This window comes from Primulina eburnea, chromosome 2 (genome assembly GCF_022965805.1).
Source record: "Primulina eburnea isolate SZY01 chromosome 2, ASM2296580v1, whole genome shotgun sequence".
In the NCBI taxonomy this organism is placed as follows: Eukaryota; Viridiplantae; Streptophyta; class Magnoliopsida; order Lamiales; family Gesneriaceae; genus Primulina; species Primulina eburnea.
Window position 1 is genome coordinate 4,896,023 of NC_133102.1, and position 55,444 is coordinate 4,951,466.

At 35.5% G+C, this 55,444-nt stretch overlaps 9 protein-coding genes across 19 annotated transcripts; 6 read left to right on the plus strand and 3 right to left on the minus strand.

Moving 5' to 3' along the window:
• Nucleotides 1-6,343: 6,343 nt before the first annotated feature.
• Nucleotides 6,344-8,631, plus strand: LOC140822217 (light-induced protein, chloroplastic-like). Its single transcript, XM_073182963.1, has 3 exons — nucleotides 6,344-6,855; nucleotides 7,835-8,033; nucleotides 8,195-8,631. The coding sequence occupies exons 1-3, from the start codon at nucleotides 6,416-6,418 to the stop codon at nucleotides 8,507-8,509; spliced, it is 954 nt and encodes a 317-aa protein (XP_073039064.1). The 5' UTR covers nucleotides 6,344-6,415; the 3' UTR covers nucleotides 8,510-8,631.
• A 495-nt stretch (nucleotides 8,632-9,126) lies between these two features.
• Nucleotides 9,127-19,416, plus strand: LOC140822226 (uncharacterized). Its single transcript, XM_073182970.1, has 14 exons — nucleotides 9,127-9,329; nucleotides 14,766-14,905; nucleotides 14,999-15,166; nucleotides 15,283-15,410; nucleotides 15,519-15,669; nucleotides 15,809-16,062; nucleotides 16,395-16,519; nucleotides 16,886-16,929; nucleotides 17,165-17,296; nucleotides 17,394-17,471; nucleotides 18,422-18,504; nucleotides 18,584-18,706; nucleotides 18,959-19,019; nucleotides 19,109-19,416. Exons 1-14 carry the CDS (start codon nucleotides 9,215-9,217, stop codon nucleotides 19,268-19,270), a joined length of 1,764 nt encoding a protein of 587 aa, XP_073039071.1. The 5' UTR covers nucleotides 9,127-9,214; the 3' UTR covers nucleotides 19,271-19,416.
• A 4,061-nt stretch (nucleotides 19,417-23,477) lies between these two features.
• Nucleotides 23,478-26,164, minus strand: LOC140822235 (pentatricopeptide repeat-containing protein At4g04370). Its single transcript, XM_073182979.1, has one exon. It carries the CDS (start codon nucleotides 26,111-26,113, stop codon nucleotides 23,834-23,836), a length of 2,280 nt encoding a protein of 759 aa, XP_073039080.1. The 5' UTR covers nucleotides 26,114-26,164; the 3' UTR covers nucleotides 23,478-23,833.
• A 947-nt stretch (nucleotides 26,165-27,111) lies between these two features.
• Nucleotides 27,112-29,230, plus strand: LOC140822260 (protein THYLAKOID ASSEMBLY 8-like, chloroplastic). Of its 2 annotated transcripts, none has more exons than XM_073183010.1 (2): nucleotides 27,112-27,550; nucleotides 28,640-29,230. In XM_073183010.1, the coding sequence occupies exons 1-2, from the start codon at nucleotides 27,170-27,172 to the stop codon at nucleotides 29,027-29,029; spliced, it is 771 nt and encodes a 256-aa protein (XP_073039111.1). In that variant the 5' UTR covers nucleotides 27,112-27,169; the 3' UTR covers nucleotides 29,030-29,230. The 2 variants fall into 2 exon arrangements, with proteins under 2 accessions (XP_073039111.1, XP_073039113.1); XM_073183012.1 differs by lacking the exon at nucleotides 27,112-27,550 and adding an exon at nucleotides 27,570-28,248.
• Nucleotides 29,231-29,807: 577 nt separating this feature from the next.
• Nucleotides 29,808-31,693, plus strand: LOC140822245 (putative pectate lyase 2). Its single transcript, XM_073182989.1, has 4 exons — nucleotides 29,808-30,682; nucleotides 30,901-31,004; nucleotides 31,212-31,350; nucleotides 31,430-31,693. The coding sequence occupies exons 1-4, from the start codon at nucleotides 29,900-29,902 to the stop codon at nucleotides 31,646-31,648; spliced, it is 1,245 nt and encodes a 414-aa protein (XP_073039090.1). The 5' UTR covers nucleotides 29,808-29,899; the 3' UTR covers nucleotides 31,649-31,693.
• Nucleotides 31,694-31,756: 63 nt separating this feature from the next.
• Nucleotides 31,757-33,062, minus strand: LOC140822253 (uncharacterized). Its single transcript, XM_073182999.1, has 3 exons — nucleotides 32,191-33,062; nucleotides 32,071-32,100; nucleotides 31,757-31,984 (listed from the first exon to the last, which is right to left on the minus strand). Exons 1-3 carry the CDS (start codon nucleotides 33,002-33,004, stop codon nucleotides 31,857-31,859), a joined length of 972 nt encoding a protein of 323 aa, XP_073039100.1. The 5' UTR covers nucleotides 33,005-33,062; the 3' UTR covers nucleotides 31,757-31,856.
• Nucleotides 33,063-33,234: 172 nt separating this feature from the next.
• LOC140822282 (transcription termination factor MTERF4, chloroplastic-like) lies at nucleotides 33,235-36,534 on the minus strand. Of its 4 annotated transcripts, none has more exons than XM_073183036.1 (2): nucleotides 36,336-36,534; nucleotides 33,235-35,175 (listed from the first exon to the last, which is right to left on the minus strand). In XM_073183036.1, exon 2 carries the CDS (start codon nucleotides 35,142-35,144, stop codon nucleotides 33,570-33,572), a length of 1,575 nt encoding a protein of 524 aa, XP_073039137.1. In that variant the 5' UTR covers nucleotides 35,145-35,175; nucleotides 36,336-36,534; the 3' UTR covers nucleotides 33,235-33,569. The 4 variants fall into 4 exon arrangements, with proteins under 4 accessions (XP_073039137.1, XP_073039131.1, XP_073039122.1 ...); XM_073183030.1 differs by having other exon boundaries at nucleotides 36,299-36,534; XM_073183021.1 differs by having other exon boundaries at nucleotides 36,287-36,534.
• A 4,179-nt stretch (nucleotides 36,535-40,713) lies between these two features.
• Nucleotides 40,714-46,932, plus strand: LOC140822305 (C2 and GRAM domain-containing protein At1g03370-like). Of its 4 annotated transcripts, XM_073183049.1 has the most exons (10): nucleotides 40,714-41,587; nucleotides 41,980-42,186; nucleotides 42,262-43,215; nucleotides 43,517-43,699; nucleotides 43,809-44,092; nucleotides 44,201-44,317; nucleotides 44,586-44,848; nucleotides 45,550-45,790; nucleotides 45,995-46,267; nucleotides 46,361-46,932. In XM_073183049.1, the coding sequence occupies exons 1-10, from the start codon at nucleotides 41,239-41,241 to the stop codon at nucleotides 46,553-46,555; spliced, it is 3,066 nt and encodes a 1,021-aa protein (XP_073039150.1). In that variant the 5' UTR covers nucleotides 40,714-41,238; the 3' UTR covers nucleotides 46,556-46,932. The 4 variants fall into 4 exon arrangements, with proteins under 4 accessions (XP_073039150.1, XP_073039141.1, XP_073039144.1 ...); XM_073183040.1 differs by having other exon boundaries at nucleotides 41,980-43,215; XM_073183043.1 differs by having other exon boundaries at nucleotides 42,028-43,215.
• An 870-nt stretch (nucleotides 46,933-47,802) lies between these two features.
• On the plus strand, nucleotides 47,803-55,099 carry LOC140822330 (DNA-directed RNA polymerases IV and V subunit 4-like). 4 transcript variants are annotated; one of them, XM_073183064.1, is made up of 11 exons: nucleotides 47,803-47,891; nucleotides 51,648-51,727; nucleotides 52,758-52,820; nucleotides 52,955-53,005; nucleotides 53,081-53,179; nucleotides 53,606-53,717; nucleotides 53,916-53,993; nucleotides 54,111-54,144; nucleotides 54,229-54,297; nucleotides 54,516-54,647; nucleotides 54,828-55,099. In XM_073183064.1, exons 2-10 carry the CDS (start codon nucleotides 51,667-51,669, stop codon nucleotides 54,618-54,620), a joined length of 672 nt encoding a protein of 223 aa, XP_073039165.1. In that variant the 5' UTR covers nucleotides 47,803-47,891; nucleotides 51,648-51,666; the 3' UTR covers nucleotides 54,621-54,647; nucleotides 54,828-55,099. The 4 variants fall into 4 exon arrangements, with proteins under 4 accessions (XP_073039165.1, XP_073039162.1, XP_073039176.1 ...); XM_073183061.1 differs by having other exon boundaries at nucleotides 47,813-47,891; nucleotides 51,617-51,727; XM_073183075.1 differs by having other exon boundaries at nucleotides 47,813-47,891; nucleotides 51,617-51,727; nucleotides 54,837-55,099.
• Nucleotides 55,100-55,444: the final 345 nt, after the last annotated feature.

The window sequence follows — 55,444 nt, forward strand, 5'->3', positions numbered from 1 at the left end:
TCAGTTCAGAATCTGTTCTGATCAATACTCAACTCGGTATACAATCTGATCCAAGTCAACAATATAACAATGAATCTCAATCAATATCATATCTGATCAATCTAAATCAATACTGATGTTTCGACGGCATAACAATACAATCTGAATAACTCCGTCAATCTGAACATCCCAGATATAATACCAGAACTCATAATCTCAATATCGGTATATTCAAAATCAATACTATACTATTCTGATATCAAAATCTCAGTCAATATCTTTCGAAAATCATAACAATTACAGAAAAAATCTGTTCTTTAATCTGACTTCAATTCTATAATATCTACGGTAGCAGAAACATCATATCTGAATCACATGCAATTCTAGTAACATTATATTCTCAAAACATCTGAAAACGTAACACAACTTACGTCCTTGTGTAGCTCGTGTCACGAGGAACTCAGAACTGAAGTCGGATTTGAATTCTGACGGACGGATTTCTCACAACCGCAACTCGAAAAGGCGGAAGGAAATTCTCTCAAAGCTTCGCCCCTTTCCACTGAATTTCTGATGATTTATCGTGTCAATCATCCATATATATACTGTATGCAAATTCTGAAACGTGGCATCATTTTTCATGCAACACGCATGACTGCGGGTGCGGTCGTGTCATGCACCGCGGGTGCGCTCATGCTTCGCTATGCTTATCATTTTCTAAAATGCACGACCGCGGGTGCGCTCTGTTCTGTACCGCGGGTGCGGTGTCGGCATCGCGGGTGCGCTCTGGCTAGCACCGCGGGTGCGGTGATGCTTCGGCCTCACCTTCCAAAATTCTATTTTTAATGACCGCGGGTGCACCCTTGTTCTGGGCGCGGGTGCGGTCTTGCCAACCCTATTTTCTCATGTCTTTTCTTCCCTCATTGCATGTCATGCATTCTCATATCTTCCGAGTCTCTCGTTAATGAAGATTTATAATCTTAGTTTATCAATTCTATAATTCTCGGGCCTAACAATTTTACTACAGGCAAAAACTTGTGTGAGACGGTCTCACGGGTCGTATTTGTGAGACGGATATTTTATTTGAGTCATCCATGAAAAAATATTACTTTGTATGCTAAGAGTATTACTTTTTATTGTGAATATCGGTAGAGTTGACCCGTCTCACAAATTAGGATCCGTGAAACGGTTTTATATGAGACTCACTCTTTACTATATATGTGAGCCGTATACATTAAAAAATGAATCAAGAACTACATGGGAAATGACCTCTATTTTATTCGTTTGTTAATTGGTTTTCGGCATAGTAGTACGCTCATGCTTCATTATTTGTTCAAATAGCTTCAAACTTCACCAACGAGTAGATGAATCAATGTTACATCCAACCATCTTTTTCCTTCAACACGAAAACTCCTATGATCAGGGGCGGATTTAGTGTAGGGCGAACGGGGGCCACGGCCCCCCCCAAAAAATTTTTTAAAAAAATTTAGCGACGGTTATGACGGAAACCGTCGCAAAATCCGCGACGGTTTTATCAACAACCGTCGCTATATGGCGGCCACGGCCCACCCAAAAAATTTTAAAAAATTTTTTAGCGACGGATTAGCGACGGTTTGACAAAAACCGTCGCCATATAGCGACGGTTTTTGAGAAAATCGTCGCAAAATAAACTAAGTGGCCCCCCCAATGCCAAAATCCTAGATCCGCCCCTGCCTATGATAATGCTTTTTTAGTTTATTTTGTGAGGTGGATCTCTGATCTGATTCAACCCACAATAAAAATTATTTTTTTTTATGTAAAAAATAGTATTAGATCAATTTGTTTCACGAATATAAATTCGTTAGATCGTTAAAATCTCTTCCCCTCGTTATGTCCAACAGGGACTTTCATGCCATTTTCAATTCGAAAACTAATCTCTAATATAATATTAATTATAATATAATTAACAAGTTATTTTGGGGATATATTAAGTCAACTAGATAAGAAGATTTGAACAATAGAATAGGTGGTCATGGCATGATGATCCCGACTAGTTAAATTTAAAGAATTGAATTCGACATCAGAGTATGTGATCTGTCCCTTATTCTGTAGTAATTATTAATTACTTTTTTAAACATAGATTTTTGTGAAGATGATTGATTTTTGTAATTTTTATAGAATTTTATAGAGTTATAAATAATCCCATGCACTCACGTCTATAAATTTTTTGCAAGATTTTTACTGAATTTTTTTTAAAAAATTCATGTAATTCTATGGATTTATACTCAGGCAAAAACTTGTATGAGACGATCTCACGGATCGTATTTGTGAGACGGATCTCTTATTTGGTTCATCCATGAAAAAATATTACTTTTTATGCTAAGAGTATTACTTTTTACTGTGAATATGAGTAGGGTTGACCCGTCTCACAGATTAAGATCCGTGAAACGGTCTCACATGAGACTCACTCTTAGGCCATCCACAATGGTGGATATTTGGGTAGCCATGGACTGGATGGTGAATATTTGGTAGCCATGTCACACTGCAGGTTTCTACTTTTTTTTTTTTAATATTTTTTAATTATATTAAATTAAGATAAAAATAATTAAATACATAGAAAATATGAATTGTGCAGATCTAGCTCCATCCCTCTTTTTCAAACTTTAGAATAAAATTTTGAACGTTGGGTTTTGAACGTTACCCAACGTTCAAATTTTATTCTATAAATACATACATTTGTAATAAATTAAAATGCATAGTTTTAAAAGCATAAAAAAATATTTCTCTCACAAAAAAAAATTCCTTACAAAATTTTTTTGGAATGGATAATAATTCCAATAATTTTTTTAGGGATTTTTTGAACTCTCCAAATATCGATGAAAGTTCAAGTGGAGAAAATTTTCGAGTTCGTCCGAGTGTACAACATCCCCCATTTCCATTTCTTACTCAACACCCACAGAATTTGCAACATTTTCCATATCCACCACCATATTTTTTGAACGCCCCTCTAGCTCCGTGGAATACATGTCCCCCAGAATATTGGCAGAGTAGCCAGTATTTGGTGCAAGCTCCATCCCATGGAATTAATCCTCTTCAATCACCGGGGCTTCAATCTACTGAATCGAGAAGGGCTAGTGTTGATGCAAGTGACATTGATAAAGGGCTAGAAGCACCTTATGAATTCCGAAATTCACAATTTCCTCCTTTCTCGTCCCAAATAGGACTTGAAGATATTAATATCAATCAGGCAAGCGAGACAGGTCAAGATTCAGATGGAGATCGTGGCAAGCGGACAGCGTGGACAGTAGCAGATGATAAGCTCCTTGCAGCAGCATACACAATGATGAGCGAAGACCCAAGCGTTGGTAATGCCCAGAAGAGTGAGTCTTTTTGGAAACGGGTTGTAGAATACTACAATACCAATCGAGACAAGAAATCTAAAAAAAGGACTGCGGAGAAAGCCAAAGCACACTGGGCTGCGGTGAAAAGGATCGTGAATAGATATAATGGAATTTACAATAAATGGTACACGGATCGGCCAAGTGGATGGAGTGACGAGGATTTGATGATGCGGGCTCATGAAGAATACAAGAATATCTTCAAATCTACTTTTCAATATGAACACGTATAGAGGATAGTTAAAGATAGTCCTATGTATGCGCCTCAATCCTCAGGACACCGGTCTGCAAAGAAGGCAAGGACATCTGAATCATCCGGTGCACATACTGACTCGTCTAATGCTACACCAAGTGTTGATACAGAGGTGAATGAAGCCCGATCTCGCCTATGGGACATAAGGCCGCAAAAAAGAAAGGCAAAGAAAGAGTGACCCATGTTGATCAAATTACCGAGGCTATGCAACAGTCAGTAACACAGATGGAGGAATATAATAACAACAAGAAAGTGGATCAACTCATTCAAGCTCATAAACTACTCGTAATGGACACTCGAGGTATGACAGATGAACAACTTCATAACCATCTAGCGATATGTGAGCAGCTCAAAAAAAGATTGAACATGTAATGTGGTTTGAAATTTCTATTTGATGTCATGTATTTTATTATGTGTGTGGTTGCATTTTATTTTTTTAAATCATGTATTTTAGTGTTTTTTTATTATGTGCGTGGTTTGCAATTTGTGTTTTTAAATCATGTATTTTAGTGTGTTTTTATTATGTTTGTGGTTTGCAATTTATGTTTTTAAAAAGATTGAACAAGTAATGTGATTTGAAATTTTTATTTTTAAATAATGTATTAATTTGTGAATGATCTATAGTATATATTATACATATACATACATACGTACACACATAGTTACCAACATATACATACGTACACACATATATAGTTACCAACTAGTCGTTATGAACTAGCCTTTACCAACTAGCCGTTATCCAACTAGCCGGTATATACATACATTATACATATACATATACATACATACGTACACACATATATAGTGACCAACTAGCCGTTACCAACTAGCCGGTATGAACTAGCCGTTACCAACTAGCCGTTACGAAAATGTATATAAGTAGGAAATGAATCATTCATTATTCTTCACAATACAGTGATGGAATACCAAATAGTAGATGGAATTAAATAAAGTGATGGAATGATTTTATTTAAATGAAAATAAATTATTAATTAAAGTGACAGTGGGACTCATAAATATTTGATTGGTGAGATATTTGATTGTGAAATGTGAGTTATTTGAGTAGTGAAATATTTGATTGATGATGTGGAGTACGGGACCCACAAATATTTGATAGAAATAACCTTGTTATTGTGGATGGCCTTATAATTAATCTACGACATGACATAATGATTGATGGATTGCTATGACGTTTATGGCTGGCTATGATGTTTCGGGAAATTTGGGTTCAGTCCCCAGCCGTCATTTTTTTTTATGTTCAGTCCCTAGGTACTTTTTTAGTACCACATTTCCACATGAAGTGTACCACATTTCCACATGAAGTATACCACATTTTGTATGACATAATACCACAATTTTGTGGGTAGGGAGTGAAGCCAAAGAATTTTTTTGATTGGGGATTTTTCAATAACTTCCCCATGATGTTTCCGGATTTGTACTCAAAAAAATTTATTAACTTTTTTAAAAAATTATTGATATTTTGGTTACTTCTAAATTTTTATTCAATTTTTAAAACTAGACGAAAATCTATTTTAAATATTACTAGATGATCCCATTCAAACTCGATTTTTATCAAGAATAATCCATTGCAAGTTATATGGCAAGCTTCGTTAACAAAAAAGATCTTGAATTAAGTCAACTATAAAATACTTGACGAATCTTCGAGACGTGGAGGTCTCACGTAAGACGGTTTTACGAATTTATATTCGTGAGATGAGTCGACTCGATCTATATTTAAAGTGAAAAATAATATTTTTGACATAAAAATAATATTTTTTTATGAGTCAGATAAACGAATCGTGACATCTTTTGTGATAGGTTTTCGTCCCAAACTAAAGACAAAATAAACTAGGGAATGCGCCACTTCAAACTTCAAAGCTGCGAGGTACAAATCTCATGATTCGCATAATCCATGGAGCAATTTCAGAAACAGACTTCGCGTGCGTTCCGAATAAATATTGGACGGATGTAAGGTGTATATTTGTTAAAATATATTTGCAATTAATTTAGTTAGTTTTTTAAATTAAATCCAGAATACTTATTTTACTTTCCTTATTATATTAAAAGTTGTTTACGATATTTCAAAAATCACAATTACATAGATAAATAATAAATCAAGAAAGAAGGAGACAATAATAGAACACAAAACTATGAGATCGTGAGTCTGTTTTGTGATATATATCTTCAACCTGACTCATCCATGAAAAATATTATTTTTATTTATGAATATATATCAAGTCATCTTGTTTCACGAATATAAATACGTGATATTATTTCACAACAGACTTATTCAAAACATAATTCTTGAATATATATATATATATATATATATATATATATATATATATATATATATAGTAAGTCTCATGTGAGACGGGTCAACCCTACTCATAGTCACAATAAAAAATAATATTCTTAGCATAAAAAAGTAATACTTTTTCATGGGTGACCCAAATAAGAGATCCGTCTCACAAATACGATCTGTGAGACCGTCTCACACAAGTTTTTGTCATATATATACACACACACAAAGTGCACAAGTGAAACACATATCACTATATATACACACACACACAAAGTGCACAAGTGAAACACATATCATTAATGTATAAAACCCAAAAGACCCATGCCTGAGAAAATATTGAGTAAGAACAGAAGGATAAATATGTCTTTTCGATATACAGAATCGTGCCAACCAATTAACAATGTATAAATATTAAAGTAGTCCACACGAAAATTCCATTCTCGATTTCGCACTGGTTTGTCTTCTCCTATTCGATTTCATTCTGAAATCACATCAAGAAACATGGCGTCGATTCCTTCAACCAACCATTTCCCGTGTAAAACACTGCAGAAATCCCACCAGAACTCGCAGTTTATCCTCATGACCGCTACCTTTCTTGCTAATCGCGTGAATTTGCCGTCGCTTTCGGTGAACAAGTCGACCAAGGTGAAGCAGGATTTAAGCTTACGGGCTGTGGTGAGCGATGATGAGTGGGGACCGGAAAGGGAACCGTTGGCGCCAGGAGTGGCGGTGTTGAAGGAGGCTTCTTCGAAGGAACCGGCTGAGATTGAGGTGTTGAAGAAACAATTGGTGGACTCTTTCTACGGAACGAACAGGGGACTGAGTGCGAGTAGTGAAACAAGGGCCGAGATTGTCGAGCTCATCACGCAGCTCGAGTCCAAAAATCCGACCCCCGCACCCACCGAAGCATTGAATAAGCTCAACGGGAAGTGGATCCTTGCGTAAGTTTTCGTTTCTTTATGAATAACTTGCTTGCAAAAGAAAATTTCACAGCCCTTTGGCTTTGTGTACTTGTTAGAGAGAGTGAATATATGTTCTTCTTGTGTGTCCTTTACATGAAATGGGCACCAAATTCTAGGTATTTTTTCATCTTTTGAGGGTTGGAATTTTGCCTGTCGATGATGTTTCTTGGCTTATTCTGGCTGATGAATACTATATTGATTTGTCAAGAAATTCAAGCAGTGGTAATCTTGGAAGGAGTGGCCTAACACTGCCAGTTGTTGGAAAATTTAATAAAATTTAGAGGTTGAATAAAAAATTATGAATTATGAACATGAGAGTGTATTTTGATTCTACATCTGGTTGTGACTCATTATTGTGGAATGGATTATGACTTTCCATATTTTTTAGTTACTTGAATACTTTTGGTTCTTCATATTCTTGAGTCAATGGGAAGATTGATTGAGTTAATTAATTTGTATGACTCTTGGTGTGTATTTTGAGGCTTATAAATAGTGTGTTCATTTATTCATTTCAAATACATGAAAATTTTATATCTTTTAAACACTCTCTTGCATTACATATTGTCATCTTTCTATTTGGCATCCGTTAAATTTCGGTGATAAAAGTAAAGGTACGTTTTCAGTTCGTCGTAGTAGTATCTCGTGCTAAGTCACTGTCTGTTGTATCCTGAGAAACAGACGTCCGCTGAAATCTCGAAGCACATACCAGAGAGAGCGAATCAGTTTTAAAAAAACTGTACACGCTATAACTTTGGTTTGGTTTTGCTTTTTTTTTTATACAATAGTCATACTCATACTTGTTTCGGTTATTGCTTTATCTCTACAAGTTCGTTTCTACGTTACTGTTTTTAGCAATTTATCTAACACCAGTTACCTTTCAATTCTGTAATTGGTAGAGAGTTGTTTTCCGAGGTTCAAGTATTGAGTAATTCTTCGATCTCTGTCTGGGAGACTGCAGGTACACCTCATACCGAGGCTTGTTTCCTTTGTTATCGACGGGTGTGCCGCTATCCTTGGCGAAGGTTGAAGAGATATCACAAACCATCGACTCGGTTAATTTCACGGTCCAGAATTCAGTTATCTTTTCCGGTCCATTGGCAACCACTTCAATCACCACCAACGCCAAGTTCGAAGTTCGAAGTCCTAAGCGTGTGCAGGTTCACGTCGTTCTTCTAAAGCTTGTCGTGAATTCTTGTTATGAAAATGTTGTAAATTGTTTCTTGGTGGAAAAGAATACATTTTAGGCTAACCCATTTGATCAATCCCTTTATGAAAGATTTCAGTACGTGTTCATCATTTTTCTATACGACTGTTGCAGATTAAGTTTGAAGAAGGCATTATTGGCACGCCACAGCTGACCGATTCAATCGAATTGCCCGAAAACGTGGAATTTTTGGGACAAAAGATCGATCTTTCGCCCTTCAGAGGATTGATTACATCTGTGCAGGACACTGCTTCCTCTGTTGCCAGGACGATTTCTAGCCGACCACCGCTCAAGTTTCCCATCCCACGTACCAATGGCGAGTCATGGCTGTTAACAACATATCTTGATTCCGAGCTTCGAATTTCAAGAGGAGATGGAGGTGATATATTCGTGCTCGTCAAGGAAGGCTCTCCTCTGTTGTCAACTTAAAACTTTCGACAGATTTCGCAATGTATTCGTATTTTGTACCTTGCAATGTACTTGTACGAATGAATGCATGTAATAACGATGAGTTTTAGAATGTAAACCAAGCTTGTGCCTGTGGGCTGTGAGTCTGATGTTTTGTTTGAATAGCAAAGGTAGGCGTTGCTTCTCCAGAAAATAATAATAGTATACCTACAGTTTTCTGTGTTGATTCTATGTTCCAAAAAGGATTGGTTACGATTTCGATATAAAATTATCGACAAAAATTTGTGTGAGACGGTCTCATGAGTCGTATTTTGTGAGACGAATTTCTTATTTGGGATATCCATGAAAAATTATTATTTTTTATACTAAGAATATTATTTTTTATCGTGAATATTAATAAAGATAACCTGTCTCACAAATAAAGATTCTTACGATCGACTCACAAGATATCTATTCAAAAACCCCACCCACAATCTCAGAAAAAGTGTCTTATTTTTTTTTATTAAAATAAAATAAATTTATTGTTCAAATTATTATAATTTCTGTGTTAATCTTGTGATTAGTTTGCGTTCATATAAACTAATTTGGTATTTTTTTAATCCTATTGTTTCTATTTCCAAAAATAACCCGTCTCTCTTATTGTACGCGTATTTATTTTTTATTATAAAATCGTGTGATTTTCTTAGGCGAGAGGCGCAGAGGGGGGTGTGATCACATTTGATCCCCATGAAGCGACTGGGGCTGGCGCTCCGTACTTGGCGCATGATCGCCTCCGTCGAAACCCTAAACCCTGCGCCTTCGCTCTCCCAGTCCCCTCGTTTCACGCCCCTTCTCTACAATGGTACGCCCACCCCTTTTTTCATCTATTTTATGTTAACCTACGCTAGTTTTCTTTTTACTCCTTCCAAGTACGCACTTAATTTTGGGGGTTTATCTGAGGATTGTGGATTATCGTTATTTTTTTCCAGCACTCTGTGTTCAACGGATTGAAAACTGTGACTATGCTAGTGTTGGTCCCACGTGTGGAATTTGAGATAATAAAAGCCGAAAATAAAGAATAAACTGAACACCGAGATTTACGTGGAAAACCTCTAAAAATTATTAGGGTAAAAACCACGGGCAAGATGAAAAGAATTTCCACTATAATATTTTGTGGTGTGCAACTCACTCGATGTGTTTTCAAAGAGAACACATACTCTCTTAATACAGGAGAACAAAACACCTCACAAATATTATAGAACTAAGCACTCAAATGCTTATAAGATGAGAGAAAACTCGAAGAAGGGATGATTTCAGAATGAATGGGGGAGCTCTATTTATAGAGCCTCCGACCGTGTGAAGACGCGTATAAAACGCGTCTTCCATCTTTCCACGAAACCTTTGAGCAGCCCACGTTTTTTTTTCTTTTGCTGCCACTTGTGCATTTAATGCACCTACCGACATTTCTCCCACTTGGAGATTTGATTGAGAATCAAACACATCTCCATACATCCTTTCAATCTTGCCATTACCTGCTGCTTACGTTTCTGCTAGGCCACTTGAGGATCTACACCACTCAAACTTATCAGTGTTCACTGGCTTGGTCAGAAAATCAGCTATGTTATCCTTCGTATGGATTTTCTGTATATCCACACTTCCTTCTTCTATTACTTCTCGTACAAAATGAAATTGTACTCCAATGTGTTTCGTCCTGGAATGAAAGGCTGGATTCCTTGCAATGTGCAAGGCACTTTGACTGTCACAAAACAAAGGAACATTCTCTTGTTTGTGCCCGATCTCCTCCAACAACCTTTTAATCCATATTGCCTCCTTGCAAGCTTGAGTAGCTGCCATGTATTCTGCCTCTGTTGTAGATAACGCCACAACTGTCTGCAGTTTTGAAACCCAGCTTACTGCTCCTCTTGCAAGTGTAAACACATAACCAGTAGTAGATTTCCTCTTATCAGGATCACCTGCATAATCTGAATCGACATAGCCCCTGAGTGTAAAATCCGATCCTCCATAACATAATGCAGCATTCGAGGTACCCTTAATGTATCGAAGGATCCTCTTAACAGTGCTCCAATGCTCTCGTCCAGGATTCGCCATATACCGACTAACTGCTCCCACTGCTTGAGCAATGTCCGGTCTTGTACAGATCATGACGAACATCAAACTTCCCACTGCTGATGCATATGGTACTCGAGACATCTCCATCCTCTCTGCTTCACTGCTAGGACACATCTCGGAGGATAACTTGAAGTTAACAGGAAGAGGGGTCGAGATTGGCTTACTATCTTGCATGTTGAAGCGTTGCAAGACTTTCTTCAAATAATTTTTTTGGGAAAGCCAAATCTTTCTGTTACTTCTGTCTCGGTGAACTTGCATCCCTAGAATCTTGTTTGCTGGTCCCAAGTCCTTCATATCAAATTCCCTAGCCAACTGTGCCTTCAATCCTTGGACATGATCTTTGTTGGGGCCTGCTACCAACATGTCGTCCTCATACAACAGCAAAATGATATAATTATCACCAGACCTCTTGAAATACGTACAAGGGTCTGCAATCAATCTGTTGTATCCAAGGCTCATGATATAGGAATCAAATCTCTTGTACCAACACCTCGGCGCCTGTTTGAGACCGTACAGAGATTTCTTTAACCTGCAAACCAAGTTCTCTTTGCCTTTTTCTGCAAAACCTTCTGGCTGGAGCATATAAATTTCTTCTTCAAGATCTCCATGAAGAAATGCCGTTTTCACATCTAGCTGTTCTAGATGTAGGTCAAACACCGCACACAATGCCAGCACCACTCTGACTGTTGTAAGCCGAACCACAGGAGAAAATATCTCATTGAAGTCAATGCCTTCTTTCTGAGCATACCCTTTTACCACCAATCTAGCACGATACCGCTCCACTTGGTTATTGCCATCACGCTTGATCTTATAGACCCATCTGTTTCCAATAGCTTTCCTCCCTCGTGGTAGTGTAACAAGATCCCAAGTTTTATTCATGTCTAATGCCTCCAACTCTTCTTGCATTGCTATCATCCAAAGGGATATATCCGAGCTTTGAGTAGCCTCGTGGAAACTCGATGGCTCACCATCCTCTGATAATAGACAATATGCAATGTTGCTTTCAGTGACATAATCTGAAAGCCAACATGGTGGTCTTCTGTCTCGAGTTGACTGCCTCTCATTGGAAACTTCAGACTCAACATGTTCTTGTTCTTCGTGCTCTGGTACTGCTTCACAAGAAACTTGACCTTCGTCTGTCTTATTCTCCACCTGAAATATAGTAGTTTCTGAATTCAGTGTGCCTTTGTCTCCCTTTACTTTATCTTCCTCGAAGATAACATCCCTGCTGATGACAAGCTTGTGAACAGTAGGATCCCACAAGCGAAACCCCTTTACTCCATCAGCATAACCCAAGAAGATACATTTTCTGGATTTTGAATCCAACTTTGATCTTTCTTGCTCATTGTACAGAACGTACACCGGACTTCCAAATGTATGCAAATGAGAATAATCTGTCAGCTTCTCGGTCCACATCTCCATCGGAGTCTTCAGATCAATCGCCACTGAAGGAGAACGATTGATAATATAACAAGCGGTTTTAACTGCTTCCGCCCAAAATGACTTTTCTAGACCTGCAGTCCTCAACATAGCTCTTGTTCTGTCCAACAAGGTCATGTTCATCCGCTCCGCCACTCCATTCTGTTGAGGTGTGTAAGCCGCCGCGAACTGTCTCTTGATGCCCTCATGTTGACAAAATGCATCAAACTCGTCACTGGTATATTCTCCTCCATTGTCAGTCCTCAGACACTTGATTTTCTTTTCTGAATCAAGTTCAACCCGCGCTTTGAAATCTTTGAAAATCTGGAAAACATCTGATTTCTTCTTGATTGGATACACCCAACATCTCCTAGAGAAATCGTCAATAAACGAGACAAAGTATCCCGCTCCTCCTAGGGATACAACCGGTATTTGCCAAACATCCGAATGAATCAGCTCCAATATGCTTTTGCTCCTGGCAGTAGAAGTGCCAAATTTTAATCTGTGTTGTTTACTGGTAACACAGTGCTCACAAAAGGGTAGTGACACTTTTGTAAGTCCCGGCAGCAGCTTCCGTTCTGAGAGAATTTTCAATCCTCGTTCTGACATATGCCCGAGCTTTCTATGCCATAACACTGTTAATTCTTCTCCTGAACCAATTGATGCAACAGCTAGTTCTGCCTCTTTGTGTGTTTCTCCCAAAAGAACATACAGATTTGCAGCAACTTTTTCCGCCTTCATAACCACAAGCGCGCCTTTCACTATTTTCATGATCCCGTTCTCGATCCGAGTTTTGCACCCGATGTCATCCAATTGCCCCAAGGACAAAAGATTTTTCGTCAGTCCTTTCACATGTCGTACATCCTGTATGGTGCGAATGGTGCCATCAAACATTTTAATTTTGATAGTACCGACCCCAGCGATTTCCAAGGCATGATCATTTCCCATGAATACAGATCCTCCTGAGATTGGTTCATAATGATCAAACCATTCTCTCCGAGACGTCATATGCCACGTCGCTCCTGAATCCATTATCCATGTGTCACAAAATTTGTGCCTGCCTTCCGCAACTGTTGCTGCTTCGCTGAATAATATTTCACCACTGCCTGAAGTACTGGCCACATTTCCTTGAGAACTTTTATCGATACTCGTACACTCTCTCTTGAAGTGCCCTTTACCGCCACATTTAAAGCAGTAAATATTTTTCTTCTTACTTCTTGACTTTGATCTACCTCGTCTTTGGCTCCCACTGGAGTCACGGTCCATAAATCTTCCTCTTATCATCGGTAACGCCTCTGCCTGCTTCGAGGATACCAACTTATCTTCCTTATTCTTGCGCCGGTTTTCTTCTCCGAGAACCGCAGTTAAGACATCGTCGAATCTTAGAAAGCCCATCAGAATATTGTTGGTAATGTTGATGATAAGTTGATCGTATGAATCTGGTAGACTTTGAAGTAGAAGCTCCGCACGTTCATTTTCCCCTATTTTATGCCCCATGGAAGTGAGTTGGGCAAATAGAGTATTTAGTGTGTTGATATGGTCGGTCATCGATGAAGATTCCGCCATCCGAAGAGTATAAAGCCTTCTCTTTAGGAAAATCATGTTGTGTAGCGACTTGACCTCGTACATCTTTGTCAGAGTATCCCAGATAACTTTGGCTGTTTTTATCTCAGAGATACTTGACAAAACTTCGTCAGCTATAGCCAAGTGTAAATTGGCAACAGCATTATCATTCATCTCATTCCACTTTCCATCATCTGCAATCTCCACCGGTCTATCTCCAATAGCCGCCAAGCAATTCTCCTTTCTTAAAACTGCTTGTATCTTTATTTTCCACAACATAAAATTGCTTCCGTTGAACTTTGCTATCTCGTAGCTTCCCGTCATTATGTCTACAACAATTTTAGTAGACCGGACAAAATAATCCCGCCTTAAATAAAAAATCTCAAAAAATCTTTTCTGATGTGGAAGATCAGTCTAGGCTGCAACCACAGAGCATACTCAGAATCTTAAGAAATTTTAAACCAAGGCTCTGATACCACTTGTTGGTCCCACGTGCGGAATTTGAGATAATAAAAGCCGAAAATAAAGAATAAACTGGACACCGAGATTTACGTGGAAAACCCCTAAAAATTATTAGGGTAAAAACCACGGGCAAGATGAAAAGAATTTCCACTATAATATTTTGTTGTGTGCAACTCACTCACTGTGTTTCCAAAGAGAACACATACTCTCTTAATACAGGAGAACAAAACACCTCACAAATATTATAGAACTAAGCACTCAAATGCTTATAAGATGAGAGAAAACTCGAAGAAGGGATGATTTCAGAATGAATGGGGGAGCTCTATTTATAGAGCCCCCTGACCGTGTGAAGACGTCTTCCATCTTTCCACGAAACCTTTGAGCAGCCCACGTTTTTTTTTCTTTTGCTGCCACTTGTGCATTTAATGCACCTACCGACAGCTAGTAAATTTTACTGTTTATTTTTTCCGGGTTTTGGAAATTCTTGTGTATTTGACATGTTGCGAATTCTACTACCTGCTCGTTATTGTTTTACTGGATACAGGGGCAATGGAAAATATTTGTTAAAATTCCGGTAGCCTCATTTCTTGATATTTGGAACATTAAGTGAATTAATGCAACTTTTGGGTTTTGTTAACCAATTATCGTGCTTGTTCTTTTTGTGTCTATCCTGTTATATTTTTCTCCGCCTTTCTGTGCTTAGACTTTTTATGTCGTATGATAGGTGCCTATGATGAGTATAAGCAGGCAAACGGATCAGAAGGTTCAAGACCAAAAATGATTCGCGAGCTGGTTTTGCACACAATTTTAGCTGGCTTTTTTGGATTTAAGTTTCTAGAAACAACCTACGCAGACAGCGATGAGGTTGGAATATTGAGCATTTCTTCTACATTTCTTTGTTTTTTTCTCCTTTATTGATTATATTTGTTATGAAATATGAACTTGTTTGATTTGCAGGGAGCTTCTACTGCTCCTCCCCCACCTGAATCTCCTCCTATGTCAAGCCATAATCACCTGGAGGAAATTGCCAAGAGAGAAAAACTTCGTCTGGTGGAACTGCTCAAGAGCAAGGGAGGCCAATATGGTTCTTATCCTCGTTTTACTGTTGCTGTTAAGGGAGAAAAGGTTAGTAGGCTGTTCTCTGCATATATATGTTGCCTGCAAAAAACCAAATTATACTTTTACGGACTAGCTATTTAACATTTTAAGGTTGGAAGGGCCTAATAGATGAATTTTGTCAGGTGACTTTCAAGTTCCAAGTTCCTCCTTCCTGTGAGATTCCACTTCTAATCTCAATTCTTGTTACTCGTCTTGGAGTCAAGGCCAACGGTGGTGTTGGATCAGATATGATATTGCAAGCTTGGGACAGGTTTTGATGTGTTAACTTTTCAGCTATCATAATTGCTAATAATTTTGATTTCTGTTTGCAGTGATGCAGTCTCTTTGCATGCTAATAGTTATGACCAATTTTTGACAGCGGTGTTGCTTGGCAATTAACTCTCAGTCGCCCGAACTATAAAAAGGGAACTGTTGGTGACGAAGTTCAGGCTAATGATACAAATGCAAGCGATAATGATGGAGAGCTACGCATTCTTATTTTTCGTCCACACGCGAGCTCCGACAAAGCTGTCAGTTTTAAGTAGTCAGATAGCTATTACAAGATTTGTGTAGCAGTTTAACTTCGATTTTGGTTTGCTAGCCAAATAGTTTTTTGTGTGTGCATCAGTTGATGCTAAGTTTATATGTTTGGTAACTTCCCTTGTGCAGGAATTTGAGTTCTTGAAGCAGGGAAGTTTTACACTTGAGGAACTTGATGCTTTGGCATCTGCTTTGCAGTTAGCAGGACAACAAAAAAGCTTGGAAGTAAGGCCGAGGGGAAATGTTGTTCCGACATTTGACAAAACAATCTCTAGTCTTGAAGCCATGGGGGTCAAAATATATGGACTTTCACAGCCAAATATAGAGCACACCAATGTTGATATATCATGGGACAATATTGCCGGCTATGATAATCAAAAGCGGTATAAAAAGTGACCCTAGTTTTAGTACGTGAATCTTTGGTGCTTGAATGGATTCTATATATGTAACTCTATATGGAGATGTATAGATGCATGAAAAGGCAATGTTAATTTCATTTATGTTGTAATTCTTTGCTTGAAGTTTTAAGTACAAAATTTACCTCTGCTGAGCTAGCAATGCGAGAACGTATATTAGCTGGCATGTTTTAATTCAATTTGTTTCCTTCTGACTTCACACTTGATCTTCTTTGTTGACTTCAAATATTATGAATATGAGATGAAATGATGTGGTTTTTATATCTCTCCTACATTACCATTTACTTTTGATGTTGAAGGGAGATAGAAGATACAATCTTACTGGCTCTCAAGAGGCCAGAAGTGTACGATGATATTGCTCGAGGCACTCGCTGTAAGTTTGAGACCAACAGACCTCGTGCAGTTCTTTTTGAAGGCCCGCCAGGTTTTTTATCTTGATATCTTAATTGGATACAGTTTAGATATTTTCTTGCCCTAAAATGTCATTGGTATCGTGCATACTTTTGCATAATCGATGTCGTAGTGGTTGAAGGTTTACCAGTGCCTTGGGTCCTAGGTGTAAAGGGCCAGAGGAGTAGTACATTGAGTTGAAGGCTGTGTTCACTGATGTATAATATCATTATAAACTCTAGATATATGAAAAAGAAATGTCATATAGCATCAAATATCTTACTTCAATGTGTTTTCCAGAAGCTAAAAGGTTCGAAATGCTGGGAAGGCATGCGTCTTACTTGAAAAATCTACAGTGGATGTAAGTTAGAAGTTGCTTACCTATTGCTTTTGGTTTCAGGTACAGGGAAAACATCTTGTGCTCGTGTAATTGCTAATCAAGCAGTACGACATTTTATTCATTTTAAAGCTTATGCCGAATTCTTTTACGTGTATTCTTTTCGCACGACTGTGTGTATTTGCTTTCGATTATATCACGTCTCTGTGTTTGATGGATTGAGTGATTTATACCTGATATTTGTGATTTTCTAAGTTAATTTTCCCTACTATCTGAAAATGATGCAGTCTTGGATTAAGTTTTTTTTAATCTTAATGATGAGTATGCTCTGTCCCTTGCAAGGGTGTCCCATTGTTATACGTTCCACTGGAGGTTATAATGTCCAAGTATTACGGCGAAAGCGAACGCTTAATGGGAAAAGTATTTTCACTTGCTAAGGAAATCCCAAACGGTGCCATCATTTTTCTAGATGAAGTAAGTTATACGATAAAAAGATTGTGGAGTTGACCTTTTATTTCTCTGGCTGTGATTTGCCATCATTATTTTATTTTTGTCGTTGGCTAAATTGCAGGTTGACTCTGTGGCTACTGCCCGTGATAGTGAAACACACGAAGCCACACGTAGACTTTTATCTGTATTGCTGCGGCAGGTAGTTACAAGTTGGAACTATGGTATTTGTCAAAAAAGTATGTTTGGAACTGCAATGCTTAACTGTCACGATTTCATGCGCTGGTTGAATTATTTCACATAAATCCTTATGGGGCTGTTAGAATACTGGTTAATGGGCACAGATGAAGAAATACATCAGAAATAATGATCGATCAAACACAACAATAGTCCTATAATATATTCGCGGAGATATTCTCTGTACAAGCAATGAAGTTACTCCCCCTAGCCACTGCTAATATTCACCAAACAAGACGGATAAAATAACTGAATGACCTCCTAATCTCACTCCTCCCTCTCATTTTATTTTTCACTCCCCCATTTCTAGATTCTTCTAAGACTCAAATAAGCCCCAACATTTTAGAGCCCATAATAATATTAAGTCTGTAACAGGGGCGCTGTTTCTTACTGTTAATTGCTGCACCAAAATCATCTCATTAGCACGCGATTGAATAAATTTTATTTTAGTTTCTATGTATTTGGATGCCTAGTATCGGATGAGCCAAATTTTCTTCTCCATTTGGAATTATTTCCCGATCAACAATCACACAAACTTCATCACTCGTGTACAAGGTGGATAACTAAAAATCTATATACAATCAAATACAATTGGCATGAACTTCCAGGCTTGCTTCGAAACTGCAAAGTAATATTATAGCTACACGCAAATGGTGATGTATAAACTTAGATTCTACGTGTACTATCTACTATCTCCCTGTACAGAACTGTGGGCTTGTGGCCCATGTCAATTGATTTGGCGTGGTCCGAGGCCACACAGATCTTATAAGAGGCCATACAGATCTTATTACTCAACCCTGTCTCTGGTATTGTTGAAATGGAAAAGAAACATAGAACAAAAGCTCAACATATTTCTCATACATTTTCATGTAATTCAAATTATCCATTTTGGCATAATTACACAAATTTTTGTAGATTGATGGATTTGAGCAGGACAAGGAAGTCGTTGTTGTTGCTGCAACTAATAGAAAGCAAGACCTTGATCCTGCTTTGTTGAGGTGATGAAATATTTCATGCTCTTTTGTCTTCTGATATCAGACACTTTAATCGTTACATGGTTCTGTTTGTCTCTTGCAGTCGATTTGATTCAATGATTGCTTTTGGCTTACCTGATCACCAGACTCGTCAAGAAATAGCATCTCAGTACGCAAAGCACCTGACAAAATCTGATTTAGCTGAACTGGCTTCAGCTACTGCTGAGTGAGTCAAATTGATTCCCTAAACTCCAGAGTGTTCAGATTGAAAATTTTGGAGTGGAGAATGTTCGATCAATAGAAACAAATTCCTAAAACCTGTTTGGAAGGTTTTGATCTGTTTTACTGATGTCAAACTGTGACAAATGTTTGGGATAGCAATTACCAGCACCACAGATTTGAAATCCTCCTAATGTTGAACTCATTCATATGTCCAAAATATATAAGTTGTTAAACTAATCCCTATTAACAAATGCAGAATGTCCGGCCGGGATATAAGGGACGTGTGCCAACAAGCAGAGAGGCATTGGGCGTCGAAGGTACTGTGAAATCCCTGAGTTTTTTTTCAGTCTTTGTTTTCTGCTCCTTGAATCAAACACTAATCCATCAAAAATCTAAAATCAAATAGATTATTCGAGCTCAAAAAGATGAACACGACGGTTCCCTTCCTCCACTCGAAGAATACATCGAAAGTGCGCTGAAACGGCAAGCTGCTATATCTGGTGCTGCTGCTCAGAGTCGAAAACAACATTCCCCTCTTTCAAAGAAGCCCCAGTTTGATTTTCTATGAAGTCTTTACTCAACAACAGACTCGAAATCGTTGATATATATATGTATATATTTAACCACCCGTAGAATTTATTAAAAGATTTTGAAAATTTATACGAGTAGTTTATATAAAATGATACAAGTAATATAGCATGTTGGTTTTTTTTTTACGTAGCACATAGATATGGTTAAGTTCGGATTTTGTGGAAGGTAAAGCAATTTGTCTGGATGCCTGTATGTTAATCTTATTGTAATCCATTCGAAATGGTACAAAATTGCCGATATGGTATTTAAAATCCGCTTTGCATTTCTTTAAATCTTACATTTGAAAACATACAAATCTCGCTGAGAACATTCAAGCGAAGTTTTAAATACATTTTTAGGGTTGAATCGAACAATTAAATTAGTTTATGATTTAAATCTTATTATAGCGAATGACATTTCGACTTGGCCGTAATTCCAAATATTTGCCAAAAATCTATTAACAATGCCTAACAAAGTATCAAGCTTGAATTTTGTGAATAGAAAATATGGGTGTTTGGGTAGCTCCTTCATCATGCAGCACCACAATGTAAAATTTATTTCTAATTTATTTGTAATATCATCCATTAATAGAAAGAGTAAATGTTTGTGAACCTCAGATGCTTCGAGTTGTCCCACTCGAAATCGCAGTCGGACGAGTAAGGTTACTGTCGGATCAGGTTGGTGTACAAAACGACCACCTGAATCGTCGGGTTGGTTTTATGAATAAACAACTGAATAAATGAAATCGCGTTTTACTAATGTCACCTTATTTATACATTTAGAATCACTAGCATGATGTACGTGCGTTGCACGTAATTTCAATTATATTATAAAAATTAAAAAAATATGATTTTATAAAAAAAAATAGAATCATTTTGTTATTTATCTGAGCTTAATTTCTTATCATATTAGACGATTTATAAAAATTTATATAAGTTACTTTCAAAATTGTTTCCCATATTAAAATTCAAGCAGTTGATTTTATGTTATATAATAAATTGTAATGAACATAATATATAAAATAAAATGAACTGAAACAAATTTTTTTAAAAAAAATTTTATATTCAAACACAACGTAAAAATTAAATAACCTAAAAATCAACCAAATTATGTATTTTACCAATGTATAAATCATAATCTACAAAAGCGAAGCGTACTAAAGACAAATAATTATCAATTTAAAATCAATATGACTAACTCTTAAAAACAATATTAATAAAAATGAAATAGTAATATTGATAGTAAAATAACTCATAATATTTAATTTAACCTCCTAAATTTTTTTTTTATTTTGTATTTTTACAATTCTATATATCATGGATCCTAAATTCTAATATCGATCTTTCGTAAACTAACATTGATGACTGTTAATTTCTTGTTAAATAAGTTTTAAAATAATAAATAAATCAATATATGTAAAAAAAACGGACATTCAGATAAGATTATATGGTAAATATCAAATAAACTCATATAATAATTATTAAATATAGATTTGAAACTATATGATTTTAACCATTAAAATTTGAAATATAACAAAAGAAACATGTAGAGAGAATTAAAAGGATAAAACATATAAATGTAGTATAAAGATGAGTTATTTGGTAAAATTAATATAGGAGTTACATTCTAATCTTGAAGTCATGTGTATAGAAGGTTAATTTTGTCATTGCACAATTGGAAAACAATGTCTTTCATCCACACTTTTATAGGTATATATATAGATAAAACATGAAATATTTTGAGAATCGCCCCATTTTTCTTTACGCTTGGCTTCAAATGATAAAAGCCCGAATGCCTGGAAAATGGAAAAGTTCACATGTCCAACTCAACAAGACAACCATATAAAAAAATATAGTGTACATATTATATAGTAAATCTCCACCGGAAAGCTCATCAGTTGTCTCAAATTCATCTTTTAATACAATAAGGATATGTTTGGTGTGTAGGATATAATAATTACTTGGATTGACGACAAAACTCAAGGAAATGATATATAATGTGTTGTGATAAAATATGTTTTGTTTGGTAAGATTTTAATGAGTATGATAAATTTTACATTTTTTGTTGTTGAGACAAAAATACCTTAAACTAGTATTGATGACAATTTGGTATATAAAAATGATATTTGTAGCATAATTTTTCTAGGTAATTACCAACATCTAAGTGTCACAAATTAAGGAAAAAGACAAAAAGAAAAAAAAATCTTCTTGATAATTGAGATAGCAATAGATGAAAGATCCCATTAATATAAGCAACTATATGTTAATTCAACGATCTCAAATCTCAATATATTCGAAGTTCTAAGTTCTATATGTTATTATTGTAGATGATATTTCTTCTAGTGCTTCTTTGTTGTTCTTTCTTACTAAATTACTATTTCTGCCGCACATTTTATCAAGTCTTAGTATCACGGTTATCACTAGTTATTCACCAAGTGTTTTTGCAGTCTATATTATTATTGTAAAGATGAATATTTCTTCTAGTTCTTCTTTTGTTGGTTTTTCTTACTAAATTACTCTTTGTGTGTGCCAGACATTTTATCAAGTCTTTAATCCAGGGTTTTTACCTGGGATTGTTCTGAAGATTTTCCTCATTGTGCTGCCATCCATATTGATGATAATATCCAAATTTGAAGGATTTCTGTCCATTTCATCCCTGGAGAGGAGATCAGCATTGAGACATTATATCTTCAACTTTGTGATCGTTTTCCTTGTGAGCGTGACAGCAGGAACAGCTTTTCAACAACTTAATAGCTTTCTTCATCAGTCTGCCAACGAGTAAATTATTTAAACATTCATGCCATAATGGTTTTGTGAATACTCGACTCGATCATGTATGTGATTTGTGGTTCTTCTCGCAGAATTCCTAAAACAATTGGTGTTGCAATTCCTATGAAAGTAACTTTCTTCATCACTTATATAATGATAGATGGATGGGCTGGTGTAGCGGGAGATATCTTGAGACTGAAACCTCTGATATTCTTTCATCTGAGGAACTTTGTTTGAGTAAAAACTGAAAAGGTTAGAGAGGAGGCAATGGATCCAAGGAGCGTTGGCTTTAATACTGGTGAACCACAGATACAATTATATTTTCTTCTAGGCCTTGTTTATGCTGTTGTGACACCAGTTCTGCTTCCATTTATATTGGTTTTCTTTGTGCTGGCTTATGTCGTATTCTGCCATCAGGTAGAATTGAATCTCTCTCTCTCTTCTGTAACTGCTTAAAACTTATTTGATCGGTCGCAAAAATGAACCGCCTTGCACAGGAGGAGGAGCACTCTAAGGCAATAATTCCAATATCAAGTCTCTCCTCCCTAATATATTAAGCATTTAGACCAGGTCGTTCCATGGTCATTTTTCTTAGATGCAAGTGTTCTAGTGCCTACAAAACGCCAGTCTCGAAGAAATACACCAGCACCAAGCAAAACAAGCAGTACTTCCTCGTTGGATTGTCCCTGATAACTCACATTCTATCTTATATTTGTACATGGTACTAACTAGCGTGGTGGCTTAGAAAGTGATTCTGTGAATTAGAAGAGGAAGTGGGAGAAAACGCAATTTTGGTATAAGATGCTAGGCTAAGAATTGCTTGTGGTTTTTCCAACATTTGACTCAGAACAGTCATTTTGGAAGATGATGTATATTGATTGCTTCATTAGGCATGGCACATCCATCAAAACTGAAGTTGATGGATATGCACTGAAAAACTTAAATTCCACATGATGTAGATTTACGTCTTTCTTGATTAAGAAATGGCTGTGGTCCTGATATAAACACACACACACACACACACAAATAGAAGAAAAAGAAACGGTTGTGGTCCGACGACTTTGATTTGAACTTCACACATTTGCGTCTTTATCTTCAAAAAAATGAGGTCTGTTTTGCAAATCGAAATATTCTATTTTCTTTACTATTAATTCAAGTTAGAAAGGTTGGTCAGGTGAGTTAACCCAAATTGTCGAATATTTTATCCCAAGGAATATCATAATTTGGGAAGGAAACTGATCGATTAGCAAGATTTTTGCCGTGTAGTGACCGAATTCTAGGGGCAAGAATCAACCGAACTTTGGGGCAGATCACGCAGAATGTTTGCAGCCCCTAATAGCTGAAATTAAGGGTGATTTGAGCTTTGAAAAAATCTGCATATTCGTCCTCTCACCCTATAAATACATGTTCTATGCTGAAAGGAAACACACCATAATTCACAAGCAAATTCCTCAAATTTCAAGTCCTTAGGCTGTAGATTTTCGTTTTATGTAATAGACTCGTTTTTTGGTCATTTGATGTACCACGAGGGTTATTGTTACAACATTAAATTGCTCAACAAAGTGATGACGAGTCAAGGCCTCGGGGCATGACATGGTATACCAAAATTGTTACAAGTTGATACGGTGTTCGGCTGAAATTTACAGCACCAAGCCGAAAAGCCAACTGAAGTGACTAGATTGGGGGCTGTTTATTGAAGTTTTCAATAATTTTCCATTCACCAAGCAACCCGGCTCATGTTTCAATGGATTCACTTTCACATCTCATAAAGTCATCCATTGATAAACTAATTCTCATTTTCCAAGCACATCGGGGTCAAAGAGAAGCACATCTTCACATTCTGAACTTAACACTATTTCTGTCATATCATTACTCAATTTCCTCAATAAGGAAACTATATTTGCATATTGAGGATGTGAACTATGGTGGTTGAAAAAGGGGGTGATCGAGCCTTGCATTCCAATTGAACTCCAACCCGGAACTTTCCTCAGGCCAAGAGATCTCATTTGAACCCAAGATTCTCCAACGCCATCCCATTTAGCCGTTGAAGCAAAGCTATGAGCTAGTTGCACGTATTTACCAGCATCTACAGGCTTCAATTCAGAAATTTCTTTGGCGATGATAGCCCCAAGCTCTATTTCACCATTTCTTCGACATGAATCGAGCATTATGCCCAGAACATCACTAACTGGTTCTGAGAACATCTTCATGTAGAAGTTATATGAATCTTGAATCCTACCAGCTCGGCAAAGGAGATCAACTATGCATGCACAGTGTTCAAGCTTTGGTTTAACATTATGCTTTTTCATGGACTCAAACAAGCTCATTCCATGGTCTACAAGTCCATTATGACTGCAAGCGTATAAGACAGATAAAAAAATAACATCATTTGGTGCGAGCTTGTTCTTCAGAAATTTGGAGTACATCTCCAAAGCAGTCTCCCCTTTGCCATGAGTACCATATCCTGCGATAATAGTGCTCCATGAAATTGTATCGTGCTGTGGCATACTTTCAAAGCACTTTCTAGCATAATCTAACTCACCGCATTTAGCATACATATCAACCAAGGCTGTACCTATCCTGATACACGGTCCAAGAGAACTTCTAAAGACAAAGTTGTGAATCCACTTTCCTTGATGGCATGCTCCCAAGGAAGCACATGACTGAAGAAGGGAGATTATTGTGACAGAATCAGGCTCTTCGTTAACTAGCCTCATCTCATTGAATAAATGCAAGGCTGTAGTTAAATATCCACTCTGCGCATAACCAGCAACAATTGCATTCCAAGAAACTTTATCTCTTTCTTCCATCAAGCAAAAAACAGCTAAACTCTGCTCCAAATGGCCACATTTTGCATACATACTAACAAGAGAATTTTGGGTTGGAATATCTACTGCCATTCGCTGCCTAAGTATGTAGCAGTGAATTGAAGTTCCAAGTTTGACAGAACCCAACTGCCCACAGGATGCAAGAACGCAAGCCATAGTTGCAGTAGATGGAATAATTTTAAAAACCAACATTTGCCGAAATACTTGCAATGCCTTATCCGCAGAATCATTCTGTACAAGTCCAGAGATCATTGCGGTCCAAGATATCACATCTTTATCACCTGCAATCTTAAATATTTGTGTCGCTTCATCCAACTGTCCACATCTTGAATACATAACAACAAGAGATGTTTGTAAATGTTTATTCATTCCAAAACCGGAAGTCAAAATCTGTCCATGTATAATTTTTCCCACTTCAACACTACCATCATTGACAGCCGCAGACACCAAAGCACCAAAAGTGTGCTCATCAGGCTCTGCATTTTCGTATCTCATTCTGTTAAAAAGCTTTGAAACTCCACTGAGATTTCCAACCATAGAATAGGCATTGATCAAGCTATTCCAAGAAACAGTATCCTTATCCTCCAACAATTCAAACAGCTCCTCTGCCTCTTCTACTCTTCTACACTTAGCGTACACGCTCAACATGCAATTCATCAGTGCAATATCCAATGTGTAACACCTTTTTATAATGCAAGAATGCAAAACATCCAAGTGCACACTCACTGTCACACCAGAGAGCATGGTCAAAATAGTAATCGAACTAGGTTGAACCCCTTCATACTGCATAGAATTATACAAAAAGAATGCATTTTCCATATCTCCAGCACGAGAATAGCACCCAATAATCGCCGTCCAGGGGACTATATTTCTCTGAGGCATCATATCAAACACCCTTCGGGCATATTGAGAGTTCTTGAGCTTTGCATAGAAATTTATCAGCGAAGAGGAAATGTAGGGGTCTGAGGAATACCCACTAACAATAAGATGTTGGTGGAGCGAGAGGCCGAGGTTGAAGAGGTTAAGGGACGTGCAAGACTTGAGAAGGGAAGGGTATGTGAAGGCATCCGGAGCCGCGGCGGTGGAGTTGAGCATGGATGCGAATATGAGGAGGGCTTGGCGGTGGAATCCTTCCACGGAGAGGCGATTGATTATGGAATTGAACCATTTCGTGGCGCTGGTCACAGTGGCGGCTACTGGTGGCGACTTCGGAGAGTGCAAGAGTTGGGGCTTGAAAGCGTTCATGGATCATGGGAACCCCTCCCCCCCATCAAATATGGCAGCTTCTGCATGAAAATATGCCCTTTCTTCTCACTTTTTAGTTTTTACATTCTAAAAATTTAATTTAATTTATTAAAAAAATAAATAAAAGCTTTAATTTGCCTAAAATATCTTAATAAATAATAAAAGTCTATTAATTTTTTAAATAAAAAAATAGGGAAACAAACTTCAAAATTAATAATAAAATAAAGAGTGAGTCTTATGTGAGACCGTATCACGGATCTTAATCTGTGAGACAGATCAACCTTACCAATATTTACAATAAAAAGTAATACTCTTAGTATAAAAAGTCATAATTTTTTCGTGGATGACCCAAATAAGATATCCGTCTCACAAATATAACCCATGAGATCGTGTAACACGAATTTTTGCCTAAAATAAATTATATGGTAAACCAGTAGCTAGTGTAATATGAATTGTTTGTACAATCGAAGAGCTTAATTAAAGTTAATGCCAAAAATTGGCAGTTCTCTTTCCAAAAAATATATTTTTTCCAAAAAAAAATAAATTGTCTATATCTTAGAGTTCATATGAACTTATACAAATGTTCTAGATTTTGAACCAAAACTCATATTGGATAACAATTATCATAAATTTCATCTTTTCTTAATAAATCCTTCACAAAAACTCTTGTGAAACGGTCTCACAGATCAATTTCGTGAGTCAATTATCTTATTTGTGTCATTTATGAAAAAATATTATTTTTTTATGCTAAGAGTATTATTTTTTATTATGAATATCAGTAATATTAACTTGTCCTAAAATTCATGAAACCGTCTCGTAAAATATCTATTTTGAATCATTCATAATTAACGTGACTTGTATGATATCGAATAATCACAAGGATCGTCGCTTGACAGGTCAAAAATAAAATAAAAATAGAAATACATATTTTAATCAAATAAAAAAATAAAAAAATTATTTTATTAAAATTATAGCGTGAGCCAACTCCGCTTAAACCTATTGCGCGGTTAATCTGCTTAGCCCCTTTGTTCCTTCTTCTTCCTATTCCCTTGTAGAATGCGAGTCCCAACCCTAATTTTGTCGAGGTCAAAATCAGCCCTTTTCGCCTCCAAATCCCTCCTTGACAAACATTTCGTCAGTATTGAATCCGTGATCTGTCCATCGCCACAAGTACACGAAAGCTACAGTGATTTTCCGCGACTATGGAGCTGGTTCCGGGCTTACCACGACGGCAGGCCTCGAGGGCCTCTGTGGAGGGGCAAGAAACTACTTGGAAAGGAGGCGCTCTTCGTTATACTGGGCCTCAAGCGATTCAAAGACGATGACGAGAAGGTCGATAAATTCATCAAAACTCACGTGTTAAGGCTCCTCAAAATGGATTTGATCGCTGTTCTAACTGAGCTCGAACGCCAGGAGGAGGTCCACCTTGCTGTCAAGGTGGTTTAATTGTTTTTGCACTCGCGCTTTGCTGTTTGCTGCCCTGATGTGTTTGAGTTTGTTTTTTTTTTCTTCATTTTTTTAGATTAAATCTAAATGAAAATCTGGTAAGTTGAGCTTCGTATGTTGGACAGTCCAATTGTGGGGCTGCTTTGTCATTTAAAATTTTTAAGTTGCATCTATTAGGTCTGGTATACTGGAAAAATTGGTTGGTTCTACCGCAAAGAGAGTACACAGTTCAATCCCCATGAGTTGCTTGGTGTCAGTAATTATTTTGAAGGGACTATTGGAGAGCGTTAACTATATTCTGTATGACCATCTAAGATGTTCTATGTGTATATTTATTTATTTGTGTAGTATTGATAGAAAGTGGCATTTGGACTGTTATACACACTAAAATATTTGAGGTACCATTATCATCAGTTTTGATTTTTGGCATAGTGATTGAAAATGGGTTGCTAAATATTTGTTAAAAGTCGTCTTTTTTTTACTGAGATGAGGAAATGTAGGGCATTAGACTGATGGGGCTGTTTATTTATTGATCAAGTCTTAAAAGGGTTTCTCTTCTTGAAATATATTTAGCAAGATTTCAGAATTAGCTGCTCATTAGAACCTTCAGGTGCAGTACAATACTTATTAAAAAGTTTCTGGAGATAGCTGGATGCATTTCCATAGCTTTTGAGGATATGGATTATCAGGTAATGTTTTACTGGATTAAAAAGTTGTCTACCAATAGATCATAGATATCTGCAAAAGAGTTAATGGTAGTGAGGAAAAGAACATTGAGCGCAAGTGTTTTTTGGCTTCATTTTCTCAGTAGGTTGTAGGTTATCCAGGTCGCTAATGATCTCAGCTCCAATTAACCTCAAATATCAAATAAACTTGAAACATCGGTTAACAAATTCAGTTATGCAATTGGAAAGCCAATTTGAGTAGAGAACTTTACTCAACTGGTTTTCAGACAAATCCTCGATGAGCCGGAGGCATTAAACTCTTTCTTTATCTAATGGTTCATGTTATTATACCTTTCTACTATACTTACAGCGTTTTAGCAATATCTTGACTCATGATCAAATATCATACTTTCAGATGTTTAAGGTGATTCAAAAACAAGACTGGTATAAACCGGATGTTTTCCTATACAAGGATTTGATTGTAGCATTGGCTAGGCGCAAAAAAATGGATGATGTGATGGAGTTATGGGAAAGTATGAAAAAGGAAAAGTTGTTCCCCGATTCTCAAACTTACACTGAAGTTATTCGGGGTTTCTTACAGTATGGTTCTCCTGCTGATGCAATGAACATATATGAGGACATGAAGAAGTCACCTGATCTACCCGAACAATTGCCATTCAGGATATTGTTAAAGGGGCTTCTGCCGCATCCCTTGTTAAGGAATAGGGTCAAACAAGACTTCGAGGAAATTTTTCCTGATCAACATGTTTATGATCCTCCACAGGAGATATTTGGACTACGATGAGGTTTCTTCGATGTGGTTTATTTGTTGCAGTTTTTATTAATTGTAACCTAACCCTCCATTCTTATGACCTCAACCAGCACAACAGAGAAGATGTATTTTTTTAAGGTGAGGAATCTATAGTAGTTTGATTCTCAAGGGTTTATTGATTTGTAATGTTGCTTTGGTTTCGGATATATATAAATAAATAACATAACTGCAGTATGTCAATGTGTCATTCGTCAACATGAAACAAGAGATGAACAAATTGTTGAAGCAAAAGATTCGAGATTTTTTAAATTTAATACTAAAGAACTATAAAAGCTCTTGAGCTATCAAATAATATTATTTTGGCTATAATTTACTCAGAAATACTTTGTATTATGCTTGTCATATGTTACAATTTCACGATCCCGAATGTGAGTATAGTTCGAGGGTTGCTCGTACTTGGAGTGCAAGATTTTAGCAATATGATAATATAACGTGGACAACAAAAAGATTCTTGACTGAGTCCATTTCTCATGTATTTTCTTTTGTTTTATGATAAATTGGTAAAGGGTCAACAACAAAGCTTCCACTTATTTAAAAAGGAAAAAGATAAAACAATATCAAACATATGGTAACTCGGCCGCAAGTTTCAATAGTTGTTTGAGATATACAAAGGGATGCATTTAAGTACTAGGGAACGTGTGTATCTGGGGTACTAATATATAATCATAGCCCAACACGAGTTTTTATCATTCTACAACGTATATTAAATTGATCAATAATTAGATTACCCTGTTTCACGTATATAATGTTTGCCAACTTCGTGCTTTCACGTTGAGAAATGAATCCTCAAAATCAGACCGAATAATGAATGGAAAATGAGGGCTATATGCTTATACTGTTAACATGGATCCCACGACTGTGCACATTTTCCTTGCTATTTATCAATGTCCCCAGTGTTCTTCATGTCAAACATCGACCATGGCGAAGCCGAGGTCTTTCTTTCTATTTTCTTGGCTGTTAGTCTTTTGCATGCTAACTTTCAGGGCTCATTCATCCCAAAAGAGTTCCAAGAAGTCGTCATTTACGTCAACATTTAAGGTAATGAACAAAATAGATTCTTGTTGGAGATCCAACCCCAACTGGGCTAAGAACCGCCAGTCATTGGCTGACTGCGCGGTTGGTTTTGGATGCGGAGCAATGGGAGGGAAGAATGGTGCCATTTATGTGGTAACGGACGCTTCAGACGACCCTGTGAATCCCAAAGCAGGCTCGTTGCGTTATGGTGCGATTCAGGCTCAACCACTTTGGATCATATTTGAAGGGGACATGACTATTACACTTAAGAATGAACTGATGGTGAACAGTTACAAAACAATTGATGGTAGGGGTGCTAAAGTCGAAATAACCGGAGGTCCCTGTATTAGTATAGATTATGTGAGCCATGTTATAGTCCATGGGATTAGCATACATGATTGCAAGCCCGGGAAGAGGGGTATGGTCCGGAGCACACCCGATCATGTTGGTGAAAGGCTTGGCAGTGATGGAGATTCCATTAGTATCTTCGCATCATCTAACATTTGGATCGATCATTGCTACCTTGCTCGTGCAACAGATGGTCTCGTTGACATTATACATGGCTCTACTGGTATAACTGTTTCCAACAATTACTTCACTCAACATGATAAGGTACGTCAACTCGCACTGATTTTAAAATTTCTACAGTTGAGAGGGACGACTTCAAGTAATGATGCATGTATATATATATATATATATATATATATATATATATATATATATATATATATATATATATATTCATATTACTGAAATGAATATCTTTGGAAATACATTTTGCAGAATAATGGAGCGCAAATCTGTTATATATGAAAATTTTATGATTTCAGGTGATGTTACTCGGGCATCAAGATGGATTTGCGGCCGACAGGGTAATGAAAGTTACCGTGGTTTTCAACCACTTTGGCCCTGGATTGATTCAAAGGATGCCAAGGTATATGTTCAAGGATGTTATGTGAGTTAAAGTTAAGCCCAAAACTCTTAACAATCCCACTTGAAATCAATGAGCGGCATAAAAATTTGATGGACTCTCACACTCTTGGCAAATTAGTCTTTGTTTGGGTTCGTTGTCTTTGTATCTGAATACGGTGCTACCTTTAAAATATGGTTAATTGTAGCTAGTCACAATGCATCTTTTCAGGGTTAGAACCGGATACGCACATGTTGCCAACAATAGGTACGACCAGTGGCTAATGTATGCAATTGGTGGGAGTTCTGATCCAACTATACTTAGTGAAGGGAACTATTTTGTTGCTTCGAATTATGCTTACGCTAAACAGGTAAAGAGAAATAAATCTGCTAGTAACTTGTGCTTGAAGTGATGCCTAGATACGGACTAACAAAATTATGGGGTGACAGGTTACAAAGAGGGAGACAAATAATGGTTGGAAAAACTGGAAATGGAGGTCGACTAACGATGTATTTATAAATGGAGCGTATTTTGTACCATCGGGTTATGGAAGCTGCTCTCCAAATTATTCGGGACAGCAGTATTTTGCTGCCGCTCGGGGCTCTTTAGTCCCCGCTTTGACATCAGATGCCGGTCCTCTCCGTTGCCGCCTTAACATAAAATGCTAAAAAAAATTGTTTCCCGTCGTCCAGTTGTTTTGCATGGTTTCCTTTTTTTTATATATACTCTCGAGCACGGGCCTCATCATTATTATTGTAAAAAGAAAATCAATACCCTTTTGAGATATAAGTGTTACTTGAAGAAAAAAACAGGATTCATAAACAAAATTAAAAGAAAGTGGAGAGTTAGATTCATTGCTTGGAATGCAAGCCGAGATCAGAAAAGCCTGTTTTCATTGCTTTGAACTCCATGTGTTACAGGCGCTTTTGTCCTCAGCTTTCTCAGGTACCACAATCCAGCACCAATACCCAACGCTCCAGCTATTGAAACTGCTGTTACAGCCCCTGTGTAAACATCCAAAACACAGAAATTAAGAGAGAACTGAAATTCGAAGATCTAGCTAAAACATTTTAAAACTTCATTTACTCACCTGCTACCACTCCAGGCCTATTATGATGATCTGCATTTGCACCAAGGGATTAATCAAGATTAAAATAATATGTAAACAACAAACATGGAAAAGTTTAGTTTCAGGTATGTAAATACATACCTTCACAATGAGTGGTCGTATTTCCTTTCTCACACAAACACAAGAAATCCTGTGTTTCTGTATCAAACCCACAAACACCGCCACCCTTTGCATTGTCCTGGCACCGGAGACAACGAGTAGTGACAGGAATTTCGAAATCAACCCTGATCCCATACTCCGGAACCTGACTATAAACAGGTGTAACACCGAGGTTGCTCCAATAAACACTCGTATATGTTGAACAATGCTTGAGCATCATTCTTAAAGACTCACTCCCTTTTGGATAATAAGAACAACACGTGCTGCCAAGCAATGCAGAAGCACATTCGGGCAAGTTTCTGCAGAGATAGCTAGCTGTGTCACAGGTGGAGTCGCACTGTTCAGGAAACCGTTCGCAAAATATGGGCCTGGACTCCATGACCACATCATTCTCACTACAGTTGAAGAAAAGATAGTCATTTTGAGGTGAGAGTTTGAACCGAGTACTTGTATCCAGGCTAAATGGCCTGGTGGGACGAAACTCATTACCATCTTGGCAGTTCCACATGAATGGATCCGTGACGAAAATATGTGGATCCGAATAACTCACGTTTCGGATTGGATATCTACCAGATGGGGTACGGACTTGGAGTTGGCCCGAGTCAGAGCATACCAAGATGTGCCTGTAATACGGGCTACCGCAGCCATCATCTATACCGAAAGGGTAGTTTATTGGTATTTCACCGCAAGAGTTTCGACATAATTGGCTTGTTTTGGCTTGTGTTAAGCTTAGGAGATATAATGGGAGTATTGTGAATAGGGAGGAGAAAAAATAAGGTAATAATTTTGATGCCATGGTGCCTAGTTTTGTTGTCAAGTAATGTGCAAGAACTTTGTTTTATTTCAGTTGAAGTTCAGCATTTGAATAATGTAATAGAAGAATTTATTAAAGCTGTGTCTGATTTCAGAGCTTTAGCTTTTCCCTTTCTTTGCTTTAATGTACTTTATTCTGCTTTAAGTTTTAATGTACTTCGTTCTGATTTGAACGAGTGCTTTTGCCATTTTTAGGCGGTCTTTAGGATGACATCATTCGAAGATATATGTATTAATCACATTATCAACCTCAAACGTTGAATTTTGGTGCTAATAATTCTCCATCAATACATACAAGGCACAAAATCGTCAAGAGCAACACTTTTTTCAAATGAATATTCCTTGTTTCTCCCATCTAATAAAACACGTCTAGTTATAAGTGAACTTGTACAAAAAGAAGGGTAAAAAAAATCCATGCCTGCTTCAAGGCATTGTAAAACCGACGAACGCGTAGCATGCACCGACTTCTTGACGCCCTTACCCCCATACAAGGGTTGATGACAGGATTGCAGATAAAGATAGGTTCAGAATCAGATTTCAATTTGATTCTAATGTTTAATATATTCATCCTCGTAGTCATCAACACTGTCGTCCTCATAATCAGAATCCGAGTCTTCACTGACGGGTTGCATCAGAGTATTTAGGTCGAATGAAGAAGATTCGGGTTCTATCTCTTCGATGTCAAACGAATCATAGCTCATCCTTTCTTCGAATTTCTCGTCTGAACAATTCAGAAGCCAAGAAAGAGAGCACTTTAATCTCTTACTTGCGATCATCTTATGTCTAGGCTTAATTGTTGAAGCAAGTCCATACGTGAAGTAAGCTGGGAAAGAAACCAAATCATCCAGTGGCCTGTTCATAGTGGATTCAAAGAACTCAAAATTAAGTCTCATGATGTCGAGATTCAAGGCCAACAACTGTGGACACCCAACAACCATCGTTTTCACTTGTTCTAAGGAGAATTTGCATTCTTTCAAGAAATTTGCATGCCTCACTATTGCTTTGTCGCTTAGGCTGACAATCTGCGGCATCTTCTCTACGACTCTTCCAAAATCTTTGGGACCCAATCCAAAAATTTTGTTGAGAAAGCTCTGTTGGCTGAGAAGTTTTGTTTCAAGGTCAATTCCCATGATTTCAGGATATTGAGCGATCACACTAGCAAGGGACTTTTGGCTAACATTATATTCTAAAAGGAGTTTTATGTTTGATTTCACCCGCTCATTAAGTTCAAAACCAAGAATGTGTGGGCTTTTCTCGATTAATCTAGCGACAGCTAAGCTTGGTATTCCAATGCTTTCCAAGTATTCAACGAATGGTTTGATAACACGTCCCACTCGCATGCCCAATATCTCTGGATAAGTAGTTAGCACCCGACCAATCTCTCGCCTGGCAACTCCAATTCCAACCAAATAAGCCACGGAAGTACTCATGGTGCCCTCAAGTTTAAACCCCAGAACTTCTGGATACCTCTCTAACACTCGGGGAATGTCATTAGGCTTAATGTCCATACCTTGCAGATACTTGACAACTGGTGCAAGGTCAACAACAACACTAGCATGGAGGACTTGTGGGTACCGACGCAGAAACTCTGTGAAAGTAGATTTCCGTACGCCCAATTTTCCAAGGTAATCAAGTACTGGAATCATGTTTTTCTTTACACTGCAGCCAAGGACAAGAGGGTAATTGTTAATGTCTTCGATCGAAAGCCCTAAATTCTGAAGGAAGTTCACACGTTCTTTCATGACCTCAGCGGAAACAGGAAGTTCTAATCCATCAAGCTCATCAGGTATAATCCCGATGCCCCTCAAAAATTCGTAAACATGGGCGCGATTGGCTTCCCTCTCATTCTTCATCTGCAATAAACTAGGATGTGTATAGAACGAAGTGGGATTAACTTCTTTCTTGAGTTTGTCCTCTCTGGAGGAAGATAAATGTAAGGCCTTAAATGAAAGTGCTCTACCAGCTACAGAGGCGTTTGACCTCATCAACAATCCACATCTCTGAGCAGAATGGTTTGAAATTGCAAGAGATGAAACAAAATTCAACTGGGGTTGGTTAAATGTAATGGAGTGCACCAGCAAAAATGGGGGTTTTGCAATGCTCGTATAGCCAATTATCTTCATGCCCCTTAACAGATCGTGCAATAAAAATTATCTGCACGCACAAAAGATAAAATAAGAATCCAAAATTTCCTAAATGTTAATGCATGGTACTTGAATCACAGAGGGCTGGCAATATAATGCAAAATATACCAACTGCCTGATTAGTCTTTTTCTAAAACACAGCATACATCATATCTGTTGAGCACTCATTTTACCAGAGGTTTCCACGAAACCTACAGCGTCAAAGCATTGTTTGTTTCACAGTTACTTATACCTCCAGAAACTAGGAGACTTCAGAGATTAGCAAACATGGAACTTCAAAACTCATGCCAAAGTAAAAGCAAACATACACATCAATAAACTTGAATTCAGACTTATGCTATAGATTGTGCAAAAGTACAAGCCAAATATCAAGAAAGACCAAGTAATCAGTTCTTCAACCATCAGCAATTTAAATGAGGAACATTCAAAATCCCAGTCATAAACAGACAAAAAGTATGATAACAAAACCATCGAAAGTAGGTAACCTTAATTTTTTCTACTCAAGCCATAAATTTAATCAAAACTTCTAATGCGTCGCCCAAAAAATACATTTCTCAAACATCACAAGCGAATACATGGAACAAAACAATAATAATCATGATGATAAATCCATCTAAAGAAACAGTAATAAAAAATACACTTGCACGCATTATTTCAATAGAATGAAAGAAACAATTTCTGGATGAAATAACCAAAGAAAAGCACCAGCGAAGAAAAAGAAAATACAATGTGTTATAGGGCCAAATTACCCAAAAAAATCATTTCAATTACTTACGATCCGTAAAACCCATTTGTAACTCATAATTCGAACTTTCAAACTTCCGAAAGTGTAAGCTAAAAACAAAAAACCAAAATTAAAAATGCATTTTTAGAATCTCATAGCTTGGGGAGACCGTTAAGAACACCACATATTACACATTCGGTCCACAAAATTGAAGTTTGAATGATGAAAACGAGCGAAAGATAAAGGCTTTTAAAAAAAATATTAATTAACTCAAGTTATACAAGAATCCTAATCCGAATCCACCGAGGTCGCGAGAAACTAGCAAGTGATTTTTAAACTTATATTAAAAGAGAGATGAAAACGATAGAGAACAGAATTAAATTAATATTGAGCTAGCCTCAATCTTTACGGAGAGAATGTGTCGAGGCGGGCAAAAACGACAGTACTGGCGGTGGTGGGTGATGTATGGCCGCCGCAACAACAACAATCATAAATGTAAAAGGCTAAGTTCAGAATGGCAGTTGGCGGCGGTGAAGAGCGGCGCTGATAAGAATGGAATTCCGACACCACGTCGGCTTCTGCAACTCAATGTTCCAGCAGAAGTGCTCGATGGATAGTGAAGAATGAAGATGAAGATAGAGGGTTTTTAAATTAAATAAAATAATCATACAAATTAAATATATATTATGAAAATTATTTTTTCGTCAAAAAAAAAATCGAGTGTTATAACACAAAATAAAATATAAATAATAATAATTCTCTAAAATTTTATAATTACAATGGTTTAAGAACCAAACCCCTTGAAAAAATAATAGAGTCGTCACTATTCGGATGAGAACAAAGTTAGAGTCACGTTCGACATGTCAATACCGACAACAATGAAACTTACAGTAAAAAAAAAATCCGTTGATTTTAAAAATTGTGAGAGTTTAAGTCCCTCTATCTAAAAAAATCATATAATTAACTTTCAAGACAAAAACTTGTAAATATCGATAGGGTTGACTCGTCTCATAGATAAAGATTCGTGAGACCGTCTCAAAAGATAACTACTCAACTTTCAAAATATTTTGACGGTTCAAAATTCCATCATCTTACTAATTCTTTTACAATGTCTTTGGTTGGATTAAAATATGGACTCCTTATTTGAAAAAAAAAATATTAATTCATTTTTGAAATAATTATTTTTTTGTTATTTAAAATCATTGTATTTAAATTATAAATAAAACATATGGATTTTATGAAATGTTACTATTTTTGAAAATAAATTTTCATTTTTTTTTCATTAATCTAAATTATATCGTTTTTCAAACCATCTCTGGATCAACTTGCTTTAAAAACATGTAAATAATAAATAAAATAACCATTATGTTTTGAAACAAATATTATATATAAACAATGAATATGTGATATTTTTTTCTATTTAAATAAGATGATTATAAAGCCTAAATTCATAGAAATATATTCAGATATATTATCATATTATAAAGTTAAATATAAAGGGGATCGAATTAATATCTTACAAAAAAAAATTGTATGCTTTTCACTCCAATTTATTAGATTATTTAATTTTTATTCACAAAAAAGACTTTGTATGTCTAACTAATTACTAACTAGACGACTAATTCAAGTTAATTTGATAGTTTCGAACGAAAAAATAAGAAGAAAACGTCGAGTTTTTAAATTTAAAATAAGATCTCAAATTCGAGATTTAATTAAAAACTATACTTTATATGAATCATGATTATCACATTAGACAATATTTTTCTTTCAATAGATTTCTTCGTAGACTTTGAAATTTCTCATAAGTCTCGTATTGTTCAAAAATAATATCATCAATATAATTTTAAAAAAAATTAAAAATATCATATCTAGGTGGTTGTTTAAATTCATATGAATTCTTATGTAATTTAAAAGACATGGCTAGGAAATTAATAATAGTATAGAATTTGGTATTGAGAATTTTGTTTGCATGCATTTTTCTAAGAGTATGTCTTTTATGATACGGTGTCATGGATATAGATCTGTGAGACTGATCAACTCGATTTATATCTACAATGAAAAGTAATACTTTTTATATAAAATAATTTTTTATGCATCAGGTCGAGTGTGAGATCTGTCTCACAAAATTGACTCATATGAGACTCGTGTAATTATGCTATCCACGTCTACGAATGAGCAAAAATCATCGATGATCCTAATAAATTAATCAGTTTAATTTTCTATTAAGCAAAATCTTATGTGAGACGGTCTTACATGTCGTATTTTGTGATACGTGTTTCTTATTTGGGTCGTCAATGAAAAAATATTACTTTTTATGCTAAGAGTATTACTTTTTATTGTGATTATTTATACTAGGAGTATTACTTTTTATTATGAATATCGGTAGGATTTTTACAGATAAAAATTTGTGAGACCATCTCACGAAAACTTACTCTTTCTATTATTGATTCTCTTGTTAGAAAACGTCGAATTATTCAGATAGATAAATTGTAATTAGTTTGATTTTGAGATACAAAAAAACAATGTGTGTGGTCCATTTAAAAATTATTTCCATATAATTTTGGTCTGCTGGTTATTTGGCTCGATCGAAAACCTTATTCGCCTAACATTTTGTGTTACTCACATTTTATTTTATAAACAAAAAATAGAAATGATTTCTAATGTAAGGTGGATTATAAGGAGGACGAAATAAGTAAATATGCAATTCTGAAAATATAATCAGGGAAAATTACTAGAAAAATTAATATAAAAAATATAATTATATTATTTTTCTTCACAATAAATTTTATTGAATGGATAATTTCAAAATAAATAGATAAACATTAAAATGTTAACAAATTAGTTCAATAAACTAACTTATTTTGTATATTATATTAAAATAAAAAATAGGGAAATCAATACCATTTTACTGATATGTAAACAAAACTAAATCAACATTTGTTAAGCTTCTTATTTTCTTCGGAAAAATATAGTTATAAATGCAACATATAAATAATTATATTAAATAAATATTTTCATTAATTTTAAAGTATATTAATCTTTTTTTATCTAACAACCGCTACCATTTAATACACATTGGATAAAGTTACGAGATATCGTAATAGTATGCAAACCACATTAAATACATAAATTGCACTGGACAAACGTTTTGAACTTTTGTCACAGAATTACTCGAAAAAATATTGATAAGAAAATCAAACTTATGATCATTAGTCGAACGTTTTGACGACGTTATCAACTCATACACTCATCCATGTTTTGTATTCAAAATATTATATATGTGTGCCTCGATGTCAACAGTTGAAATAATGTTCTCTATTATTATTATTATTAAATTTGAGGCAGAGTAAAAATTCTTTTGATCTCAAATGTCATATCAATTCTTTCCTCGAAGTAATAAATTATATATTCAATCAATAACAAAAAATCGTATGAATCGATTTTATTAGATTTTTCTAATATGTTGTATATATAGATCATATCGATCTGTCTTTAAAAAAAATCTCAATCAATTTGTTTGTGGAACATAACATAGAGGGCAATGAGTTTGGTTGGATTTGATTATTTGCCATGTTAGATTGATAATTTATCGGTACTAGTGCACCCGTATACGTGGTGCATGTGTGTATAATATTTTTCTAATTAATTTGATTTATATTCAAATAAGAGTAATATCGTTGTTGTAATCATATTGTTATTTGAATTGATTATATTAATATGAAGATCGTATCATAATTTTAAAATAATTCAATGGCTTCTTCCTATACCTATGAATTCCATTAGACCTAAAAATATACATCGGAAGAATCGGTTGGATCACAGAAAATTGAGAAAAATAGAGGGCAAATATCTATCCAATATCACTGTTTGACGTACCATGAATCCACTTGAAAGAGTATTTATGTATATAATTCAGAGTTAAAAAATAAAACAACAATTCATCAGTAATTTATCAAATTAAATATATTATTATTTGTCATTTATTATTCCAAATCTTATACAAATATTTTAATAATCATGATATTATTTATTAGTATAATCACATCAATCAATCATGGTAGGCACACAAAAACAAATATATGTTGTACTTTTCAATACAATTTCCACATGAACATGTTTATTGAATTTTTGTACACTTAAATATTCATATTACCTTTAAATTTAACTTCTAGAATACTATCAAAATTATATTTAGAGTTAATCATATTTGAAAAAAATTATTAACTCTATATATTTTCAAATTTCGAGCACGTATATTTTTGAATTTTTTTACAGAAAAATGTTTAAATTTGAAAACAAAAATAAATAAATCATTTTTTACATAGAGTTTTCATCAATATCGAGATTTCACATTCTATATAATTAACATATATATACAAAGATTAGGATGAATTTCAATTGACAAAAATTTGTGCGAGACGGTCTCATAGGTTGTATTCTGTGAGACAGATCTCTTATTTGGGTCATCCATGAAAAAATATTATTATTTATGCAATGAGTATTACTTTTTCTTGTGAATATCGATAGGGTTAACCTATCACACATATAAAGATTCGTGAAACCGTCTCACAAGAGACATGTTTATTATTATTAAACATAAAAAGGCTGAGTTGCTTTGCATGAGATCTTACCAAATAATTATGATCTGTAATAAAAAAAATGTAATACATTAGAAGATTTGTCTGTCTGACAAGTCAATTAGTCCAAAAACATACGCGCAGCTCAAATTGAATAAAGGCATAGAAAAAGTCAGCATCCCAATCCTTTTTTATTTTGTTTTTTAAAATTAAATAGCATTTCCCCCCTTCTCTCCATCCTCATTTAACAAACAGAACTCAATTAAACCAACAGTTACCAACAATTAATTTTTGCAATTAAATTCTATTTTTCTTTGGGGTTTTATAATATATAATTTTTCCAGATACAATATTTTTCCATATTTCATATGAAATTTATCGTTTTTTCTTGAATAAATTCGACAACCGCTTCTGTTCGTGTTTTGTTTTGATTTCGTTTTTAAATATTGATTTTGCAGTTTCATCAAGAATTTGTTTTCGCCATTTCCCGTTTCATATTTTGATCCCAATTTGCAGTTCATGCTTTTCTGTTTCTTACCTCTTGATTTTCTCGGTTTTCTTTTGTTATCTTCTCAAAGCTTCTGTTTTTTGAACGTGGATTTTTTAATGCGATTGGATTCATCTTCTGATTTTGTGAAATAAAGGGTTTGCATTGAGGATCAAATTCTCTCGTCTCCTTAACTTCCTGGAGAATTCAATTCTTGGATTAGATTTTTGTTACTTATTCAAGTCTGTCATCATTGTCTCTGATGAACATAGAATTTTTGTAAACATGAAGCTTTTAGTAAGAGTAATCGAAGCAAGAAATATAACGGCAATGGACCCAAATGGATCGAGCGATCCATACGTGAAACTACAGTTGGGAAGGCAAAAGTTCAGGACTAAAGTTTTAAAGAAGTGCTTGAACCCATCATGGTGTGAGGAATTTACGTTTAAAGTTGACGATTTGAAAGAAAAGCTTCTGATATCAGTTTTAGACGAAGATAAGTACTTCAACGATGATTTTATTGGGAAAGTCAAAATTCCCATTTCTCAAGTTTTTGAAGCCAAGGACGCTTCCCTTGGCACTTCTTGGTATACATTGCGGCCGAAGAATGAGAAGACCAAGAACAAGGACTGTGGTAAGGCGTGTAATCTTTATTCTTTTCCTTTAGGCTGTGTTAACTTTCTTGAACACTCGAGTGGATGCCGAATATGGGAATTTATGAGTTCTTTGGTTTAGGATTTTGATTAAAGATTTCCGATTCGTTTTGGTAATTTTTTTTACTTTTGATGCCTTAAGCATGTATTATTCAGGGAGAACAATGTTATTGGTTTCCTGTTTTTCTTATTTTGTTGATTTCTTGGATTTCTTTTTGTATTTTGTGCATGCATGTTTTAATTGAATGAACAAAAGGGAAGGAAGGGCCCATGTTTCACATTGGATTGAGTATGCTTTTAGATGGCATTTCGGATAATTTCTGTCACTGGGAAGGTCCGTTATCCTATTGTAACTCCTCTTGCATTGTAACAGGTGAAATTCTTCTCACCATATGTTTCTCTCAAAGTAACACACTGGCAGACCTGCCACCTATCACTGATCCTGTAAATCCAAGAAAGTCTGCTGATATGACATCAGATTTAACATCAAGATCTTCTCCTTTAAGGTCATCTTCTCCTATGAGGTCAGAAGAAGAAGTCCCGTCTAAGGAGGAAAAATCATATGCACCAACATTAGCTGGTAGAATTGCACAAATTTTTAACAAGAATGTGGATTCAGTGTCCGTAAGTTCTAATGATACGTCTGATATATCAGATTTACCTGAAAGTGTAAGTGCATTGGGTTTGGAGGACAAGACCGAAGAGCAATCCTCATCAGTTGATTTTGAAGAACTGATAAAAACAACGGAGATGAGAGAACAAGGAGATGAGGTTCCAAGTAGTTTACCGGGAGGGATAGTTTTAGACCAGTTGTATGGGATAACTCCACGAGAATTGAACTCAGTGCTCTTTTCGCCAGACTCAAATCATTTGAAAGCTGTAATGGACATACAAGGATCAACAGATTTGCAAATAGGGCCTTGGAAATTTGAAAATGGTGGTGCGGTTTTGAAAAGAGTGGTTTCGTATACCAAGGCTGCAAGTAAATTGATTAAAGCTTTAAAAACTACAGAGGAGCAAACATATTTGAAAGCAGATGGGAAAACTTTTGCTGTTTTGTCCAGTGTGAACACTCCAGATGCACCATACGGGAAAATTTTCAGGGCTGAAGTGCTTTACTGTATTACCCAAGGACCCGAGCAGCCATCGGGTGAACTGTCTTCTAAGCTTGTAGTTTCTTGGAGAATGAACTTTTTGCAGAGCACCATGATGAGAAGTATGATCGAAGGTGGAGCAAAACAAGGTATCAAGGAAAGCTTCGAACAATATGAAAAGTTGTTGTCTCAGAATGTAAATCCTGTTGATCTCAAAGGTATTGGTTTGGAGAAAGATCAGCTGTTAGCATCTCTTCAGGCGGAACGTCCTTCGGATTGGAAATTGGCAGCTCAGTATTTTTCTAATTTTACAGTCATTTCAACAATTCTAATGGGGTTTTATGTGCTCATGCATGTATGGCTGGCCATGCCCAACACAGTTCAAGGTCTTGAATTTGTTGGTTTAGACATGCCTGATTCTATTGGTGAATTGATTGTGTGTGGAGTACTTGTTCTGCAAGGGAAACGGGTATTGGAGTTGATTTCTCGATTTATGCAGGCCCGAGTTCAAAAAGGTACAATATATATTTTCTCACCTAGAGAGGGACGCTATTCCCTTGAGATGGATCTGGGTTTTTCGCTGCTTACATCACATCAACATATGTTGATGCGTACAAATGCATATCCATGCACATAATAAACACATTCTGCATATAGTTATGTGATTCTAGTTTGACACAGATATGGTTTAATTTTGTCATATCTTTCATATTTTATGAATTCAATTTCAGCAAAGTTAGGACTGTCTGTCACATTTAGGCGTTGAACAAGTTTTCACTGGGTTAATATGGTTTATTTCGTTAATGCTGATAATAGGTACCGACCATGGAATCAAAGCACAGGGAGATGGTTGGTTGCTCACAGTCGCCTTAATTGAAGGAAGAAATTTGGCGGCAGTCGACTCAAGTGGATTCTCTGACCCTTACGTGGTGTTTACTTGCAACGGTAAAACAAAGACCAGCTCTATCAAGTTCCAGAAATCCGATAGTCTTTGGAATGGTACGATAATTGCTATATTTGTATTCTATTTTTTCTTGCCAAAATGAGTGATAATTTTATCTTTTCCTGTTTTTATAATTACTTCATTGAAATTGATGATCCGTTGCAGAAATTTTTGAATTTGATGCAATGGAAGAGCCTCCGTCTGTGCTGGATGTGGAAGTTTTTGATTTTGACGGGCCTTTTGATGAAGCCACATCTCTTGGACGCACTGAAATCAATTTCTTGAAATCTAATATATCGGACTTGTCTGATATCTGGATTCCTCTTGAAGGAAAATTGGCTCAGGCATGCCAATCAAAGTTGCATTTAAGAATTTTCTTGAACAATACCAGGGGTAGTAATGGTTTCAGAGATTATATTAGTAAGATGGAAAAGGAGGTGGGAAAGAAGGTATGGGGTCTCCTTTTCAGCTCCTAGATTCCCTCTATGAGTTGTGTCTCAGTTTTTAAAATCTCCGTCTTATCCAGCTATTTGACATGGTCCACGGAATGTTTGCAGATTAAATTGCGTTCTCCTCAAACAAATTCAGCATTCCAGAAGCTCTTTGGGCTTCCTCCAGAGGAATTTCTCATCAATGACTTTTCGTGCCACTTGAAACGTAAAATGCCCCTCCAGGTACTTATTTAATCTGTTGTATTATTTGTTTTTTCTGTATTTTCTTGTGTAATATTTTCTGCTACTTACCTATTATAGCTATTCTCTTAATTCACATACTGTTGGTGACTTTCCCCATTCAGTTGGTTTCCTTCCGTTTCCTCCTACCTTACTGCATTTGCAAAAATAAGCACTTCCCTAGGCTCAGAGTGATGATGTTTGGAGCCTAGTTTCTTGTTTATGTATGGGGTATGAGTCTTGGAAACTGATTTTATTGCCCCTGTGGCAGGGCCGTCTGTTTCTGTCAGCAAGAATAATTGGGTTCCATGCTGATTTATTTGGTCACAAGACAAAGTTTTTCTTTCTCTGGGAAGATATAGAAGACATTAAAATCATTCCTCCTACTTTGTCATCAATGGGCAGTCCTGTGGTAGTCATGACACTAAGGCTTGGAAGAGGTTTTGATGCACGACATGGAGCAAGGACACAGGATGCAGAAGGCAGGCTGAAGTTTCATTTTCACTCTTTTGTGTCTTTCAATGTGGCAAATAGGTAATTTTCAAGTTTTACTTGTGAGTTAAGGCTTAGTGTGGAAGTTGGAATGGAAAAGATAGGAAGAGAAAGGAAGAGGAGAGAAATGTCAAACGATGTATTTTTTTTGTTTGGGATTTTGAGGAAAAAAAAAAGAGAAAGGAAATAATTTTTATTTATTTGAAAACAATTATTTTTGTTTGTGTTTCCTCCCATTTTTGGAAGGAAAGAATTTTGAATGTGGATAAGGAAATTTTCCCTCCATTTACTTTCTTTTCTCTTCCTTAAAAAACTCCCAAACAAAATTTGGTTTGTCCCATCTTCTTCTCTAGAGTTCATCTTTCATAATATTGGCCATTTTTTTCATCCTTGATGAATTTTTGCACTGGTCTACATATGAGCCTTGTTTGTACCCCTATTTTTGGTCTATCTGTCTCAACTTAGAAGTTATCTGCTAGCCTTGTTGTTCCTCTATGTACTGATGCCTAAAATCTGATTAATTGAAGTTATAATTAAGAAAGTACTTAAGTTTTGGTGATTTTGTTAAAAGGTGAAATGAGGTGTCGATTTTTCTGGTATAGCTTTTCAATTTTGTATGGATGTTTTGCAACAACGATAAATTGCTTCGAAAGTTTAGATCACGTGACTTAAATAAGTTTCTTATTGTTTCTAGTCTACTGTTTTTTTTTAAAGAAAATGTCTTGTAAATGTGTACTAAACAGAACAATAATGGCTCTCTGGAAGGCGAGAGCCTTGACTCCTGAGCAGAAGGTACAAATAGTTGAGGAAGAATCTGAAGCTAACAGTGTTCACACCACTGAAGAGGAGTCCATTGTGAAAAATCTCCTTGTTGCAGAGGAAGAAGTTGAGGCCAAAAGCCTTCAAACCGAGGAGACTGGGTCCTTTCTTGGAATTGAGGACGTAAACATGTCGGTTATCTACTGTTCTATCTTGTCTGTACCTGTAAGTACTTTTCTAGGCCCAAAATATTCTGACAAAAGCAATGCTCTTCACACAAATGTATTGGCCTTTTGGTTGTGGATGACTGCTTATTTCTCATTTTCCGTTTTTGTTCTATTTGTCCTCTGCATGTGTTGTCTTGGGTTGTTTGCTTTTGGTTTCATTTTCACGTGAATAACTTGAATACTTCTGATTTGTTGTTCTCAGACTAGTTTTTCTATGGAGTTATTCAGAGGGAGTGAGATTGATCGAAGGGTTATGGAACGAGCTGGATGCCTAAACTATTCTCACAGCCCATGGGAATCTGAAAAACCCGACGTCTATCAGAGACAACTTTATTACAAATTTGACAAGCGTATATCCCATTACAGAGGAGAAGTGACAAGTACTCAGCAAAAGTCCCGTCTTTCGGGTAAAAACGGTTGGCTCATAGAAGAGGTCATGACCCTCCATGGAGTTCCACTTGGCGACTATTTTACGGTTAGTACCCTGCCCACTTTTCAGTTCACACTGTAGCATAATCTCACTCTCTTTTTCTGCAGTCTTTTGACTCAGATTGATAATTAACTGCAGCTTCACTTGAGATATCAGATTGAGGATTTACCTTCAAGATCTGTAGGTTGTAGTGTCCAAGTATACTTTGGAATCGCATGGCTAAAAGACACCAAACATCGAAAAAGAATCACGAAGAACATTACTCTCAATCTTCAGGAGCGACTTAAAGTCGTGTTCAGTGTACTAGAGAAGGAATACGTTTCAGGAACGTAGACCGATCTAGCCAGTTTCAATGAAGTCTTATTCTTTCCCAATGCGCACTATGTTGAGTTACATTGTATAGCTCGAATAACACTCGACACAGCGCCTCTCAACCTTCATAGGTTCCCCTGATTTTTGCTGAAACACGAGAAACCTTAGCATATAGATTGTAGCTAGGCTGCAGTATAATAGAGAGATATCTTTGAGCTTCTTGGAAGATCTGATATTCTGTGACAGTAGCAGACCACCAGTTATAACACTTGCCACGCTCAAGTTCAATTCATTGATGTAAATTCTTTGTAATCCAATATTTTGATCATATTTTTTCATGACTTCTATGTACTCATTTTTTACCTTCAGATGTTGAAAAAATAATAATATCTTGAGCATTTTTCTTGAGAATTTATCATATAAATTTATAGTAGCTCGAACTTTAGAATATTCATTTTTTTTTGTTTTGAATTACAATTAATAAATTACTATTTAAGCCACTAAAATAAATTAATATGGAAATAACTTCAACTTTAGAATGAATAAAATTTCATTCTTTTTGGTCGTGGACTTACAATCCAGTTCCAATTTCTTAGAATGAGGAGCCAAAACTATAAAAAAAAACAGAAACAATGTGATATCAGAACCATAATGAGCGATAAATTAATTTTAAATTTTAAGATTTTGTGGTACATATTATATATACACTAAATCATGCAATTAAATTATTCGATCTATGCAAATTAAATTTAAAATCATATTTTTTTTAATAAAAACAAAATATAAATATTATTTTATTATATAATTGTTAAACAATTCGTTTCATTATCCTTCCCTTCGAATTATTTCAACGGTTCAAGCTACAACTGAAACTGTAAAAACTTGAACCGGGACTGTGTCCAAGCAGTTTGGTTCCGGTTTTACTTTTCATAGAAACTGGAAATGAATTGTATTTGTGTTCTTTACGAAAAGGCCATAAATTTTTGAAACGAAATCGTGATGACTAATAAAGTCGCATTACTTATTATAGTTCCGACCAAAGAATTGTAGCGAGAAATATGGGAGAGAGGACCACATAACCAAAACAACAAGGCAAAAATTTGTGTGAGACGGTCTCACGGATCTTATTTGTGAGACGGATCTCTTATTTGGGTCACCCATGCAAAAGTATCACTTTTTATGCTAAGAATATTACTTTTTATTGTGAATATGGGTAGGATTGACCCGTCTCACAGATTATGATCCGTGAGACGGTCTCACATGAGACTCACTCAAACAACAATAGTACTAACCAGCACAATCCTCCGCCCTCTACCGTTGTCGCTTGCCACCGACTTCCGCGTCGTCCGTCAATCTGGTAAGAACTATCGAAAAATTTATGTCTTCTCTAGTTTTTTCTTGGGTTATCTTTTTTTTTCTTACGAAAAGACTGGAGAATTCGTTACCTCCCTTTCCGCTGTGAGGAATTGGAGTGAAAATTTTGATTTTTACCTTGATATATTGTAAAGTCGGGCTTCTTTATTTATTTTCTTTTGCACGTGAAACGGTTTTCTTATATTTATGTGAGTTGTGTTCCAAATCATACAAGTACGCAAATAATAATGGGGATATTTGGGGAAATAACCCAAGTCAACATTTTTTTTTAAAATATTGACCTCCTCATGTGTGGAGAAATACACTAAATGAGGTTATTTATTTAAAAAAATTGTTGACTTGGGTTAAAAAAAATACCCCTAAATGGGGCATTTTAAAATCTAATTTTAAGTAAATTTTAATTTTAAATATTAGTTTTTTAAAATTTGATAAATAACATCCACTTAAAAATCATAATTAACTAATTAATTAAAAAACAAAAGAAATGTACAAAACAAAAAGAGAGAAAGGAAATGGGTTTTTGTTCCCTCCATTCTTCACATCCTTATCACAAGGATTCTTCTTTTCTTCATCCTTCACTCATTGGTCATTTCTTCAATTTTTTTTTCTTCCTCTACATTAAGCAAGAGAATATTGTAGTAATTTGTTTTTTCTAAAAAAAATTTCAATTTTTCTCAATATTGTCAAAGATTTTAAATCAGGTGTAAGTCCTATTGTCATCTTAATTTTTTTTTATTGATTTACTGGTTTTTATTACAATGTATATATTGTAAATATATTTTTTCATATATTTCATTCTTAATTGTTCGATCGCCAAATCATTATGAGTTCAGTCGCCCAAACATTATGGGTTCAGTCGCCTAATTCTAATGAAGAGTGGAAGAATGATGAACAAGGAACTTATACATGGTTATCCGAATCTAAAGAATGGACAGAGAGTGAATATAAAATATAAAAGTGGCGTAAAATAATTCAAAGAGTGACTGAGTGACATATGATTCTTATAATAGAAAAGATGAGCAACTTCACGTTTGAGGTTTATTTACTAATTTTAGTATGGTATGATGGAGTGATAGTGTAAAATATAAAAATAATATCATAATACAAAGATCGACTGAGAGCGACTGAGTGATATATGAGTGATCTAATAGAACCACTTGATATACTAGAAAATATTGTATTTTGGAAGTGGAAGGTTGGATGATTTTTTTTTTTAATGTAATTGAACATTAATGATTTAGTATGAATGAATCCAAGATATTTTATACTATTTAATATATAAAAGATGATCAAATTAATGTTTTGTGGATTATTTACTATATTATAATATATTATAATCGTATGAGTATAAAATATAAAACTGGCGTAAAATAATTCAAAGAACGACTGAGCGATATATGATTTTTATAATAGAAAATACGAGCAACTTCATGTTTGAGGTCTATTTACTCTATTTTAGTATAGTATAATGGAGTGATAGTGTAAAATATAAAAATAATGTCATAATACAAAGAGCGACTGAAAGCAACTGAGGGATATATGAGTAATCTAATAGAACCACTTGATGTACTAGAAAATATTGTTTTTAGCTTATTTCACACTATTTTCATTTTATAATCTCTTATCCATAAAAATATATCATAATATATTAAGTAGCATATAAAACATGAACTTGCTCACTATTTTTTTACTATATAACTCAGTCGTTATTCGGTCGCTTCCAGTCGCCATTCGGTCGCCCTCAGTTATTTTGCCTTATTTCACACTATGTTTAATTTCGTAATTTTTTATCAATGAAAGCGTACCATAATATAGTAAAAAATATGTAAAACAAGAGTTTGATCACTTTGTTTTTGCTATATCACTCAATCATCATTCGGTCGGCTTCAATCGCTTTTTAGCTTATTTCACAATATTTTTCATTTTATAATCTCTTATTCATAAAAATATATCATAATATATTAATTAGCATATAAAACATGAACTTGCTCACTTTTTTTTTACTATAAAACTCAGTTGCCATTCGGCCGCCCTCAGTCATTTTGCCTTATTTCACACTATGTTTAATCTCGTAATTTCTTATCCATGAAAACGTACCATGATATAGTAAATAGGATATAAAACACGAATTCGCTCACTTTGTTTTTACCATATCATTCAATCGTCATTCGGTCGCCCTCAATCGCCTCTTAGCTTATTTCACACTATTTTTCATTTTATAATCTCTTATCCATAAAAATATATCATAATAAATTAAGTAGCATATAAAACATGAACTTGCTCATTGTTTTTTTTACTATATAACTCAGTCGTCATTCGGTCGCTCACAGTCGTCATTCGGTCGCTCTCAGTCATTTTTGCCTTATTTCACACTATGTTTAATTTCGTAATTTCTTATACATGAAAACATACCATAATATAGTAAATAGGATACAAAACACGATTTTGCTCACTTTGTTTTGACCATATCACTCAATTGTCATACGGTCGCGCTCAATTGTTTTTTAGCTTATTTCACATTATTCTTCCACCTCCTACATTTACATCAAAATCACATTTCTTTTTCTATCTTCTACATTAATATTATAATTCACAGCACTACCCTCCACATCTCCAAAATGCTCATAAATGTCATTAACTTTTTCTCTATCAACTCTAATATCACAAATCTCAATTACTTCCACATGCAAAACAGGTTTAGTACGCGAATTACCAAATGATATATATGTTCCCATAGATCGTGAATTTCGTATATAGATTGGGCATGGTTTGCAAGAATCTACTTATGGTATACAACTCAATGTCAATTCAACATCTGATTTAGCCAGACCAATTGTCTCGTATATTTCATTCACGACACATTATATGGTCAAATTACTACTATCAATGGAAATAGCTGTCCATTCTTTAGATTCGGATAACCATGTATAAGTTCTTTGTTCATCATTCTTCCACTCTCCATTAGAATTAATCAAAATATGGATGATCGTCATTCCTATACAAAATAAGCAATAAAGATGTCATAAAAATTAAATGATTTAACATATAATCGGATGACATAACATATCAAAGTGAGCAACTGAAAACAGAATTGAGCGAGAACCCATAATATTTGGGCGACCGAACAATTAAGAATGAAATATATGAAAAATTATATTTACAATATATACATTGTAATAAAAACCAGTAAATCGATAAAAAAAAATTGAGATGCCATTAGAACTTACATCTGATTTAAAATTTTTGACAATGTTGAGAAAAATTGAAATTTTTTAAGGAAAATAAATTACTACAATATTCTCTTGCTTAATGTTGAGGAACAAAATAAATTGAGGAGAAGAGCAATTAGTGAAGGATGAAGAAATGAAGAATTATTGTGAGAATGATGAGAAGAATAGAGGGAAGAAAATATTAGTTTAGGGTTAAAAGAAAAAAAAAAAGGAGTTGAAAATATTTAAAATGAGGGTAGAATAGATATTTCAAAAAGATTGAGTCTCATGTGAGATCGTCTCACGGATCATAATCTGTGACACGAGTCAATCCTACCTATATTCACAATAAAAAATAATACTCTTAGCACGACCAGTAAAACCGTCTCACATAAATTTTTACGATTGTCGTTGAGTGTCATGGGCCTAAATTTCCCCTAAATAATGTCTCTGGGAATTTATGTTTTTCTTTTTTTAATTGTTGTTTTGAGCAACGCAGTTGTTAAGTGGGACTTTTTGATAAACTCAAGGTGATTTAAGGGGAACAATATGGCAGAAAAAGGCGGAGGAGGGTTCTTCCCAGGCGGAAAATCTGCTCTGAAATCTTCCGGTACTGGATTCTCTTCTTGCAACTTTTTTTTGGCCCCGAAGTGAATAATTTTCTGGGAGGACGCACTCGCACCCAGCTGCTAAACTATATGTTTTGAAAATTTATACATGAGATTTTATATTATCGAGTCGGCTACCCCGGGCATACACCTAAATTCTCTCGGTATTTGAAGTTCTGGGAGATTAATTGACTTACCTCGTGGCTAATTGTTGGCTGATTCAATTGGTTGTGCTCGTCGGTGTAGAAATCATGTTACTAATTTATGTTCGTGTGAAATATAGTTTTCTTTATGTTGCATATACTATGGTTTAAGGTTTACTTAGTCATCCTAGTAGTTTGCTATCACACACAAGAATTTTCGGTATGTGAAATATCAGTAAGTTCACTGTCCAATTCGTTTGCCTTCTTGACTTTGAGAAAAGGTACATTCTATTGTTTCTTTCTTGAAAAAATTGATACAACAAATAAATGAGTGTGAACTAGTGCTGGAAATAGGAATTCTCACTCATTTGGAAAAAATAAGATGCGTATGCCCGTTCACTCTTGGTTTCAATTTGTTAAAATATTCATATGCTGAACACAAGTCATTGAATGTTAAATGAGAACATTTTAGGTAGGGTGGTTGCAAATATAGAAATGTTATATCTAAGCAAAGAATAACAATCTGGATAAGCGATTATAATATGGGAACTGTGAGCTATCCTGCATTTTTCAATCATATTATGAGCAATAACTAGAGGTATGATTGTTGGTTGTTAATTAACGGTGTTATTGCATGCCTACGAACAGGTTTTACTTTTTTATGGATCTTCAAACTACTATGTATCAAATGGATCTTTTAATGTAGTTGGTTTACCTTTATTGTCTGATAAAATGCAAGTTACTGGTGATTTTGGAATAGACTGGCCTTTATGTCTTGTTGGACCCATCGTTTATGGTGTAATTCAGTCTTTGTTGCATTGGTACTGCGTAGAATGATTGTCACTCTACTTTTTTGTTGAGTATCTATTTTTTCCTGCAAAATGAACAGCTGGGAAGGATGATAGCTCTGCAAGGTCGAAGAAAGGGAAAAAGGTCCAGTTTGATGCTGAAGGTTAAAAATCTATTTTTGACATGTATTTTTTTTTACATTTTTATTCTGACTATTTGCTGAGTAGCCAACACATTGAAGTGAAAAGACAAATGGCATAATTTTTTGATGAACTTTTCATTATTCCAATTATTTAGGATTAATGGAAGCCAATACTCCAAGATCTAATGGGAGGGATGATACACCAGGTTTGGTTATGTTTTGGAGCTTGGGTAGTGATTTTGTTTCATTCATTTTGGTAATGAATTCATCAATATTTTAAGGTGGCTGGGGTAAAGGTGGAAAAGGGGACAAAGTTGGAAATGTCAGTAAAAAACCCACAGGAAAAGCACCTCCTCCAGGGGAGCGTAGGCTCGAGCAAGGTCAGTCAGTACTTCTATATGCCTGGTCTCCTTCGCTTGTTTTTGATTGACTTCGGGTTCTCACAGGTAATGAAAATGTGTTAACAAGTTGAAGAATCATGTGTGCATGAAAGATCACAATAGATGCACTGGAAAAATGGTCTCTACCCTTAAAGTAAAAATAATACAAAGCTCTATTATTGCCAAAAAATCCAAACCAAAACGTCTTAAAAAAATTATGACCGGTCATGGTGTATTATATCTAGTTCATCGGATTTGGCTTGTCATTTTTTTTCCAAGTTGAGGGATGGTTGAACTGAATATTATTTGGTCCAAATTTACTGCATTTGTGGTAGAGAAAATTGTTTCTGATTATTTTCATTGTGTACTTGTCTGGTCATTTTTTGTTCGTTATCATAAATGAAATATCTGATAATGCATGTGCAGAACTTCCACAAAATACTACGTGCTTGATGGACTGTGAAGCTGCAGAAATTTTGCAAGGTATTCAAGATCAGATGATTATGTTGTCTCAAGATCCAGATATAAAAATTCCTGTGTGAGTGACATTGGCTAAAATTTCTGACCTTCACATACTCAACTCTTTCTTCTGCCTTTTTGGATTAAAGTTACCTTTTCTTGTCATCACATTCATCTCAGGACTCCCCTTCAGCTCTTTGTTTTTCATCTACTTCTCTTGAATCATGTGAATATGATTGAAATTCTGAATAGTTTACCATTTTTTATTTTGAATTAGGTCGTTTGATCTGGGACTGGCGTATGCCAAGAGAAGTGGGAACTACACAAGTCCTCAGACTGTCAACAAAATACTCGAGTATCCTCTTTTCTTGTGAATTTACTTTATTTCCTAGCCATATATGTTACTGGTTATAGACAATAGGACATTCTTGTAATTACTTTTCAAGCATTGCTGACCGTTGACTCTAATTAGATCTCTCAAGAAGTTTGGTGTTTCTGATGCCGAGGTACATAGTTTAGAGGGTTTTATTTGTTGTTTTCTTTTTATTTCATTTATATATTTCTTTGATAAACTTATCTCATCCCTTTAGATTTGTTTGATTGCCAACATTCACCCTGAATCGGTTGATGAAGTTTTTGCTCTTATGCCTGCCCTCAAGGTACTGCATATGTTGCTCTTGAAAACTTTTGAGATTTGGAGCAAGTTTTTTTGTGTTTTAGCGGTATGTATGTGAAGAACCAAGACACTCGTATTTTCTTTTTTATTAGCATTTTACTAAAACCCAAGATCCAAATGGATTGGGAATTGGAAATTATCTCGTTTCTTTCAATTCCCAAAGCTCTTTAATTTTTTAGAGTTGTTAATGATTGTTTATAGGCCATGAAGGACAAGTTAAGAGACCCTCTTAGAATTGCTTTAGACGAACTAGCAAATCTCAAGGAAGCATTGAACGAATTGGCTAACATCAAAGTTTCGATATAGACTTCTCAACTGATGCATTGTGGTCAGGTAATTTGCTTCTCAATCATTTCATCTTGTTTTCACATATTCCTTTATGTTGCAACTAGGAAACAAAAAGATACGTGATTTATGTACATTTAATGACGTTGGTTTTCGCGCTGGACGAGCCAATTTCTTTCGCAACACATTATTGCCACTTGCCAATTGAATCAGATCTTTCTGTTTTAGGGTGGCTAGATGTTTGTGTGGCTCCATTCGCGAAGCAATGCAGACCCAAATTTGCCAGCGGCAACACATGCCGTGGTATATATCATCACTGTGGCTACCGAATTTTCTGGATAATTGCATGGCAGGAAAAAGTTTGTGAATCTATTTTGCATTTAGTTCTAAAATTTCTTACTGTCAATTTTAAGTCGTCGTTGCCTCGTGTACTGGAAATTTTCTACAGCAACGACACTCTTGTATTCTGCTCCACCGTCGTGAGTTTCTTATTCGTAAGATATCCTGCTACTGCCATGGCTAAATTTTATGTTAAAGAAATCTACTAAAAAGTTTTTAATGCATAGAAATGTACTAAAAAGTTTTAAATGTCTAGTCCCTGCACTTTAGCAATATTTGGTATGCATGAATGAATATCCAAGTTCATTTGTGTGTAAACAACCTTCAATGAAAAACAAGTGTCTGGGCCAGCATAAAATGTGAACAAACTTAGTTTTGTCAAGTCTCCGCACTAGCTTACATTTTTTTGTATTGTGTGGTATAATGGGCAAGAGTCCGCCCTTTTGGACTTTGAACTAATGATATTGTTCCTCTCGAAAGTGTCGCTCTTTCCTAAAATATATCAT

What these genes read in the sequence shown, in the direction of transcription:
- LOC140822217 (XM_073182963.1), top strand. Translation starts at nt 6,416, where the DNA reads ATGGCGTCGATTCCTTCAACCAACCATTTCCCGTGTAAAACACTGCAG. An exon ending in AACGGGAAGTGGATCCTTGC is followed by an intron (nt 6,856 to 7,834) that starts GTAAGTTTTCGT and finishes GGGAGACTGCAG; the next exon opens with GTACACCTCATACCGAGGCT. An exon ending in GAAGTCCTAAGCGTGTGCAG is followed by an intron (nt 8,034 to 8,194) that starts GTTCACGTCGTT and finishes CGACTGTTGCAG; the next exon opens with ATTAAGTTTGAAGAAGGCAT.
- LOC140822226 (XM_073182970.1), top strand. Translation starts at nt 9,215, where the DNA reads ATGAAGCGACTGGGGCTGGCGCTCCGTACTTGGCGCATGATCGCCTCC. An exon ending in GTGTAATTGCTAATCAAGCA is followed by an intron (nt 16,930 to 17,164) that starts GTACGACATTTT and finishes GTCCCTTGCAAG; the next exon opens with GGTGTCCCATTGTTATACGT. An exon ending in CTGGCTTCAGCTACTGCTGA is followed by an intron (nt 18,707 to 18,958) that starts GTGAGTCAAATT and finishes TAACAAATGCAG; the next exon opens with AATGTCCGGCCGGGATATAA.
- LOC140822235 (XM_073182979.1), bottom strand. Translation starts at nt 26,113, where the DNA reads ATGAACGCTTTCAAGCCCCAACTCTTGCACTCTCCGAAGTCGCCACCA.
- LOC140822260 (XM_073183010.1), top strand. Translation starts at nt 27,170, where the DNA reads ATGCGAGTCCCAACCCTAATTTTGTCGAGGTCAAAATCAGCCCTTTTC. An exon ending in AGGTCCACCTTGCTGTCAAG is followed by an intron (nt 27,551 to 28,639) that starts GTGGTTTAATTG and finishes TCATACTTTCAG; the next exon opens with ATGTTTAAGGTGATTCAAAA.
- LOC140822245 (XM_073182989.1), top strand. Translation starts at nt 29,900, where the DNA reads ATGGATCCCACGACTGTGCACATTTTCCTTGCTATTTATCAATGTCCC. An exon ending in ACTTCACTCAACATGATAAG is followed by an intron (nt 30,683 to 30,900) that starts GTACGTCAACTC and finishes TTATGATTTCAG; the next exon opens with GTGATGTTACTCGGGCATCA. An exon ending in ATTATGCTTACGCTAAACAG is followed by an intron (nt 31,351 to 31,429) that starts GTAAAGAGAAAT and finishes ATGGGGTGACAG; the next exon opens with GTTACAAAGAGGGAGACAAA.
- LOC140822253 (XM_073182999.1), bottom strand. Translation starts at nt 33,004, where the DNA reads ATGGCATCAAAATTATTACCTTATTTTTTCTCCTCCCTATTCACAATA. An exon ending in TACGACCACTCATTGTGAAG is followed by an intron (nt 32,101 to 32,190) that starts GTATGTATTTAC and finishes GTGCAAATGCAG; the next exon opens with ATCATCATAATAGGCCTGGA. An exon ending in TAGGCCTGGAGTGGTAGCAG is followed by an intron (nt 31,985 to 32,070) that starts GTGAGTAAATGA and finishes ATGTTTACACAG; the next exon opens with GGGCTGTAACAGCAGTTTCA.
- LOC140822282 (XM_073183036.1), bottom strand. Translation starts at nt 35,144, where the DNA reads ATGAAGATAATTGGCTATACGAGCATTGCAAAACCCCCATTTTTGCTG.
- LOC140822305 (XM_073183040.1), top strand. Translation starts at nt 41,239, where the DNA reads ATGAAGCTTTTAGTAAGAGTAATCGAAGCAAGAAATATAACGGCAATG. An exon ending in AACGTAAAATGCCCCTCCAG is followed by an intron (nt 44,318 to 44,585) that starts GTACTTATTTAA and finishes CCCCTGTGGCAG; the next exon opens with GGCCGTCTGTTTCTGTCAGC. An exon ending in TCTTTCAATGTGGCAAATAG is followed by an intron (nt 44,849 to 45,549) that starts GTAATTTTCAAG and finishes TGTACTAAACAG; the next exon opens with AACAATAATGGCTCTCTGGA.
- LOC140822330 (XM_073183064.1), top strand. Translation starts at nt 51,667, where the DNA reads ATGGCAGAAAAAGGCGGAGGAGGGTTCTTCCCAGGCGGAAAATCTGCT. An exon ending in TGGGAGGGATGATACACCAG is followed by an intron (nt 53,006 to 53,080) that starts GTTTGGTTATGT and finishes CAATATTTTAAG; the next exon opens with GTGGCTGGGGTAAAGGTGGA. An exon ending in TTGGTGTTTCTGATGCCGAG is followed by an intron (nt 54,145 to 54,228) that starts GTACATAGTTTA and finishes TCATCCCTTTAG; the next exon opens with ATTTGTTTGATTGCCAACAT.